This window comes from Mya arenaria, chromosome 12 (genome assembly GCF_026914265.1).
Source record: "Mya arenaria isolate MELC-2E11 chromosome 12, ASM2691426v1".
NCBI classification, from domain to species: domain Eukaryota; kingdom Metazoa; phylum Mollusca; class Bivalvia; order Myida; family Myidae; genus Mya; species Mya arenaria.
This window is the reverse complement of record NC_069133.1, coordinates 28796894-28857675: the sequence shown is the minus strand read 5'-3', so window position 1 is coordinate 28857675 and position 60782 is coordinate 28796894. Positions and strand designations below refer to the sequence as shown.

At 34.8% G+C, this 60782-nt stretch overlaps 1 protein-coding gene across 3 annotated transcripts; it reads right to left on the bottom strand.

Annotated features, from left to right (window-relative positions):
- Window positions 1-35436: 35436 nt before the first annotated feature.
- Window positions 35437-60570, bottom strand: LOC128210359 (BTB/POZ domain-containing protein 16-like). 3 transcript variants are annotated; one of them, XM_052914670.1, is made up of 18 exons: window positions 60266-60570; window positions 59069-59135; window positions 56067-56223; window positions 55360-55537; window positions 54805-54917; window positions 53780-53803; window positions 49058-49232; window positions 46891-47066; window positions 45578-45692; window positions 45082-45151; window positions 43967-44029; window positions 43052-43239; window positions 40849-40940; window positions 39412-39494; window positions 38531-38608; window positions 38126-38224; window positions 37489-37677; window positions 35437-36668 (listed from the first exon to the last, which is right to left on the bottom strand). In XM_052914670.1, exons 1-18 carry the CDS (start codon window positions 60370-60372, stop codon window positions 36600-36602), a joined length of 2043 nt encoding a protein of 680 aa, XP_052770630.1. In that variant the 5' UTR covers window positions 60373-60570; the 3' UTR covers window positions 35437-36599. The 3 variants fall into 3 exon arrangements, with proteins under 3 accessions (XP_052770630.1, XP_052770628.1, XP_052770631.1); XM_052914668.1 differs by lacking the exon at window positions 53780-53803 and adding an exon at window positions 51377-51427; XM_052914671.1 differs by lacking the exon at window positions 53780-53803.
- Window positions 60571-60782: the final 212 nt, after the last annotated feature.

Genomic DNA, 60782 nt, shown 5'->3' with positions numbered 1-60782 from the left:
TTCATCAGGAATGTGAACTAGGAAGACGGGAACTTGAGTGAGCCAAACTAAATGTGACAGGTGATTAGTTTTCGGACCATTGTAAACAAAAAATCTAATGAAAAAGTCGATCGAGTAGTATCAAAATGATGTTGTGAATGTTGAACACTTATATAATTGTTTAAATATACCACAAAGGATGAATACATGTCAAAAACAATGGTTATTATGAAGGATGCCGAGTCTAATTGGAAAGAAAGGTGCAGATTTTACGTTATTTCTACCTTATAAGACGATAGTTATAACATTAAATCTTTAAGCACTCACCAATCATTTGATATTTTTGCGTTTTCAGCTATTAAATACACGATTATAATCTTATTATCTGAAACTTATATTTTCCAACGGTCAATAAAGAGTTGTGCAGAGTGGTAATAGATTCATAAAAATACATTTTAGCTTCCGTCAGTGAAATAATAAGGATATATGCACTGACGGTTGGAAAACGTCTGTGTACTTAGTCAAATCTAAAATGTCCGTGCAAAGTTTTGTTTTTTGCTCATTTTCCTATTTGAAACAACTGTTAGAAATAAAACCATAGCCTCTGAGACCTACAAAATGCATTAAAGTTACTGAAAATATGGTTATCGTATGAATTACTTACGGCTAACTCCAGTTTTAGTACGAAGCCGTGTACTTTGCCGAAATTTTCAACTCCGAGAAATCAGTCAGTCAAGATTTTCAGAAAAAGCATTAGATTTTAGAGAAAGTTCTATATAACCGTGGAAAGTGATCTTTATTGCGGGGCTAATGGTCTTTACATGACAAAAATATCCCAATATTAAAAGAGTTTTCTTTAAAAAAAATCTTAATAGAGATCTTTTGTTAACATTTTTTGCCGTGCACTTTATCATTAAGTCACGTGGGTATTCCACCATGAACTTGTAAAACATTAACGTTTGAATGGTGACACCTTTCTCTGCAATGTTTAGAAATCCCGCCACGAGCACATATAACCATTTGAAGGTAAAGCTTACCGTGGTGTGTTGGATATCTATGTACGTGTTTAGAATAAGATGTAACATAACACGAAAACAATTATGAATGAATGTTTCAGCAACAAGACAACCGGAACAAGTTTAATGTGGTATTTTTAAAACTCAACTGCAACTAGTCCGTGTACGCTTAGCTTCACGGACAGGTACACATACACGTCGTATATTTCAGCCTCTCCAGGTGTCAAACATTGTCGCACCATTCCTTATCTCGTTATTTTTCGTTTTAAAATTTGCGTTTAATCCGATTATATCATTTCTTGTTAAATTGACTAAACGTTCTCAACAGCTAAACATATTACTAGAAAGACCGAAGTATAAGTTGCAAGCAAAATATTGAATTTTAGAAGAAAAAAATAAAGAATGTGTGTTTTCATCATTCAATCCAAATATTGCACTGTGGAGGATTTTAAGGATTGATCGCAATTTTTCTTCCGTTTATGTTGTATAAAAGAAGTACGGCACGCGAGCAAGTCCATGAAGCGCGCTAGCTCTTCTTGGTTATATGTTCGTTTGCCGTACTGCGTTCATACTGCATAAACGCAAGAAAAAATGCGATCAATACTAATATTTACATTTTAAAATAAATATTCATTGTGATTTAAAATTAGCAGTATCTTCCGAATTGCGTATTTGATTCAAAGACGTGTAACATACAAGATACGTTTGTTTAAAAGAATAGCTGATATAAACAATGACCTTATAATACGTGTTATAAAATATAAACGTCAAGTTTTGTACACACAAAGGACTAGGCGAATGTAAATATAAATATTTAAAATTGGCCGTTATAATAAGAGATTTTGATGTTTACTTTCTTATACAATTTACTGCGCTTATAATGTAGTAAGACCAAAAGAAAGGGAAAAGTTTCGTGTCAAGGAGTTAAAGCGTTATTCTCTTTATATCTACATGATTTGTTGTACACTTGACTTACACTGAGTTCCATAACGTCAGACACGTAATACCTCTGATGGACTTCAGAGGAAACTTGACAGATGGGCTTTTCCTTGCTACTGTAATTTGCTGTGACAGTAGGAGCAGTTCAACTAGTTAAGCCGCATTTTTACTATCATAAAACGTAAATAAAATCAGTCTAGCATGCAAACGTCTGCCAATATGGGTTGTCAGCTACATGGGGATACAGAACGTTGAACTCAATTTAGTTTCATAGGTTGTTATCCTTAGCTCAGATAAATATAAATATGTCGTTTTTTTTAGATTTCGTCTCCCGTCTTGTTCTGGAATCAATGCACTTTATAGACACACGATATAGCACTGAATATGTTCATTCTTAAGTGTACATCACGTATACACGGATGCTTTGTTAATTTTAATTGATATTGATGTACGATCCTTGCATAACATCCGTGGTCTGGATTATTTTGACAAAGGACAATGGGACAAGAATGTTTGTTTGAAAATTGGAAACAAAGCTTCCTGGTAAAAAACAACAGGTTTATTTTCGGAGGGTTTGCTTCCGACTTATTCCGACCGGATTATTCCCGTGTGGTAATACCTTATAGTTGAAAATAAGGATGGTAAGAGTAGTATTCCAATGGTTTTATCAGAAATGTGAACTAGGAAGACGGGAACTTGAGGTAGCCTGACTAAATGTAACAAATGATTAGTTTTGGGACGATTGTAAGCGTCTGTTTTCTAATGAAAATTTCGATAGAGTAGTATCAAAAAAAGATGATGTTGTAAATAATGAGCCATTAGACAACGAGTTTGATCTTAAGAGGGTAACAAAAGTTATGGTAAGCCTTAAGCTGGGAAACAGTAGTCGTATTGACAAGTTAACTATGGAAATGTTATTTGAATTGAAAGATAGGTTGCTCTTGTGTTTTATTGTTTAACCATATGTATTGTGCACCCCTTGTATTACGAGAGAAGGTTTTATTGTCCCTCTACATACGAAAGGTAACCTAATGGCCTAGTGGTCTCGCAGTGGAGATCTAACCTTGTTGTCGAACGAGAGGTGTGAACGCAACAAACGATGGTTCGAGACCACCCGTCACCAACAACGTCGGACTAACAAATAATATTTTATTGCACTATAAATCATTGCATTGAAAAAACAACAACAGCAGCAGCAACAACAACAACAACAAAATATAAGAGGTATTTTGACACATTTTAACGCGACTTTGTGGCCACGTGGCTATAAAGATAAATTTAACTATACATATGCTCCAAAGACATTATTGTTGATAATACTGTAACACTTGTATTTGTTTCTGTGAGCATTCTTAACTGTTATGAGTAAATTGACCAGGGATAGACATGACTATACATCATAGGAGTTATCTGGAGAATAGTCTTTTGAATAACATTTGCAAAACAAACAATTAAGCTTAATGTTTAAAGTACGGCACGGTATCTAAGGGAGATTTTCCGCGGAGGAGGTGGAGAAACATGTCGGAAATTTTTGAAGAACCGTGTCATCTTCATCCATTCGGAAATTCGTTTGTATTTAAAATCAATATTTAAAAAAAAGATAGGGCCCTTATAATTTAAGACTTCTGTACCAACTAAAGTATACTTTTTTAAAAATACACACGGTATTTCACATCTGATTGTGCAACGTGGACAATTAAAATCAAGCTTGTGCAATTCATGAACTGGTCACTGAGTTGAAGCTACATCTTGCACAATATCCAATATAATGGGCTATATAATCACAATTTTAAAAATTATGGTTATGAAATGACGTCATTTATCTTTTAAAGATCAAAACACATTTCCATTGTATTAATTAAAACATTGAGTGTTATAAAAATACATTTTTGGGTCCCTACGATTTCGGATTAACGGTGTGACCGGCATCAAAATTTGTATAGCAATTAGGTAGATGCTGTTACAATTGATGTAATACGTTTATTTATGTTGTTGTTTGCTGATGATATGGTGTTATTTTCATTTATCACATGCTTACCCTTGTTTTCCGTGTAATATACCCATTACGAATATTTTTATCTTACATATACCTATCAGACATTTCTATTGGCTAGACTAATCACACGTAAACTAGATATCCCTCCGCATTGTTTGTAAACAAAATGGTTTAAATGCCAACAAATACTTACCTCAATAATGAAGCTGTAAGACTTCCGGGAGACAAATGGCTAACGAATCATAGTGCCAGAAAGCATCTTGTACAAAAACTTTCTGATAACAATGTTTCGCCAACCAGATAATGAAGATCATTAGTCACAGAAATATCCAGTCAGTCAACAAATACAGCCATATTAGTGACAAACACCACAAGAACATTTCAAACATTTCCATCTTGACCAACACAAGCAATATGCAATCAATGTCATTTGCTTGCCAGTTTAATCAGCTGTCGGATACCGAAAACATAAATACGAATTCCGCAGCACAGACATCTCTTTACACATCCCATGGCGGCTAGAACATCATGTTCTCTGGAAACATTCTTGGTGGAACTTTTTCAACCTCAATATCCATGCAGTGCAGAGAAAGGCTTCGCCGTATTCATCTGCATGTTGTGAAACTCCATGTACACTAAGAAAACGCTGCAAAATCATCGTAAAAAGCGACAGCGAATAACTTTTAAATCCGTGCACACAGTAAAACTTGACAGACCGATGTAGGTCACATAAACCGCGTAAACGCATGTACTCTGAGTGTGACGTCATCAAATTGTGTACTTAATGGGGGGGGGGGGGTAAAATCGTTCGTTATTCATGCTGTTGGATATTTTACTACACATTTTTATAGTTGTGAAGTTAAGCGTTTTATCAGAATTAAAACTTGGTAACTGCTAGTTAATTTTGTCATTTTAGTTTGGAACTATTTATATGGCACATCGTTGACATTCAACTCTGAGTACTTTGGCTGTCAAACAATCGGTTCAGAAAGTGGAACTAAATTGGTAATAAAAACATCGTTTTAAGCATGTGATAAAAAAGATCTGACATTCGTTGTCATTTAATACAAGAATTTTATTAAACTCGTCCATGAAAGTTGTTAGTAAGCTCGCCAGAGGCTCACTTACTAACAAATTTCATAAACTCGTTTAATAAATTATTGTATTAAATGACAACTCGTGTCAGTTCCTATATATCTTGCAAATGGTCTGCAAATAACGTTGAATTATCTGCATAGATTGTAGCACATATGGTAAACATGTTAATACTGAGAACACTTGTGTACCGGTAGGTAAAAAGGGGTAATCATTAAGAAAAAGTAGAATTGTATCACTTTGATCAGAAAATGATCGTGAACTAGATTTTGTTGATAAATTTAATAATCTTTGAGTACGCTATATTATAAGGGCACCTTTTACAGGCTCAATACTGTTATCTCAACAAGCACAAAATGTAGTTTTTCTCTTTTTAAATTATTTCATGTGGTGTGCTAGAGACAAGCTCGTGTTATTTAATGCAATATCATCAAGTCGGCGCGATGTCAGTGTATTAGAACTGCACTGTGTGCTCGCCATTTGCTTTTGAATAACATTTGCAAAACAAACAATTAAGCTTAATGTTTAAAGCATTTTGCCAAGGGAGATTTTTCGCGGAGGAAGTGGAGAAACATGTACGAATTTGTTGAAGTACCGTGTAACCCTCATCTTATCTAATCCCCAATTAACACATTAAAAAATAAACACACAGAAAACAAACAATAATCATTAAATAAACAACTACTATACTCAAGATTTAAATGACTACATTAATTTATCGGCTTTTCAAAGATCAAAACACATTTTCATCGTATTTTAATAAGCTTAAACATTGAGTGTTAAAAAAAAATCAATTAAAACCTACAATACTCAAGATTTCCATTATGTTGAAAGTGTGTAATTTTAACTGGTCTGTCTATCTATTGATACATGCTAATTATGTTGTTCAACATATTCAAAGTTTGGCTGGTCCATTTTGATCACGTGATCCTCCATGGTACAACATTGAGACCTATCCCAATGATTAGGAGGTTTTAGAATTTCATAAATCGCCCACCATTTCATCATACATTTGTAAAACAGCAATATTTCAAATTAGTATCAGAAAGTTGCGTCTAATTGAAAGAGTATTGTGTAAAGTAAAGAGCAATCCTGCTCTTTTGCTTACAAATTGTATAATATGAAGAAAATCAGTGGTAATTATATACATACCATGGCTCACATGGAGTAGAGACTATATTAGACTTATTATAGTGTTTGCTCCGTCTTTTGACTAAATAGTAGTATTCAAGACATTGATGCATAAGATAAAAGATTTTGAAATATTTATTATACGCTCTGTTTATAATTAAGAAATATTTAATTTCATGTATTCTTATTAATTTTATTTTGAAACCCAAGAATTGAATATAATAAAGCAAAACAAAACGTTTTTAGCAAGTGTATGCCCAATCTGTTCACTCTTATGGTCCTTATCCTTTAGTGTCTACTGATCTTTAAATGAAAATTAGCATGCCAATTTCTCCATATTGTAGTGGTATACATGTATATGGAATGATATAACATGCTAGCGATATTACAACAATTAATCGGCTAAATGTGATTCTTCAGACTTCAAAGTTTTATAAGCGATTCTTTGTTATAGCCTGCACTTATGACATCTAAACGAATGGACGATAACATACTATAGACAATCGAGCTTTCAAAGGATCCGTTGTTATCGTCGGGAAGAACTGTTTTCGTTGAAAACTGAATGTTTTCAGAATCATACCTCCCGACTTATCAAAGGCAATGGTGTATCAAATCTTTGATCCGGATTGTTATCTTCAAAGTCTAAGGATTAACCAAATAACTTCTGGTTCGGGTTACCTCAACCTTCTTACGAAATAGGCGCCGTACCTACCTTTTTCATAGTCCATAAGTTAACCAAAAAGACAACAGAAACTAAAACATGCGTGTGTGTTTTAATGTGTAGTTTTAAGTGATTTATACTGATAGATACTGAGAAATACTAATTACTTTAACACCATTACCATTCTTATTTCTAAACTGTGGTTCAAAGTACCAACGACCTGTCAACAGTGATGCCATTAATGTAGTAATGTTACTGGCAATGTCGAGATCCACAGTGAATACGAAATCTGCAAGCACGATCGTGTAAGAAGGTCTTTTATCGCAGATGTCACACAGACTGAGGTTTGCAAATGAACTGTTCTTAATGGAAGGGAAAACATTCATCCTGGCAAGACTTCTTTGTAGCTCTTAATATCACTGCTTGAATGACAAAAACTATTAAAGCTACACGTTATTACTGTTCAACAGTTTCATTTATATTGAGTTTTCGTGAAACATGCTTATGTGCTTGTATTGTCTTTGTGACTATTAACTATCTTAAACAGGTGAACCTGATTATGATGATCACAATCTTTGGTGGAATAAATATTATACAGAGTTGATTAAGTGTTTGATTGGCGTTGGTTTCAGGAACAGTTTGTACGTACAGCAGCTGAAAATAAACCATTAAACTACCGGATTCAAATTCGGGATGTCTGTCCAACAAGTCAAGAATTGTGCATGCACTAAAAGGCTCTTTTCTAAAACATAACAATATATCAAGGGGTAACTGTTTGGCAGCGAACTATAGAACTTGTTATGCATACAACATACTTCAGAACTGTTTACACAGGTCAAACATTTAAGGTTGTTTCTATTGACTTGTAATGAAGCTGTTCAATGGACGTGTATGATTTATCTTTGTTTCTTAATCCGTTTCTTCCGTTCTAAGATTCGGCATTAAAACGAGACAACTGCGTTTGTTATTTGTATTACAGTGGAGCTTGAATGATATAAAAATTACTTATGTTCTAAAACATGTTATTAAGCAGCCAATGCTGGTGTCTGAACCTAAAATGTCTCTTCTAATTTTTAGTAAGAAGTGTCACATAGTGTATTTTTTTAGTATCTGGTCCTCCGGCATCATTAAATTTGTCTCGATTTGAGAATATAAAATAAACCGTTGCTAGCGGTATTTCTAGTTTTGCAACTATCATTATTGCAGATAAACAATTCCAAAAAATACGTTGTTTCAAAAGATAGCTTTTCCAGAATGAATATAATATGACTGTTTATGACATTTTTCCTGAAGCTAATTGAAAATAACTGTCTGAGAGACACGACTAGTTTACGATTCTTAGCTGGAGTATATCTTCAAGGGCAGTAATGTCAGGTGCGTCCATGCTTCCCAGTTCATTATTTTAAGTAGAAAACGTCCTCGATTCGGTGAGTATTACCACTGTTTTCTATATGTTTCAACGATATTTTTTAGAAACGACCTTGTGCACCGAATGAAGAGCAATTGCTCGTTTACGAAAACGCTTGTTTTAGATCAAAATAATGTCTGTATTAAACTATCTCGTGCAAACAATGCACGTTCTTACTAGGCTTCCCGACTCACTCGATGCATTTTTTGCTTCAAAACAACTATTTAACACCGTTCTCTTGCGTACAAACCCGACCCGATGCTTTGTTTTGGACGATAATAGTATTGCTATTGTTTTCCGAATGAAGACAGCCAATTTTTGAGTTAAATCGGCTTATTTACAAAAATGCTTGCTGGTTCATTCTGTACATTTTTAGAACCTATGTTCATCCCTAATTTGGAAGATCTATGGCACATTTAAATAAAGAATAAAAGGCGTCGATTTTTTTTTAATTCATGTATATGTACTATAGCACGTCTAAGAAGGGTAATTTTGTACAGGCAGTGTGTGAATACCACGTGATAAATTACGTCATATATGCTACGTCGGAAGGCAACATTTTGCTTAAAATGAAGACTTAAATCGAGGATAACTTTTCAATCACTACACCATTTTAAAGGAAACAAAGGGCACTCTATGCCACCTAGGAGCCCCGCCTTCGTTGTATTGCTGGATACAAGATACAAGATACAAGAATCTTTATTTAAAGTCGGGTATGTGTTAGCGAGAAACTTTAGCTCATTGAGCTATTTTCCGACATGAATACCGGAGTTTGATAAGGTGATTAGTTTCAACAAACACCACGACAAACCTGTTTCCAAAATAATGTTTTGACAGTGGTCCGTCAGACGGCCGTATTGTGAAAAAAATTGTCGAAGTGTTTTAAGAAACTAAACTTTCAATCAAACACTGGTAAACGACCGAAGGCGGGGCTCTGTTAACGGCGTAGACTGCGCTATATTTCATTTAAAATGGTGAAAAAATAGGAAAGTTATCTTTGTTTAAAGTCTTCATTCGAAGCAAAATTTTGTTTTCGGACGTAGCGTTTATGGCGTTATTTATCACGTGGTATACACACACTGACAGGGCTCTCTACTTAAAGTAGAACTGTCATTATTTTTTATGGTTATATAGTAAGTCGAGACACGGTCATGTCTTTATATAAAACAGTTTTAGCAACAAAGGTATAACTTACAACATTTAAGACCTTAAATTGTTGACTGTTTCCTGCAGGTTGTCTTCCTTTTTATTTCGATTGCCAAAGTAAACACTCTTTAAGGTAAACTCTTAGTTCCTTTTCATTGCTATTTCCTTAAAAGGTAGTTTTAAATAATCCACAATTTTACCATACTTAATTACATAAGCAATTTTAAATGGGCTGTACTCCGTATGATAAAATAGCGAAAAAAAGAGAAAATTGTCGAAACCTGACATATAACTTCGCATCGATTTGTACAATGCATTGAAACTTAAACTGAAGTACCACAAAGTTCAAAATTGATTTATTTTTTCTCAGTTTTTTCGTATTTTTTTCAATTAAAAAAGATTACTAGGTATGTCTACCTAGTGGAATTCATTCCCGTAATGCGTGATTGGTTAGTCGATGTCATCACGTGATATAACCAACTTAGGTATTTAGCTTAAATATTCCAACCGTTTAGGGTAAGCTTTCGTAGCACAGGGGATACCACACTGGATTGCAATTTTGGCGACACCGGTTCCAACCCGACTCGATTGGTTTTTTTATTGGTTTTTTCTACAATTATGATATGAAAGAGTAAAACATTTCTTTAAATATTTGTCCTGAATATCTTCCCAGAAAAAAAAAATTCAGTCTGGTGTATAGTCCTTTTATTATATTAAGAACCTCTATTTTTATTTTATCATCAAGTATGCAGAGTTCATTTATTATGCCGTTTATATGGACTACCTTTAAGCGTCTTGTTTTTTTGTCTATTTAGATAATTAACAAAATTATTTTTTGTGAAAAACTAAAACAAAACGACTGGTAATGCGGGTTAATCAGTGTGCCATAGATCTTCAATATTTGGGATGAACCTAAGTTCTAAAAATGTACAGAATGAACCAGCAAGCATTTTCGTAAATGAGCCGATTTAACTCCAAAATTGGCTGTCTGCATTCGGAAAACAATAGCAATACTGTTATTGTCCAAAACAAAGCATCGGGTGGGGTTTGTACGCAAGAGAACGGTTTTAAACAGTTATTTTGAAGCAAAAATGCATTGAGTGAGTCAGGAAGCATTGTTTTCACGAGATATTTTAATACAGACATTATTTTGATCTAAAACAAGCGTTTTCGTAAATGAGCAATTGCTCTTCATTCGGTGCACAAGGTCGTTTCTAAATATTATCGTTGGAACATATAGTAAACAGTGGTAATACTCATCGAAACGAGGACGTTTTCCAATCAAAACAATGAACCGGGAAGCATGGACGCACCTGACATTACTGACCTTGATCTTGCTACCGGCACTGAAGAAACAGTTAAGTATCATGTGTTCGTCTATAAGGCAGATGACTCTAATATAAGCTGGCTCTGGATATATGTCCATGAAGCACTAAACTTAGATTTATGTATACTTTTGTTCTGGAAATGGGTGCTTGAACTTGTTTGCAGCTGCCGATGAAGCTAATTACATGGTGCTTGCAATAAAGCTACTTACAGGGTGCTTGTAATGAAGCTGTTCACATTGTGCTTGCAACAAAGCTGATTGCATATACCTTGTCATGAAGCTGTTCACTTTGTGCTTGCAACAAAGCTGCTTACATATACCTTGTAATGAAGCTGTTCACCTTGTGCTTGCAACAAAGCTGCTTACATATACCTTGTAATGAAGCTGCTTGCATTGAACTTGTAATGAATCTGCTATTATTTACCTTGAAATGAAGCTGCTTACATTGAACTTGTTATAAAGCTGCTTATATTGTGCTTCTAATGAATCCGAGAACAGGGTTCTTGCCATGAAGCTGTTACATGGAACTTGTGATGATGCTGCTTACATGGAGCTTGTAATGAAGCTGTTACATGGAACTTGTGATGAAGCTGCTTACATGGCATTTTTAATAAAGCTGCTTACATGGTTCTTATAATGAAGGTGCCTACAGGGAGCTTATAATGAAGTGTACTACATGGTGTTTTGGTGAAGGTGTTTTTATGGTGTTTGTGGTGATACTGCTTAAAGCGAGCATGAAAACAACACATACGTTATAATGTTTCATGTTGACGTAATACTGGTAAGTAAAATGTAAAGGTACGACATAGTTGGTTATTTTGTGTCAAGGGTCATTGCTCAATATGTATATGTTATAACTTACCAGCTGGAATTGATGTAGACATGCTGTCGATTTATGTACCATGCTCCGTGTGCTTTTCTTAAGACGTCTCCATTTGTTGTGAGCGTCTCTTAAATGTACTATTACAATACTGAAAATTATTACCTAGAAAGGCCGCAGAAAATAGTACAGTTTCGTGTGGAGCTAATCAAATAAAAGCTACAAAGATATTGTGGTACACTTCAACAAACAACATAATGCCAACCTCTGAAAGCTTTATTTGGGTAAAATATTCTTTGAGCTTTTCTGTGGTAAAGAAATTATCTGTGAAAGCAGGAGCAGTTACAGTAGTTTAATGACTTCATGCAAACAACTTTTAATCTGTCTAGCATGCAAACTTCTGTCAGTAGGATGTAATAAAATGGAGTGTTAAGAACTTATAGGAGACTGTTAAGCGCATTGAACTCTTTTAGTGTCAGTAAATGCTAGTTGCATGAAGATTTCGTATTGTGTCTTTTTCTCGAATCAATGCATTGAAATCGATGATACTTTAATGATTGTGCTTTCCCCTAATTAGAGCACACTTTTTGTTATGTATAGTTGATTTTATGATCACGTACATGCGGTCGGTATTTGGTCTATTTTGAGTAGGAAAAACACAATTTAAAGATCGGAACAATATGTTCCTATTGTTGATTTATCACTATATATGATATATAAAGGAATGAAGAATATTCAACTCGTTATTTTGGGAGGTATTTAGCATATTGTAATATTTCATTGTCGCAAGGTTGTCAATCGATCGCCAAATTTATTACTTTAAACATTTCAAATATATTCTTCCATAGACTACTTTACAGCATCACATGTGCAAACACGTGACTATATATAATAAAGCTAGTGCTTTCCGCTACAGAAATAAAGTCATTACAATCCATGTGGATCCATTTGATACATGTTCGATGTAATCATTTCCCGTTACATTTAATTCAAAATCGATATGAACTATCTGATATAGTTTAATATATCCTGGAAGGAATCATTTAAAAAATCAGCATGCATCCAACATCGAGTGCAGTAGTCTCGGCTTTACTGAGACCTTTCATTAACAAAAATTGTAGGTGCAACACCGGCACCACCCATTAAGATTGACCTAAGCGGTTGCATTGACCACAAGTTCAAATCAGATGAACCCGATGGACACTTTGTACTAAGTGCGGAGCAACTTATTGTGGCCGCCACACAGTACTTATAACGCCAGTTGTACGATAGTGAAAGGTAAATAAAAGTAACCTTCTGAAAGAGATTTCCTTAAAAAGCACGTTCGAAAGTCTTTGGATTAGTGATGCTTTTCATTGTAAGCATTTGTATGTATGCATTATACGCCAATCAATTCAAATATTACAGAGACAGAAAATACAGCGTGACATATATACTCAATTTTCTTTACCACGTTGTCGAATACTGATCCGGTATCATGCTAGAGACGTTTGTTGTTGAGTGCTGATCCTGTATCATGCTAGTGGCGTTTGTTGTTGAGTGCTGATCCTGTATCATGCTAGAGACGTTTGTTGTTGAGTGCTGATGCTGTATCATGCTAGAGACGTTTGTTGTTGAGTGCTGATCCTGTATCATGCTAGTGGCGTTTGTTGTTGAGTGCTGATCCTGTATCATGCTAGTGGCGAGTGGCGTTTGTTGTTGAGTGCTGATCCTGTATCATGCTAGAGACGTTTGTTGTTGAGTGCTGATCCTGTATCATGCTAGTGGCGTTTGATGTTGAGTGCTGATCCTGTATCATGCTAGAGACGTTTGTTGTTGAGTGCTGATCCTGTATCATGCTTGAGACGTTTGTTGTTGAGTGCTGCCTTTTACGTATTGCAGTTTTTCTTGAAATTATCACGTGAATTTTCGGGAGATTTTGACTATATAATTGCCTCATCTGATATATTTCAATGTTTAACAGATACTTGAGTCTTTTATAAGCCTTTAAATCCTAAGTCTAAATAACAGTTAACAAATAGAGATCGCCCTGATCAGATCAAAAAGAAAGATATTGTTGGAGAAAATCCTTATCGAAAGTTTTGCGAACATGCAAAATTACAGTTCATCTTCACTCTTTTTTGCCTTTCTAATAGTTTGGATGGTTTATGATATACAAAGATAGACGTTATGAGCTTTAAAAGTGAATTTGTGTAAAACAACAGTACCAGCATAAGAATACATTGAACCGTGTAAATAGTCCAGACCCAGTTTCTTTTGGAAACAAATAGATAAGATAAAAAGATAAAGCACAAAAAACGAAACACTATTTTTAGTATTTAGTTAAAAATAAATATACATTTCAAGGGAAAACAAAAACATTCACAATGTACAATTAAATAATATATAAAATGGATCGGAAGAAACGCATTTTAGATGCTTTAATAAATAAGTGGAGTTGACTTGTTCTAGACTGCAAAAAAAGTTCGATGATAGAGCTAAAAAAGGTGTTGAAATGTCCTTTTTATTAATGGGTATTCTCCCCTTGTAAGGGAAAACTGTGGTTGTGGGATCTTTGTAACCAATGAAATACATGACATTATATGCTTAATGTTTGCAGATGACGTAGATATTGTTGCAGAAACAACATTAACAGTTCACATCAACAATACAAATAGTTGATAACTTCTATTTAATTACAAGTACGGAGCCATCTTGAGAAGACCGACATAATTGTTTTTAGAAACAGTAGACCTTTACGAAATTATAAAAAGGCATGTTCTTGATGTAAGAGTTACTTACTACATAGGCTTATAAATGCATGGGGCTTCTGTTTAGTACACAGTTGTCATGGATACAAACTAAAGACAAGGTTGCGGGACAAGCTCAAAAAACATTCGGTTAATTTCATCCACTGAAATGTTTCAACTATTTGAAAACCGTGCATATAACATGTAAAGAATCGAAAATGGCATAGAATGATCTGAGAGATACGACAGGGAACGTTTCCGACCATCTATCTATTCACGTCTGGTGTAACGTATTAAAACATTCGTCTCAACTTCTGCGAGTTCTCGACTGAACGGTGTTTGATCATACAGTGCAGAATATATCCGGCAAAAACTTAAATCCAACAAAAATGTAGTATTTATGCGTCTGTAATTCCTGATGCCTTCTTAAAATGTTCCTTAATGACAACAATAAAAAACTTAAGTCAATTTCCGTCTGCCTGGCTTGTCAATAAAACAAGACAAAACCGTCTCGCGTTATGTAACAGTTCAGCTTAAGCTCTACGATGTTAAGAGCACATACATTCTAGGATGATTTCCAAAGCAGCCACATTTTGTCTAATGTCTGAACGTACAATTTATTACTCTGCTGAATAATAAAACTTGTCAAAACTGTTCCTCCAGAGTGAACTTATTTATTTTTCGGTCGTTATGAAAGCTTCAATGTCTGAATGATTTAAAAAAAGAAAGAAAACCTTTTAAGCCGATGTTCGGCGTTTATGTCAGTGCTGTACTTTGCCTTAATGTCAATAAACAGTTTCAGTAAATTCACTATATATGGATTTATCAACACGTGTTTGCCTCGTTTGAACTTTTAAGTATTAACTTATAACATATTTTACTTTTATGGCTAACGCTGCCATTCCCTTCGACTTCTTTAATCATTAATAAAACTTTTATCTTTACATAGAGCATGATGACATGGGACATTTTATTTGCAAAGCCGAGTGCAACTTATGCACCAGTCAATTGTAACCATGCCCCCCCCCCCCACTCCCCATTTCCGGGGGTATACTGGGGATAGCCGGGGAAATGGGCCGTGTTTTAACCTTCCAGGTGGCCCCGCAGTGCCGTGTGAGTGCGGTGGTTTTGTCCTCACGCCAAAAATAGCAGGGAATGGGCCTTACCTAGGGTCCCTTGGGTGCGGGAGCATTTATCGGGGATTTTACCAGCAGTTCGTCCCCGGGATTGGCTGGACCGAAAGTCAAAGTCCCCGCTATTTCCCGGACCAGGGGGTGGGGGGGCGTGGTTACAATTGACTGGTGCTTTATACGGTCTCCAAACAATATTCCACGACATTTGTATTCATCAATGAAATCACTTTTGGTTAAAACAGACACTACCAGTGATGCATACTGAACAGGGAAAGGTTGAGAGCCCAAACATTATCATTGTTGTGCATGAGAAACCAAAAGCCTAATCACATTGACAACACACACACATAGTTTACATCGATGACAACAAATAGTACATACTTTAATAAATATGAAATTGTCCAATACGGAGTTTTTGATCATTACTTAAGCCCAGTTGATGTTACTATCAGACAAAGACAACTAGAAACAATATAAGAACACATCACATACGCCGCGCACACAAATAGCTACTTGTTGATATCTGTTTCGGTTACAGATAACATATAAATTTGCAAATAGGTTGGTGTTCTTTTAAAAACTTGCTTGGGCTCATGCAAACATAATTGTTTAAGTGAACTAAGCAAAACAAAATACCCATTAATGTCCACTACCCATAAATATATCAGTTCACTTCGCTACAAAACAAATTATGGTAAGAAATCGTTTTCTTACTTATCCAAATATATATGGAACAATTTCCAGTTCTTATTCGACAAGCCTCTACATTAAAAAGTTGTAAAGCTTTGTATAAAACATACCATATTAAAGATCAGTAAATGAATATTGGATACTAGTATTTCTATTATAAATGACTGTTGCATTATAAGAATTGATGATTATTGTTTGCATAATTTGTGTTTATGTACTATGATTTAGGATTATTTTGATATAATTGCTCAATCCTATTTTTGTATGATCTCTATATTGCTATAGTTAATGACCACAGTGTAAATAAGATACTGATGATCCTTTTAAATTATGGTAACCTCATAGAAAAAGGCTGTTTATTAATATTATTATTATTATTATTATTATTATTATTATTATTATTTATTTATTTTAATTTTTTTATTATTATTATTATTATTATTATTATTATTATTATTATTATTATTATTATTATTATTATCATCATCAGCAACAGCAGCATTTGAAACTTTCATGTTCCATGGCATGTCGGGAACGCTTGTCAGAATGCTTAAGTTATTTGCTGTATTGAAATTTGTTATCATTTCACGACAACGTATTGGCTATAAAAAATATTCTGACGTTTAAAACCGGAAAATAATTTCCACATTCAAAAGACAATCCTATTGTAAAAACTGAGTAGGAACGGTGTCGAGCTCATCCAATGAATGCCTTTATATGGTGATGTTCATTGTAGCGATTTGTCATTAATCGAGTGACACACTGCCAGATATGACCTGTTTCTGAAAGAAAGCGGATAGAAGCATGTATTGTGTTAGCAAAAATAATGTAACAGATTTAGTTTAATCAGATCCATATAGTTAGATTTGTATAGTATAGCTAGATGTTGTTTGTTGCTAGGTTGAAAACCTGGGTTAATATCTAGATACAAAACTGGGTTTTGTGCTCCGTTTTCGAACGTTATATGTTGTGAAGGAACAAATTTTAATAATCTCTATTGGAGACACTGTCCTTTTACTACAGCCATGATGCCCATGAATTTGCCCCCCCCCCCCCAAAAAAAAACGGACCAAAAGCCCTGAAATACCAAGCACCCTTGCTTTTGGTCAATAAATGGTCTTACCGTTTCAGTTTGTATAATCCACGAGTAGTTTGCATTATTAAATACTTTGCAATGGTAGAACAGCTAAAATTAGAATACTAGATTAGTGCCGTGGATGGAGGAAGTTTATCTGGGGAGCCGAAGTTTGTTGGGGTCGGTTGTTGGCAGACTATTGATAAGATTTTGCATTTGTGTGGCCATCCTCTGACATTTCAGATTAAAAAAGAAGTCCGTTTTCGGGGTCACATGCCAAACTGACTGTAGATAAACATCTACTATCCTAATAAATTTAAATTTACAAGGCACCTTTTAATTGAACCGATTTGCATTCGAGCGACAGGTCAAAACATATTACGAAGGAAAGTGTCCATACTAAACAAGAGTGGGATAGCTACATCATATTACGAAGATATGTTTAGTCTCCATACTATACGATAGGTTGATGGCTATAGCATAGAACGATGGTAGGTTTAGTTTCCATACTATACAATAGTTGGATGGCTACATCAGATTACGAAGGTAGGTTAGTTTCATTACTATACAATACTTGGATGGCTACATCAGATTACGAAGGTAGGTTAGTTTTAATACTATACAATATTTGGAAGGCTACAGCACATTTCGAAGGTAGGCGTTGTTTCCATACAATTCAATAGTTGGATGGCTATAACACATTACGCAGGTAGATACTTTCCACACAATACAAGAGTTGGATGGCTATAATTTTCCATACATTACAGGATATAGATGGCTATGACTCACTACAAAGATGGATACTTTCCACACAATACAAAAGTTGGATGGCTAAAACATATTACGAAGGATGGTTATGTTTCCTTACAATACAAGAGTTGGATGGCTAAAACATATTACGAAGGATGGTTATGTTTCCTTACAATACAAGAGTTGGATGGCTAAAACATATTACGAAGGATGGTTATGTTTCCTTACAATACAAGAGTTGGATGGCTAAAACATATTACGAAGGATGGTTATGTTTCCTTACAATACAAGAGTTGGATGGCTAAAACATATTACGAAGGATGGTTATGTTTCCTTACAATACAAGAGTTGGATGGCTAAAACATATAACGAAGAAAGGGTTTGTTTCCTTACAATACAAGAGTTGGATGGCTAAAACATATTACGAAGGATGGTTATGTTTCCTTACAATACAAGAGTTGGATGGCTAAAACATATTACGAAGGATGGTTATGTTTCCTTACAATACAAGAGTTGGATGGCTAAAACATATTACGAAGGATGGTTATGTTTCCTTACAATACAAGAGTTGGATGGCTAAAACATATTACGAAGGATGGTTATGTTTCCTTACAATACAAGAGTTGGATGGCTAAAACATATTACGAAGGATGGTTATGTTTCCTTACAATACAAGAGTTGGATGGCTAAAACATATTACGAAGGATGGTTATGTTTCCTTACAATACAAGAGTTGGATGGCTTAAACATATAACGAAGAAAGGGTTTGTTTCCTTACAATACAGGAATAAAGGTCGATGTTGTTTCCAAAACTCTGCAAGAGACTCGACTGCTTAAATGTGTTATAAAGGTAGTTGTTTTTAACATTGACATACAAGAGTTTCACGGCTTTAATATGTTCTGAATGTAGATGTTGGTTCCAAAATTCTACAAAGGATTCGACTGCTACAATGTTTAATAAAGGTAGTGATTATTTACATAAATTTACAGGAGTAATTTCACGGCTACAATATGTTTTAAAAGTAGATGCTGTTTCCATAACAATTAAACAGTTGGACGGCTACAGTACAAGATATACAACATATTATAAAGGCAGATGTTGTTTTCATATCTTTACAAGGGTTGCGCAGCTACATTATTGTTATTTAAGTAGAGGTTGTTTCCAATGCATTTCCTTAGTGCACTTTACAAAATGTGTGTGTTTGTTGTTGTGGTGTCAAGTTTCTCAGAGGCAAGTGTATTAATATATTCTATCTGTTTAGGTTCTCTAAGGTGTTCGCATTGTTGAAACAACATCTTTTTAATATACAGAACAGCCATATACATTAATGGACCATATTGGTGCACTGTCAACTAAACAGAGATATGCGCATTGTATTACAAACAAACTAAAGCAGGGACGGGTACTGATTTGTTTGCTAATATAACTATGTAATCTGACTGTAGGATTCCAGGCGGGAAAATATCATCTCGTCTAAGATTTCTTCCCGGCTATGGACGCGTGTTTTGTCTGCATCTAGACATAATGATAGAATATCTGCAAATGATATCTTACCGAGTATGTACCATTCAGACAGTGTACACAGATTCTGCTGTTCAGGTGCATCATGTCCCAGACAATAAAAAAACCAATTATTTGTGGGATTACACTTCGTCATTTCTCCCGATTAATGGTGTTTCCGTTCTGACAGCAACGCAAAAATGTTTTCAATTTCCGTCTGCATGGTCTGTCAGTAAAACAAGACGAAACGTTTCTAATTACGTATAATTTAAGCTAAAGTACATATGGTGGAGAGTGTTATATAAACTTACAATTTATAACTTAATTTTGTGAAAGCCAATTGTATAAAAGTAGGCTAGATTTAACCGCTGGTTAGGACTTATCCACGTTTATACAATTGGCTGCAGAAGTGTGTTGTAGCAGAAATCTACGTGTAAGAGCATATATTTTCTCTTCGTATTCTTTTACTGTTGGAAGATGGATACATGTACAAAATACATCTAAAGGTAAACTCATAGTACGCGATTTTCTTTTTATAAAAATTAAGGTCATGTGAGTTTTACATAAAAAATAGCACATTTATGTTGTTATTTTTCAACAAATTCAATGGTTGGAAGACTGTAACGCCACTTGCATGGTTCCTTGCACCGACTTTTTGAGTATTGAATATACTGAGTTGTTTTTCTGTAACCACCTGTTTTTCACAAATATTTGTTTTTAAAATTATTGTCCATACATGATCTGTATATCCCTATTTTTTACACTTACACATTAATTTCAGGTAAAATCAAAGAGAACATTTTAATCAGTATTTTGCTTCTCTTGTAAAAATTTGAAAATGTCAGTAACATGAGTTATATCAATCAGTAGACGAAATGCGATGACAATTATACCGATAACCTTAACTTTTCCATTAATCATTATACTTGCCTATTTTTGGACTACATTAAAGTTTCAGGCAATTAATCGTATAAATAGTTTTTATTCATTTAATAAAATAAAACACAAAGGTGTAATCAAATATCAACAGCTTATTCTACCCATTGATGGTGTGTGCGCAACACTGCCATCTCTTCCATAAAACGGATCCAACGGTATTCCATTTTCAGGAAGCAGTAAGACAAAACAGTATCCCGAAATATTAGCGTTTTGCATGCAATCGGATCAACTTACACATGAAATTGTCACCAAACAGACGCTATACCAGTGTATCGCACAATATTTTAGTATAATAATATGTTTTTGTTCTATTTGTTATTCAGACATACAAATTATACATGCACTTGCAAACGAATCACACACAACAAACAAATGGGTTGGGCTACAAGTTATACCATCATTGTGTTCAGCTCTTCCCATAACTGCAACGTGCCAGTTGCACTTTACTGTGTAACTACAGATGCCACATGCAACCCGGCCTATCGTTATCGTCATGTTAACCCATTTTTTTTATAAAACTTGATCGGAATGTTTGACGTCATGAATGTAAGTCAATTTCAGTCCATTGTCATGTTCGGTCGAAAGTAAGGCCGAAAACAAGCATCTATATAAACTGTTAAAAACACTTAGCCCCATTTTCTCGAAAAATCTTCAGTATTATTCGCTTTAGTATCTAATTTCGCTTAGAAAAAATACTTACTTAAATATGATTTTATGAAACATCATAATCACCTCAAATATCTTTTTCTTATTATTTCATCATCATCATCAGCAGCAGCAGCAGCAGCAGCAGCAGCAGCAGCAGCAGCAGCAGCAGCAAAACACTTGGGAAATTCACTTACGTAACCAATTTAAGTACAATTTGTATAAATAAGACAAAATTAGCCCTTTGGAGCTAACATGCTGCATGAAATGGCGGGAAACGCTTGTCAGAATGCTAAAGATATTTTCTTTGAAATTTTGATTTCATTTCAGGACAACGTTTTGGCTATAAAAAGTATTCTGTTTTAAAACCGGAACATAATTTCCCGCTTTCAAAAGACAATCCTGTTGTAAAAACTGAGTAGGAAAGGAACGGTGTCGAGCTCATCAAATGAATGCCTATATATGGTGAATGTTCGTTGTAGCGAGTTGTCTTTAACCCACTGACACACTGCCATATATAACCTGTTTCTGAAAGAAAGCGGATAAAAGCATGTATTGTGATAGCAAAAATACTGTAACAAGTTTAGTTCAGAACCATATAATTAAATGTCATCACACTCCAAGTCGGGTGTAATCAGATATAACCATTTTATAAAAAAAAACGCGGTGAAATGTATCTTTTGTAACATACCTTGCTACATTGAATACATGGGTTTATATTTTTAATATTGTACTGAGCTATGTGCTCCGTTTTCGTACGTTATATGGTGTATAAGAACCATTTTTAATATTCTCTAATGGAGGCACGGTCATTTTACTGCAGCTATGAGCCCCATTAATTTGTACCAACAAAAAGGGATCATACGCCCTGAAAAAAACAAGCACCCTTGCGTTTGGTCAATAATTTGTCTTACCCTTTGAATCTGTACAATCCACGAGTTACTTGCAATATTAAATACTTTGCAATGGTAGAACGGCTAAATATATAATACAAGGTTAGTGCCATGGATGGAGGAAGTTTATCTGGCGTGGCAGAGGAATCAATCGGGTGAGCCGAAGATTGTTTTGGTCGGTTGCTGGCCGACTATTGAAGCATTTTGTGGCTTTCCTCTGACATTTCAGATTAGAAAAAAGGTCCGTTTCCGCGGTCAAATGCCAAACTGACTGTAGATAAACATTTACTATCCTAATAAACTGAAATTACACGGCACCTTGTTATTTGATCAATTTGTATTCTAGTGACAGGATAAACATCACGAATGAATGTTAAGCCTCCATACAATACAAGAGTTGGATAACTACATCATATTACGGAGGTAGGTTTAGTTTCCATACAAAACAAGTTGGATACCTACATCACATTACGAAGGTAGGTTTAGTTTCCACACAATACAAGTTGGATAGCTACATCATAATACGGTGGTAGGTTTAGTTTCCATACTATACGATAGTTAGATGGCTACAGCATATGGTGAAGGTAGGTTTAGTTTCCATACCAAACAATATTTGGATGGCTACAGCATATAACGAAGGTAGGTAAAGTTTCCATACAATACAATAGTTGGATAGCTACATCATATAACAAATGTTAGATTTGTTTCCATTCAATACGATAGTTGTACGGCTACAACATATTACGAAGATAGGATTAGTTCCCATACTATACGATAGAAGAATGGCTACAGCATATAACGAAGGTGTGATTAGTCCCCATACTATACGATAGTTGAATGGCTACAGAATATAACGAAGTGGTTTAGTTTTCATACTGTACAATAGTTGGATGGCTACAACATATAACGAAGGTAGGATTAGTTCCCATACTATACAATAGTTGGATGGCTACAGCATATAACGAAGGTAGGATTAGTTCCCATACTATACGATAGTTGAATGGCTACAGCATATAACGAAGGTAGGATTAGTTCCCATACTATACGATAGTTGAATGGCTACAGCATATAACGAAGGTGGGATTGGTTCCCATACTATACGAAAGTTGGATGGCTACAGCATTAAACGAAGGTGGGATTCGTTCCTATACTATACAATAGTTGAATGGCTACAGAATATAACGAAGGTAGGATTAGTTCCCATACTATACGAAAGTTGGATGGCTACAGCATATAACGAAGGTAGGATTTGTTCCCATACTATACGATAGTTGAATGGCTACAGCATATAACGAAGGTAGGATTTGTTCCCATACTATACGAAAGTTGGATGGCTACAGCATATGGTGAAGGTAGGATTAGTTCCCATACTATACAATAGTTGGATGGCTACAGCATATAACGAAGGTAGGATTATTTGCCATACTATACGAAAGTTGGATGGCTACAGCATATAACGAAGGTAGGATTAGTTCCCATACTATACAATAGTTGGATGGCTACAGCATATAACGAAGGTAGGATTAGTTCCCATACTATACAATAGTTGGATGGCTACAGCATATAACGAAGGTAGGATTAGTTCCCATACTATACGAAAGTTGGATGGCTACAGCATATAACGAAGGTAGGATTAGTTCCCATACTATACGATAGTTGGATGGCTACAGCATATAACGAAGGTAGGATTAGTTTCCATACTATACAAAAGTTGGATGGCTACAGCATATAACGAAGGTAGGATTAGTTTCCATACTATACGAAAGTTGGATGGCTACAGCATATAACGAAGGTAGGATTAGTTCCCATACTATACGATAGTTGGATGGATACAGCATATAACGAAGGTAGGATTAGTTTCCATACTATACGAAAGTTGGATAGCTACACCATATAACGAAGGTAGGATTAGTTTCCATACTATACGATAGTTGGATGGCTACAGCATATAAAGAAGGTAGGATTAGTTCCCATCCTATACGAAAGTTGGATGGCTACAGCATATAACGAAGGTAGGATTAGTTCCCATACTATACGAAAGTTGGATGGCTACAGCATATAACGAAGGTAGGATTAGTTCCCATACTATACGATAGTTGGATGGCTACAGCATATAACGAAGGTAGGATTAGTTTCCATACTATACGAAAGTCGGATGGCTACAGCATATAACGAAGGTAGGATTAGTTCCCATCCTATACGAAAGTTGGATGGCTACAGCATATAACGAAGGTAGGATTAGTTCCCATACTATACGATAGTTGGATGGCTACAGCATATAACGAAGGTAGGATTAGTTCCCATACTATACGATAGTTGGATGGCTACAGCATATAACGAAGGTAGGATTAGTTCCCATACTATACGAAAGTCGGATGGCTACAGCATATAACGAAGGTAGGATTAGTTCCCATACTATACGAAAGTTGGATGGCTAGAGCATATAACGAAGGTAGGATTAGTTCCCATACTATACGAAAGTTGGATGGCTACAGCATATAACGAAGGTAGGATTAGTTCCCATACTATACGATAGTTGGATAGCTACAGCATATAATGAAGGTAGGATTAGTTTCCATACTATACGAAAGTTGGATGGCTACAGCATATAACGAAGGTAGGATTAGTTCCCATACTATACGATAGTTGGATGGATACAGCATATAACGAAGGTAGGATTAGTTCCCATACTATACGATAGTTGAATGGCTACAGCATATAACGAAGGTAGGATTATTTCTCATACTATATGATAGTTGGATGGCTACAGCATATAACGAAGGTAGGATTAGTTCCCATACTATACGAAAGTTGGATGGCTACAGCATATAACGAAGGTGGGATTCGTTCCCATACTATACGGAAGTTGGATGGCTACAGCATATAACGAAGGTAGGATTAGTTCCCATACTATACGAAAGTTGGATGGCTACAGCATATAACGAAGGTGGGATTCGTTCCCATACTATACGAAAGTTGGATGGCTACAGCATATAACGAAGGTGGGATTCGTTCCTATCCTATACAATAGTTGAATGGCTACAGCATATAACGAAGGTAGGATTATTTCCAATACTATACAATAGTTGGATGGCTACAGCATACAACGAAGGTAGGATTAGTTCCCATACTATACAATAGTTGGATGGCAAAGTCGGATGGCTACAGCATATAACGAAGGTAGGATTCGTTCCCATCCTATACGATAGTTGAATGGCTACAGCATATAACGAAGGTAGGATTCGTTCCCATCCTATACAATAGTTGAATGGCTACAGCATATAACGAAGGTGGGATTCGTTCCCATCCTATACAATAGTTGAATGGCTACAGCATATAACGAAGGTAGGATTCGTTCCCATACTATACGATAGTTGAATGACTACAGCATATAACGAAGGTAGGATTCGTTCCCATACTATACGATAGTTGAATGACTACAGCATATAACGAAGGTAGGATTCGTTCCCATACTATACAATAGTTGGATGGCTACAGCATATAACGAAGGTAGGATTGGTTCCCATACTATACGATAGTTGGATGGCTACAGCATATAACTGATGTTTGTTTAGTTTCCGTACAATACAAGAGTTGGACGGCTACAACACAATACGAAGGTAGATATTCGCCATACAATACAAGAGTTGGATGGTTATAACACATTACGAAGGTAGATATTTGCCATACAAAACAAGAATTGGATGGTTATAACACATTACAGAGGTAGATATTTACCATACAATACGAGAGTTGGATGGTATAACACATTACGAAGGTAGATATTCGCCATACAATACAAGAGTTGGATGGTTATAACGCATTACGAAGGTAGATATTTGCCATACAGTACAAGAGTTGGATGGTTATAACACATTACGGAGGTAGATATTTGGCATACAGTACAAGAGTTGGATAGTTATAACACATTACAAAGGTAGATATTTGCCATACAATACAAGAGTTGGATGGCAAAAACATATTACTAAGGAAGGCGATGTTTCCATACAATACAGGAGATGAATGGCTATAACAGATAACGAAGGTAGATATTTTCCATACAATACAAGAGTTGGGTGGCTACAACATAGTACGAAGGTTAGGACGGGAGACGCTGTTTCCATTAATATACAATAGTGGAACAGCGTCAGTGTGTAAAATTGAAGGTGCATTTTAATTCCACAACTATACAATCGCTGCAATGTGTTTTAAATTATGATGTTTCTATAGCGATTCTTAATTTGGACAGCAACAACATGTTATGAAGGTCGATTTTGTTACTTTAAATGTACAAAAGTGGCACAGGTACAATATATTATCAAGGTCGATGTTGTTTCCAAAACCTGCAAGAGACTCGACTGATACAATGTGTTATAAAGGTAGTTGTTATTTACATTGACATACAAGAGTTTCACGGCTTCAATATGTTCTGAAGGTAGCTGTTGTTTCCAAAATTCTACAAGAGACTCGACTGCTACAATGTGTTATAAAAGTAGTTGTTATTTACATAAATATACAAGAGTTTCACGGCTACAATATGTTCTGAAGGTAGCTGTTGTTTCCAAAATTCTACAAGAGACTCGACTGCTACAATGTGTTATAAAGGTAGTTGTTATTTACATAAATATACAAGAGTTTCACGGCTACAATATGTTATAAAAGTAGATGTTGTCTCCATAACAAGTAAATAGTTGGACGGCTACAGCACAATGGTTGCGCAGCTACATTATTGTTATTTAAGTAGATGATGTTTCCAGCGTTTCCATGTGTTTGTTTGTTGTTGTGGTGTCAAGTTTCTCAATGACAAGTGTATTAATGTCTACTATATGTTTAGGTTCTCTAAGGTGTTCGTATTGTTGAAACAACAACAACTCTATCTATTTAATATACAGCAGCCAATTGTATTAAACTTAAGAAGTTGGCCAAATTATTAATTGATTGGTAAATATTTATCCGAATATTATTAAAAACCAATGAAATCATTTAAAAGTGCAAAAATGCCTAAAGATAACCTCTGGACAATTTATTTAGGTTTTACACCATTGGCTGCGTAACAGCTACATACATTAATGGACAATGTTTATGCACTGACAGCTAAACAGAGATGTGCGCATTGTATTGCAAACAAATAAAGAAGGGACGGGTACTGATTTGATTGCTTATATAGCTATGTAATCTGACTGTAGGATTCCAGGCGGGAAAATATCATCTGGTCTAAGATTTCTTCCCGGCTATGGACGCGTGTTTTGTCTGCATCTAGACATAATGATAGAATATCTGCAAATGATATCTTACCGAGTATGTACCATTCAGACAGTGTACACAGATTCTGCTGTTCAGGTGCATCATGTTCCAGACAATAAAAACTCCAATTATTTGTGGGATAACACTTCGTCATTTCCCCCGATTAATGGTGTTTCCGTTCTGACAGCAACGCAAAAGTGTTTTCAATTTCCGTCTGCCTGGCCTGTCAGTAAAACAAGACGAAACGTTTCTAATTACGTATAATTTAAGCTAAAGTACATATGGTGGAGAGTGTTATACAAACTTACAATTATTAACTTAATTTTGTGAAAGCCAATTATATAAAAGTAGGCTAGATTTAACCGCTGGTTAGGACTTATCCACGTTTATACAATTGGCTGCAGAAGTGTTTTGTAGCAGAAATCTACGTGTAAGAGCATATATTTTCTCTTCATATACTTTTACAGTCGGAAGATGGATGTTTAAAGTACAAAGTGCATCTTGAGGTAAACTCATAGTACGCGATTATTTTTTTTATTTAAGGAATGAATTGCGTGGTTGATGTCATTATCGGGGTATGAACGCAATTGGGTTGGTCAATGTGTGTGGAGTCCGAAGGACTCCACGCGTACTTTGACCAACCCAATTGCGTTCATATCCCCGATAATGACAGTAACCCCGCAATTCATTCCTTATATTTACACCAATAGTTCATTATTTCATTCAAGAATTGTTAAAAAAAAAACTTCATTTCATTTGAGAAAACCTTTCAGTAATCCGTTCTTACCCATTCTGTAAATAGAACGACCCGACTATAACCGGAAACATTTTTTTCAAATGACGTCACAATAACGCGGGAAAAGATCAACCACTTGAAATCACTTTAAAACGTAAAATTAAAACAATTCTGGTACGAATATATTTAAAATAGAATAAACTTACACTTTTAAAAATGTTGATCTATATTTTACGGGACCTGCAGACACAATACAACCAATAACAAGATCAATAGCTTTCATGTATATTGTTATGCAATGAATTACGATCCGAACATATCTGAAGATGTTGCGTTCATCGATTGATGAACGCAATTGCCGAAAGGCAGTTCATTTAAGGAACGGAAGTTGAGGTGTAAATATATAAAAATTTGAAACAACAACAACTCTATCTATTTAATATACAGCAGCCAATTGTATTAAACTTAAGAAGTTGGCCAAATTATTAATTGATTGGTAAATATTTATCCGAATATTATTAAAAACCAATGAAATCATTTAAAAGTGCAAAAATGCCTAAAGATAACCTCTGGACAATTTATTAAGGTTTTACACCATTGGCTGCGTAACAGCTACATACATTAATGGAAAATGTTTATGCACTGACAGCTAAACAGAGATGTGCGCATTGTATTGCAAACAAATAAAGAAGGGACGGGTACTGATTTGATTGCTTATATAGCTATGTAATCTGACTGTAGGATTCCAGGCGGGAAAATATCATCTGGTCTAAGATTTCTTCCCGGCTATGGACGCGTGTTTTGTCTGCATCTAGACATAATGATAGAATATCTGCAAATGATATCTTACCGAGTATGTACCATTCAGACAGTGTACACAGATTCTGCTGTTCAGGTGCATCATGTTCCAGACAATAAAAACTCCAATTATTTGTGGGATTACACTTCGTCATTTCCCCCGATTAATGGTGTTTCCGTTCTGACAGCAACGCAAAAGTGTTTTCAATTTCCGTCTGCCTGGCCTGTCAGTAAAACAAGACGAAACGTTTCTAATTACGTATAATTTAAGCTAAAGTACATATGGTGGAGAGTGTTATACAAACTTACAATTATTAACTTAATTTTGTGAAAGCCAATTATATAAAAGTAGGCTAGATTTAACCGCTGGTTAGGACTTATCCACGTTTATACAATTGGCTGCAGAAGTGTTTTGTAGCAGAAATCTACGTGTGAGAGCATATATTTTCTCTTCATATACTTTTACAGTCGGAAGATGGATGTTTAAAGTACAAAATGCATCTTGAGGTAAACTCATAGTACGCGATTATTTTTTTTATTTAAGGAATGAATTGCGTGGTTGATGTCATTATTGGGGTATGAACGCAATTGGGTTGGTCAATGTGTGTGGAGTCCGAAGGACTCCACGCGTACTTTGACCAACCCAATTGCGTTCATATCCCCGATAATGACAGTAACCCCGCAATTCATTCCTTATATTTACACCAATAGTTCATTATTTCATTCAAGAATTGTTAAAAAAAAAAACTTCATTTCATTTGAGAAAACCTTTCAGTAATCCGTTCTTACCCATTCTGTAAATAGAACGACCCGACTATAACCGGAAACATTTTTTTCAAATGACGTCACAATAACGCGGGAAAAGATCAACCACTTGAAATCACTTTAAAACGTAAAATTAAAACAATTCTGGTACGAATATATTTAAAATAGAATTAACTTACACTTTTAAAAATGTTGATCTATATTTTACGGGACCTGCAGACACAATACAACCAATAACAAGATCAATAGCTTTCATGTATATTGTTATGCAATGAATTACGATCCGAACATATCTGAAGATGTTGCGTTCATCGATTGATGAACGCAATTGCCGAAAGGCAGTTCATTTAAGGAACGGAAGTTGAGGTGTAAATATATAAAAATTAAAGTCATGTGAGTTTTACATAAACAATAAGACATTAATGTTGTTATTTTTCAGCAAATTCAATTGTTGGAAGACTGTAACATTTATTTCTAAAATTATTGTCTATACATATCCATTATTATTATATACACTTGAACATTCATTTTCGGATATAATCAAAGGGGACATTTTTAATAAGTATCATTTTGCTTCTCTTGTAAAATTTTGAAAATGTCAGTAAGATGAGTTTAAACAATCGGCAGACGAAATGTGATGACATTTATAGCGATACCCTTAACTTTTCCATTAATTATAAATACTTGCCTATTTTTGCACTACAAGTTTCAGACAATTAATCGTATTAATAGTTTTTATTTATTTAGTAAAATAAAACACAAAGGTGTAATCAAATATCAACAGCGCATTATATCCATTAATGGTGTATATGCGCAACACTCCCAACTCTTACATTAAACGGATCCAACGGTATTCCATTTTCAGGCAGCAGTAAGACAAAACAATATCCCGAATTATAAGCGTATTGCAGATAATCGGATCGACTTACACATTCAATTGTCACCAAACAGACGCTATACTGATGTGTCGCATAACCTTTTAATTTAATAATATGTTATTTTTCTATTTTTTATTAAGACATACAAATTATAAATTCACTTGCAAAAACGAATCACACACAACAAGAAAAGGGTTGGGCTACAAGTTCAACTCTTCCCATAACTGCTACCTACGGTACAGTTGCACTTTACTGTACAATTACATATGCAACCCGGCATATCAGTATCGTCATGTCAACTTGATAACTTAATAAAACTTGATCGGAATGTTTGACGTCATGAATGTAAGTCAATTTCAGTCCATTGTTATGTTCGTTCGAAAATAAGACCGAAAACAAGCATCTATATAAACTGTTCGAAACACCTGGTGTAGGCAACTAAAACACTTATTATTTATTGCCACCTTAGCTTTCCATTTCTCCCACCTCAGATAAGTAGATCCAATAATTTTACCATGCTAGAATTTCTTATCTTGTCCACGGGCGAAGATAAAATGGAACTCCTTTTTAATGGTCACCCAATTGTAATTACCTCCCTAATCAACATTGTTTTGTTTATACATTGCTCATGATGGTCAATGTTATAGGGGTGTCGTGTCCCTTGTGGTTCGTAAACGTGCCTTCCACCTATTCGTCAGAGTTTTAAGATTTTTCATCAAGCACGGTCTAGACCTGAACGCACTGCAGCATATTCATTTTCAGCTAAAGCTTGTGCGGAAGACAGAGCATGCAATTCTCTCATAGATATTCTTTAAGCAGCATTGTAGTATTTATAAGAGCTGTATTTACTTTAACAGACATTTACTTTATTGTTGTTACATTTTACATGCATCTTCAACTGTTGGGTCTAACATGGAATACCAACTTAAGCACTCTTCCAATATTATATCGAGATTCACATAAATTTAAATTTTATTACAAGTGGCCTTGACCTAGTCGTCATAATCGTGACCTATTTAAAAAGCAGTTCATATGCTCTTTAAAATGATATAACATTGACCTAGAAATGAAGCCTGAAATACATCATAACACGGTCAACTACGTGCAAAAGCTCCTGTAACTGAAATTGTTTTGACAAGAAACTTTTTTGACATTTTTGGGTGCTGATTGCACATTTGCTGTAAAACTCATACATCATTTCCCATCCCAAATGTTGCTTTTAAGAGAATGTCTCCGTTTCATAATCAATTGACATAAATAAAAAACATTCATTTGATTGGTCATTTAGTTTAAAATGTTCAGAAACATTGGTTTATGAGCCGAGGAAATGTCTTACATAATGTTTATGAGAACTCATTATTTTACACCATGGTTGATGTATTTGACCATCATATTGTTATTACATGTTTTGCGTGTTACAGAATAAATAAAATCAGTTGATGACCAAGACATTTGGTATTTCTTTCCTATATCTACAGTGTGAGCAACGTGCTCTTTTACATGTAGAAACATTTTCTATTGCAATGTATCATTGTCCATGCGCACCATAAAGAATTTCAAATGGTGCAGCCTTTGAAACGCAACAATAGGTCTACCGTTATATAAGGCGCTTACACTCTTGCTTGATGAGCATTTCAAAAGTTTCCATAGTGACTCAGCTGCTGACGACTTTGCCAATAAAAATATTTAGAAGAGATATGTTATATTTAGAAACACAATGCCTTACATCTTTTAGTTGTTGTTGTGGGTTGTCATGCGTCTGTCTTTGTGAAAGAAGAGACATCTCCACGGGCCTTTCTCATAACATTCTCTGGATAGCTTCTTTCTTTGAAGTAGGACCGTAATGTCTCGCATTGTTCAGTATAGGTTGAGTACATGAAGTTTTTCTCCGACATCGCTTTGCTTGGCTGTATGGAAATTTATTTTTACATGATTTTGGATCTGATAAAGAATATTCGATATACTGGGGACAGTGTCAGTATTCTTTTCAGCACAAACATTAAAAAAAATATCCATATGACAAGTGTACTGTTTCGTGGAAGTTTTTTATGTTTCCACTTGCCGTTAGACGGAAGATGTTCCATGTATGGCTTTAAAACCCTCTCCATGTAACAGGAGATATTTGCCTTCATTGACGAGTAACCAGACACGATGTGGGGACTACGATGTCCAAGAGGAAATTCTAAGTTATAGTTCTTGTGGGTTTTAAAAAGAATGATAACACGGAGCTTTTTTCACAATTTTCCACAGATACCATTCATTTTTGAGATTTCTCATTAAAACTTTCTTTGTGGATTCATTTCTAGTTTGAAATATTTTTGGTCACCTTCGAGTTTGTCTTTACCTCAGCAGTATATTTTTACGACTCATTATTACATAGTTGCACTTTTATCCGCCTTTTTGAGAACAATGCTTTTTTCTTCTTGTAAATTATTCAGCGCATTTCGCTCCTCTAGTGATAAATTACTAATGGAATTTATAGTGTATATTTTGCTTGAAAGTATTTCTTAAGTTATATCATATATATTTATAAATATACAAGTATTTATAGTTTCGCATAATGTATTACACTCCTCAATCGACGACATGTGATGATAAATCATAAAAAATACATAGTTGCACTTTTATCCGCCTTTTAAAGGACACTGTTTTTTTTTGCAAATTATTCAGCGCATTTCGTTCCTCTAGTGACAAATGGTTTCAAATGGAATATAATTATAGTGTATTTTGTCAGAAAGAGTTTATAGCATAAATATACAAGTTTAAAGTAGGATCTCTTTCAGTTTGATGTATGAAAGTGGATTGTTTTTTCTTACATTCTATATTGGAATTAGTTTCATCCATTTCTTTTTCAGTGTCTTCATAACTGAAGAAGTAATCGTTTTTGTCCATTTCATTTCCAGAGTCTTCATCATTAAAGATGCAAACCTGTTTGTTCATTTCATTTTCAATGTCTTCACTACCTGACAATCGACAGTCATTGTTGTTTGTACATAATCAGATACATTTGAAAGTATTTTCTTGTCCCTTTCATTCTCCCTCCTAATTCTCTTTTGCTTTTCTCCACTGTCATTTGTTGATTATGCTAACAAAGCTTCTGTTTTTGAACATAGTCAGTTGTTGCATTAATTCTTGCAAGGTTGTTCTGTGTGTTGGGTTGTTTTTCGGCGTCGGTTTTGTTTGCTCCTTTGGTACATAAGGTTTTGGTTGTTTCTATATTCTTGTTGGTGTTGTTGTTGTTGGTATTGCTGTCGCCGATGATGTTGTCGATGTCTCCAGAATTTAACGAAAATTCTGCTCATGCTAATCCCCACTGTCTGGACACACTATTACTCTTGCAACCAACATGCATGTAGTGTAAACATAATAACGATTATGATTATGGCTTAGTGATGGCGTATTATTTAGACGGGCTTGAGGTCCAGCGCAGCTGACTGTGACTTCTTCCTTTCCTTGCCGGATTAATGGCTATCTTTTGGGGGGGAGAGGGGGGGGGGAGCACCACAGAATCATGAAATGGGAACCAGAAAAGCTTGTCATGTATTGCTCATATGATGAGCGCGCAAGCCAGTAAGAAAATTGTACATGCTTTGGGCGGGGTCTGACCTCCGTAAACCAATGAAAATCAGTACGGAAGCACCGAGGCACACGTACGGTTTTTAGATCTTCACATATTAAGTATGACATTTTTACACTTACAAACACATGCATCATAGTTAAAGAGAAGTATCTTTAAAAATTGTGAACAATTCAATTCAATTATTTTATTAGTAGAAAATGGCTAACGGCCGTAATAAAAGTACATAAATTCACGAAAGCATAAACAACGACAAAAGTAAGCAATGCCAATGACACAGACACTATGAGCGGTACAATTATATGGAAGGTGGTGGGTAAGGCACAGATGTATGTTATTTGTAGATATTGTTCATAAATTGACCGATATGAAATACTTTTATATAGCATTTTTGTCGAAAGTTTACTGTAAAATACATCTAGAGACTCTGAGTCGAATTTTATTCGAATATATGACCCAGGTAAAAAAACAACTTAGTTCTTCATATTTTTGCACCAAAATTCAACATGATATTCATCTTCAAACGCATCTATATTATGTTCAAAACAAAAAGTACATGCACGTTCCACTTTAGGAACCCCATTATGCCTTTCAACTTCAATACCCAGCTTTCATAAAACACCTAAATCTCAAAAAGCTTTTACGTAGAACATTTCACATGAGTTACATGAGGTATTACACTCAGTAGACGACGTGTGCTGATTAAAATAAGTTGTTATCCTATTTTTCACGTTCTTCGGCCTACGACCTGTCTATCCACAGTTAAATGTGCAAGTTTCAGCGCGCCGCAAAAAAAATCATTGTGTATTGAAGCTTATAAGTCATAAGTATTTCGAAGAATCCTTTTAATATCATCACATCATGAAATGATGCTATATCAATCATGAATGTTCAAAACTCGGTTTGAAATTGCAGATATGTCACCATTAATTTCTAGGCTTGTTCATTAGGAATCTCAACTTTCACGGGAGTTAAAAGGTTCGCCTGCCATTCATCCTATACCCAATCCTTGCGTCAAACTTAATGTTAACAATGTGTCAGCCAATGAGGTAGTATTCAAAGATGACCTAAAGTAATAGTTTAATGATTAAGAAGGGCTCTTTCACTACGCTCACTTCGCCCATACTTAATCATTAAAATGTTACTTCATGGCATCTAACTATTACATGTGTCCCTTGGTGAAATGAGATCACATGTGCTTTACCATTTATTTTTCATGTTAATTGATTGCCCGAGTGCTAGCATCATTGTTACACAAACGAGACAATCTAAGAATATCGGCTACTATCTAAATGAATCAGCTTATTTTTGCAGTGCAAATGTTCCAAAAGTCACGCTCAAATATGTTAGGTTTTAGTCTAATTTACTGTATTCATGTTCCGGCTATGCTTGAATATTTTTAGAGTTCTCGTCATTTTAATTCTATATGATCACGATTGCATTCTGCATGTATCTTAAACAGTTTGCTTTAAATAACATAACCTTATTATATAATTTATTATTTTTAGCGATACAAATCTGCATAAAATGAAAACAGCTAGAAATTAATAAATCAAAGCATAACATATATGTTAATTTTTTTATTCATTTAGTGAAATCACAACAAAAACAACACACAACAAAGGTGTAATCAAATATTAACAGTTCATTTTACCCCAGGAGAGTATGAGACAGTGTTTTAGTGATGAAAATAATGATAAATGTATATCACAGTTGGTGAGTGTAAAACAATAATGAATCACAAGGATGAATAACAGTCAACCCATATCCAAAACAACTCTGATGGATAAATACCTCGTATAATATTATAAAGGTTTTGCATTCATAACAGTGTATGTACAGGGCAATTTGTCATGTTATTAATATGAGGTGATCAACAAATGTAATTTATCAAATGTAATATTATAATTAATAGATCACATTATTAAGAAAAAATAAGCTAAAAAAAGCTAGACTACGCAACAACAATTCTTTTCTGCTACTTCAACATGTCCGAATGGTTATAATTGAAAAGCGAAACAAGATAACTCAAGCGGGAGGCAACCCTTGTCTGTATTTTCAGGGGCATTACTCCATATTTTGTTCGAGTCACATATATGGGCATTGCAACACATGTAACATGAGCACAATTTGTGTCTGGTAACAAGTGAAGTTCGTTTCATGTGAAGAAATCTGGGAGCCTTTGTCATGGCCATGGGCCTGCACTAGGTCATGGCCATGGGCCTGCACTAGGGACTAAAGGCTATCCCAATAACTCCTGTTTGATTTGAAAAATAGAGGAGCTATAAAACTGAAAGAACTATGATTAAAATACTCTTACTGGTCACTCTGTAATATAGGGTTAATCAACTCCTGCCAGAAATGTTTTTTTAATGCATTTCATTCCTCAGAATTTGAACATTATAATGCTTGGAATGACATCTCCACAACACTTATTCACAACACTATCAATAACTTTGATGAAAACAGAATTTGCTTCACATTTCTGAGCAACTATTCAAGTGTACAATATTATGCTTTATAAATCAACAGTTTGGCACAGTTTCAATTTGATTATACAGAATAACAAATAAAAAATAAATAAATATGTAAAAAACTGTAATATTAATCATGATTGTGCTATTATTAAAATAAAACAAACCACTTAATTTCAATTTGATACATTAAACTTATAAACATGTTCACATGAGTCTGTTGTTGCTACGGGCAGTTTCCACGGCATCAGTATCTAAGAGGTTGGGAAGAGGAGCGCAAACTGTACATACAGGGGCTTCTGTATGCCCGTTAGTTGCAGCACCTGAAACAGCATGGAGAAATATAAATGGACAACACGAAAATAGTATAGAAAATAAAATACCAATTATGTATCAATTCTTTTAGCTTTATTCTGGTGATATGACTCACTCTAAAGTTTGTAACCTGGGACATAATCAACCAGTAGCTGTATTCTTAAGCGAGAACATTTAATGTTTAATTGACTCACTTCAGACTGAACCTGAAAACCTCACCACCAAGACTCACTTCAGATTAAACCTATAAGCTTCACCACCAAGACTCACTTCAGATCAAACCTATAAGCTTCACCACCAAGACTCATTTCAGATCAAACCTATAAGCTTCACCACCAAGACTCACTTCAGGTTAAACCTATAAGCCTCACCACCAAGACTCACTTCAGATTAAACCTATAAGCCTCACAACCAAGACTCATTTCAGGTTAAACCTAAAAGCCTCATCACCAAGACTCATTTCAGATTAAACCTAAAAGCCTCATCACCAAGACTCATTTCAGATTAAACCTAAAAGCCTCATCACCAAGACTCATTTCAGATTAAACCTAAAAGCCTCACAAGAAAGACTCAGTTCAGATTAAACCTATAAGCCTCATAACAAAGACTCATTTCAGATCAAACCTATAAGCTTCACCACCAAGACCCACTTCAGATTAAACCTTTAACACCATTATCTTAACTTACTTCAGATTAAACCTATAAGCCACATAACTAAGACTCACTTCAGATTAAACCTATAAGCCACATAACTAAAACTCACTTCAGATTAAACTTATGAGAATCATCCCTCGGATTAAACCTATAAGCCTTGTTACCAGAACTTACTTCAGATTTGCTGGTTTTCTCTCCCAGCCCGAACTTCTGGCTCTTAATGCCCGTGGTTTGTATGTTGTTATCACCCTTTTTCACATACTGCACAGTGATACAGTAGCGAACTTCTCGGTCAGCGCGCATTGAGAATGTCTGGCGCTCACACTGACGGAAACTTAGGACAGGATCACCAGGCTTCAGTCGCTAAAACAGGATTTTGAGCATCCTTCAAATATGTTCAAATATAATGCTGATTGTTTCAATTTCATTAATATCTTTTTGGGGCATTTTTGTTTTGGACCTAGTTTGCAAGGCTTAAAATTTGTCATTTAATTATTGTAAAACATAAGTAAATTAATTTTCTGCTAGGTTTTAAAGTGGAATATGATCAATTTAGGGGAAATTGCAAAATATATATACTAAACCTTTGTTAAATTCAACAGCTTTTTGCTGTTGGATACTTCATGAAAATATGTTTCACATAATGTACATCTTATAAAAGACACAAAAAGTTGAGTTGCAGAACTCTTGTGACCAAATTCATAAGACTATTCAATATAGCAAAAATTGTTTTCCTAACACTAGTACAAGTGTGAGATCTATACACACACAAAGTCTAATTATAATTCAGTTTTGACAACTATAGTATTACCTGCATATAGAAGGAGTATACTCCATCTCTAGCGCCGACACCCTTCAGCTCAAAGTGGAAGCCATGGATAGACAGGACCTCAGAGTGATACAAGGGATCCTGAAGGTCATGGTCAATAGCATTTAACAACTTGGGCTTATTGTATTTTAGTTTTTCAAATATTCAAGGTTAAGTATTTATTGTAAAGTCAATGACATATGAAAGAAGTTGAAAGTGAACGTTTTGTCATAGCTCCTGTAAAGTGCTGTAGTTACTGTTAGGAATCAAGATATATTTGACCTGATGGAGAAAAATATTTAAATTCAATGAACTGAAGGAAGATAAAAAATGCTCAATTATAATCAGTAGAACTGTGTCCACTTTTGTTCCACGAAAATAACACTTGACATCAGACTTGTGACTCACAGTGTCTATGATGAAGCCTTGTCGGATGGCTGCCGTGTTGAAGTTTTTCATCCGAGACATGTCACCTCCACCTTGTAGCTAAAAATATGGGGAAAAGGAAAGATAATATATGCAAGGATAATGAGTTACTTCCCTAAAAAAAGTCATATGTTAAAAGTAAAAAGGACATGACTAGGATGCCTTTGGTAGTAAAATTTAATGGAAATGGTGCAGTAACCATTGGTACCTTTAGTAGTACTACCCTGTAATGACAGTAACTTAAATTTTCACTGTTTTGTTACCTACATAACTTACCAGCTGGTACTGCTTCGTAACCATGGTAACTTCCAGAATTGTACTACTTTGAAACAGATGTAACTTACAGAATGGTACTGCTTTTAAGCCACCATAACTTACAGAGTGGTACTGCTTGGTTACCACAGAAACTTACTGGATGGTACTGCATTGTTACCAAGGAAACTTACAGAGTGGTACTGCTTGGTTACCATAGAAACTTAGTGGTACTGCTTTTTTTCTTCGGTAACTTTCAGAGTGGTACTGCTTCGTAACCAAAGTAACTTACAGAGTGGTACTGGGAAACTTAAAGTGGTACTGCTTTGTTACTTCAGTAACTTTCAGAGTGGTATTGCTTTGTTTTCATGGTAGCTTAAAGAGTGGTACTGCTTTGTTACTATGGTAACTCACAGAGTCATACTACTGCTTCGTAGCCACGTTTACTTAAAGACTGGTATTGCTTGGTTACCATGGTAGGTTACAGAATGGTACTGTTGGTACATAATGGTACTGCTTGGTAACTATATAGTTATTTACAGTATGGCACTGTTTGGTAACCATGGTAACTAACATAATAGTATTGCTTGTTTATCAAGTATTGAACTTACAGAATGGTAATGTTGAGACAGGAGGTCTACAAGTTTCTCCCTCGGCAAAATGTTCATCAGCTGCATGTCCTGTATACAGTTTGCTTAAAAAAAAATGCTCACATATTATATACTTTACAACAGTAAACCTGAAACTTAAATGAAGGCAAGAGCATCCCAAGCAAATACCAAAATCATTTGGACTTCTATATATGTTAAGGAACAATTCAACAATTTCAAACTGTTTACCCAGTGTTTTATGTGTGCTTATAGTTGTATGAACATAAGTACCAAGTTTAATGTTCAAAATAAAACAAAACAATAGTATGACCCACATTAGTTTTCAACTTAATAACAACATCAAGACTAAACATGACATGAACCCACCCTTTTTTCTTTGAAAATGATCAAGCTAAATATTAACCGAAATCATAATAGAAAACTTGGTGCTAAGTAATGACTCAACATGAGAAGCAACAAGAGTGGCAAATAGTTAACGCTAACGCTCCTCTCTTGGGCCTGTTTCATTAAAGATCTTAGTTGATTTTAGTCGTAAATTGATCTTACTCTCATATCTCATTTATTTTTTCCTGTGTAAATTGAGCATCAAGCAGTACTGGAAATAAACACTAAACCAGTGGTCGAAATTAACACACGCCCGCAAGCCCTGCACTGGTAAAATGTCTTCTGGGCCTGCTATAATTCTGAATTTTATATAGCAGGGCTTGTTCAAAAAATTGATGCCAAGCAACAGTATAAGAATTCGGGCTTGTTCATCCAAAATTCTTATTTTGATGACTGCTAAACTGATAAAATAATAAAAATACATATTTTTGACATTTACGACTTTAATCCAGATTTAAGATTACTGAATTAATGAAAGAGATTTTTAATGAAAAACCCCTGCTGTTGTTGTTTTTTCAATGGAACAAGGTTTGTATGGTTTTGTTTGAATATCATGCATGGTGTTTGAGCTATGGCCAAGGTTATTCCAGTGTTTGCATATCTATGACATGGTGATGCTGAAAATGACACCAAGGGTATGACAATAACTTGACTTTAAGACAAACTTACAAACTTGGTCTTAAGTTCTGGGATATTGATTACAAACAGTCTCAAGAATGAGTCCAGGCTAAAGACTCATTATGGCAAAACTTCATTTAATTGTAATTTTCCTTCTATCAAAGCTTTGATGGTTAAATTTATATATTACTTTTTGAATGTTTTACTATTATTCACATATATATTTGAAAAGAAATGGAATAAATATGATTTTTTGTTCCTTTATAAAATTGCTTCTCTGAGTCTGAGCCTTGAGTTAGACTTGAGACTGTTCCTTATCATGTCACCAGAACTTCATTGACGATATAACAAGCACTTAATCACATGGCCATTGCTCATGCAATGGCATTTTTATGAGTTTGAATGAAGATAATGGGAGCTATATTTTGAACTTACTGTCCAGAATTCCATGAAGTCTAACAGCTGAAAACAGGGGGGAAAAAATCTGGCCATCGTCCCGCTCTATGAACGATGCTGTCTTTGGTAAACTGAAAAATCATATCATTATAAATTCAGCAATTAAAAACAATTTTATCTGAATGGATGTAATTTTGTCCTACATCTTACTTTAGGTACAGCTATATATCCAAGCAAAATCGTAATAAAATCTTAAAAATCAAATCATTACTCTCCTAAGTCATCATAAATAAAAGCCAGGAGACTCTATTTAACTTCACAATTTATATGCATACAACACAAGTACTACATCCTAATTTCTGTCATCCTAAATGGCTTTCTTATTGTCCTGGAAAAAGACCTAAGCAAGATTTGATATCTTGTTTTCTGAAATTAAAGCCAATCTGTGTCCGTTATCTCACAAATGATTGCCCTAATACTGAACATAAAAATGAAAGGGAATCATTGGGGGTTTTCTCTTCTCTGTCTAAGATGTTACCATGGAGATTATTCATCCTTCGAAAACATTGATCTTGTAGAAAGTGCACTTTATTGGGACGTGATATGTATATGCAGAAAATAACTACATAAACTATTAAAACTTGTCCTTATTTAGAAGTATTAGCCTGGTTCACCTCTAGAGTTTTAACTCGTATTCAATACCACAATTATGGCACATCTAACTCGAGAATATATGAAATTTTCGCTGCTGGATATTTTTCTTTGGATTCATGTAATCAAATCTGTAGAGTATTGGCGAGCAGGGAATATAACATAAAAGAATCTAAGTAATTGGTGTAAATTTCTGTCTGTACAATCTAGCTGTATAGCTTCATAGCCTGTGGCCTACAAGACAGTGACCGCACTTTTTAAAGCACTTTCAAACCATTATATGATGTAGCATAAACAGGTAGCTTAAGATCCCTAATGACATTTTATCTTTGTATCTTAAAAATGCAAGAAACTGTTGTACATAATAGGACCATTAACTCCAATGTAGTCCTTGTTGTAATTTATACCTAAGAATACTGAATTATACGGGTTGTACTTTATTGCCTTATATTGAAAGCTTCAATATATTGGTATAGAATAAAAGTCAATGAAATATGATACATTTAAGTAGGAGTGGACTGTTCCATTGGAATGTTACCTACCAAAGTAGGAGTGGAATGTTCCACTGAGATGTTACCTACCAACGTAGGAGTTGACTGTTCCAAGGAAATGTTACCTACCAAAGTAGGAGTGGAATGTTCCACTGAAATGTTACCTACCAAAGTAGGAGTGGACTGTTTCACTGAGATGTTACCTACCAAAGTAGGAGTGGACTGTTCCAAGGAAATGTTACCTACCAAAGTAGGAGTGGACTGTTCCACTGAAATGTTATCTACCAAAGTAAGAGTTGACTGTTCCACTGAAATGTGACCTACCAAAATAGGATTGGATTGTTACACTGAGATGTTACCTACCAAAGTAGGAGTGGACTGTTCCATTGAAATGTTACCTACAAAAGTAGGAGTGGACTGTTTCACTGAGATGTTACCTACCAAAGTAGGAGTGGACTGTTCCAAGGAAATGTTACCTACCAAAGTAGGAGTGGACTGTTCCACTGAAATGTTACCTACCAAAGTAGGAGTGGACTGTTCCAAGGAAATGTTACCTACCAAAGTAGGAGTGGACTGTTTCACTGAGATGTTACCTACCAAAGTAGGAGTGGACTGTTCCAAGGAAATGTTACCTACCAAAGTAGGAGTGGACTGTTCCACTGAAATGTTATCTACCAAAGTAAGAGTTGACTGTTCCACTGAAATGTGACCTACCAAAGTAGAAGTGGACTGTTCCACTGAAATGTTACCTACCAAAGTAGGAGTGGACTGTTCCAAGGAAATGTTACCTACCAAAGTAGGAGTGGACTGTTTCACTGAGATGTTACCTACCAAAGTAGGAGTGGACTGTTCCAAGGAAATGTTACCTACCAAAGTAGGAGTGGACTGTTCCACTGAAATGTTATCTACCAAAGTAAGAGTTGACTGTTCCACTGAAATGTGACCTACCAAAATAGGAGTGGATTATTACACTGAGATGTTACCTACCAAAGTAGGAGTGGACTGTTCCATTGAAATGTTACCTACGAAAGTAGAATTGGATTGTTACAATGAAATGTTACCCACTTAAGTAGGAGTGGACTGTTTCATTAAACTGTTACCTGTTGAAGTAGGAGAGGACAGTGCTTTGTGAGGGCATGAGCTGGAGATGTGGGTTTAGCTGCATGAAGAGCCAGTGGGTCAGAGTGCGGTATAAACAATACTCGTTGAATGTGAACAGGCGATTGGACTTGATGATCTTCTGTAACAATTCCATTGGCATCTCACGCAGCTGTATGTTGTTGGACAACTGCAAACATTAAAATGAGAACTGTTCCGAATGTTTCTGGAACACAAATATGTGAATTTGGGATGCCTACTGCCTTCATTTTAAAAGTAAATGCTTAAAGATGCACTCTTACTCCCAAATAAGTTTTACCACATTTAATAATATTGTTTTAACATTCCAAAAAGGATAAATACATGTCGAAAAAAACAGTTCTTATGAAGGATACCAAGTTTATTTTGAAAGAAATTAGCATAAAACACGGTATTTCTACCTTATGAGACAAGAGTAGATCAAGTTTAAAATTTACCAGAAGTAATTAATAAAAAAAAAGACCTTCAAATATGCAAAATATTTCATTCTATATCTTTTTAGTTAAAATAAACATCTAATGCACAAACCATAACAACTTAATGCAATAATTGCGGAGGAGTTCATGTACACTCTCTTGTAAAAATAGAATAAAACTTATTTTCCAGATTCACAATTTCTCAATATAGACAAAGAATACAAAATATTGAACGTTCAGAACTGGGTAAAACTGGCAAGTATTTGTAATGTCTGAGGCACTCATTTTGCTTCCTATCTTGCTTTTCCTGAACACCAATTATTCTTATACATGTGCACAAAACTACAACATGCTTGGGACTCTCAGCTTTTGTGAGGAGCCAGGGGTATGAATAATACCCGAGTTCAAGGGATTCCATCAAGCAGACTTGAAAAATGAATCACTTGTGTGATTTTTGCTCACCTCTGGTATAAGGTTGAGTTCCAACCATCTCTCACAAGCTAGCACCACGTGCTCTTGCTGGTGCTGAAATGTCAACAAAAATAGGTGGTAATGGTTTAGTCATATTCAATCTTGTTTGCGAAGACAGCAAGTTATACGGTTATCCAGTCTTTTCACCTTTTTGTGAATGGTGACAGGGCCCTTCAAGTTGTAAAAATCACAACACTCAGTTGTAAAAAGGCCCGATGTTAAGACATCTAGTATAAAAAGGGCTAATAAAGGGGCTTCTGACATTGCTTACTGTGCTTTTTATCCTTAAATGCACTTACAGAAAGGATTTTACAACAATCCAATAACAAAAAGATGGAAAATTGTGTAAGGTATATTACAATAGAAAAAGGTACTCAATTTGAAAACGGAATTTTAGCTTCATTTAAGAAAGAAAAAAAACAGTGTGATCCACTTAAAGTGAACATGACAGGTAATGAAAAAGTACCTCTGATCTATACTCATAGAACACCCAAAAAGTGGTAATAACTGGCTTTCAAGTGACCAATAACAAAAAAAGTAAGGGCCTGTTTTCAAAATAGTATGGATTTCAAGGGGATAAGAAGGTATAGTTATGGCTTTTTAATTACGTTTTTGAAGCAAATAAATGACAACTGAACAGTTGCAGCAAATAAATGACAACTGAACAGTTGCGGCAAATAAATGACAACTGAACAGTTGCAGCAAATAAATGACAACTGAACAGTTGCAGCAAATAAATGACAACTGAACAGTTGCGGCAGATCTCATGTACCTGTAATGCAGGGTTCTAGAAAGATTTTTGTTGAACTTGCATCTACGCAATAAACTAATGTAGCCATCATTTTATCTCTTTTTCTGCTAAATCTACCACAGAGGACTTTTTCAACATCCAACATTATTTACTGACGAAACATTTTAACAGTAAACATTAGCTATGAATAACTTTTAACCAACACATCTTTTAAAACCAACTACACAATGACAATAAGCTGTAAACAACATTTTCCCTGTAGGGAAATTAATAACTAACCATAAATACCAGTAATAAAATTTCTATTAAAATGGAAAACAATTCCAGGAAGAGAATTCAGTTCATGTCGACTTACCCTTGTTGCGACATCATGGTATTTACACACAGTCTCGTAATTCAAGTTTCCTAACATCAGTTTCACGCAGCTGTAAAGCAAAAATCAGATTTTATGTCCAATATTATTGCATATGGCTCACCTGCTTGCCAGATTTAAGCAAATGGACATGCATATGTGACCTTGTACAGAAAAACACCAATTGTAGCCAACAAATAAGACGCATGAACTATTAATGTTGAGAATTTGAAAAGAAGTGAGTGTCAAGACAGCTGTACTTGTAACTTAAAGAAATAGTTTACCGGTAACCTTTTGCTGGCCAGAACAGCATTTGAGTCATTTATTTCTGGAGACAGATTGTATATCCCTGAACACAAAGAAAATCTATTCATCAGCAATGGCTCAATTTGCACCATATAAAGCATTTCTTTCACTACTGCCTGAAAACTTTGTCCACAATCTTATAAATTACTTGGACATTAAGTACTGCCTGATCAAAACATAACATATCTTGTACCCCTTGATAAGCGCATCAAACTGCAGGATGGATGCCGCTGCCAGGACCTCAGCAAGCTGTTCTCGGTCAACATCAATGTCATCATGATACATGTTGCCCAGGGCAATAGCCATCCCTGTAACAACAAGACAAAGAAAAAGTTCTATGAATTATATCATCTTTTTTCCTTTCTATTGATTCTTTTTTATGACATATTAAAACAAAATCAATTATAAACAAATACAGTAGAAACTCACTAAATCGGACAAGGTCCGGACTGGGCAAAATTTCCGGTTTAGTGAGGATTCCGGTTAAGTGAGGATTTGATGTACGGAGTATTTTTTAGTTTACTCAAAATATTAACTGAGTTAACCTTTAAAGGGAAGTTGAAAACTGGAATAAAATGATTTCATTATCAATTATCAAGTTATCACAACATCACAGGTGCAATATTTAACGACGCACCAGCTGTCAAAACAAAGTGACACGCGATTCGCGAATTCCTTATACACAAAATCATTTTGACATGTTGGAACAAATATATGTCCAGTTTGGTGAGGTAAAATTACGTTGACAACTAACAAATTTTCTCGATTTTTTGTCCTGTATCCGGAATTCCGGGGTTCCGGTTTTGTAGGGATTTATTTACATTGAAAATAGAAGGGGAAAACAGGGACTTTGAAAAAAGTCCGGTATCCCGAGGATTCTAGTTTTGTGGAGTTCCGGTTTAGTGAGTTTCTACTGTTTTTGGAAGGGATAACTGACAATTTTAACTCTACATGACAAGAATCAACATCAGTAATTTTCTGTAAAGAGCTTTTAAAGTAAAAGGTGATATCTTCAGATTTAAACCACATGCAGATTACAATTCACTTTCACTTTACACAATAATTGGTAAAATGTATACACAGGTGTGGGGGTGGGGGAAATGCCAATAACAAATGTTAACGTAGGTGTTGGGGTGGGGGAAATGCTGATAGCAAAAGTATACGTAGGTGTGGGGGTGGAGAAACACTGATAGCAAATGTATACCCAGGTATGGGGGCGGAGGGTAATGCTGATAGCAAATGTATACGTAGGTGCAGGGGTGGGGGAAACGCTGATAGCAAATGTATATGTAGGTGTTGGGGTGGGGGAAATTCCGATAACAAATGTTTATGTAGGTGTTGAGGTGGGGGAAATGCTGATAGCAAATGTATACATAGGTGTGGGGGTGGGGAAACGCTAATAGCAAATGTATACATAGGTGTGGGGTGGAGGGAAATGCTGAAAGCAAACTTATAAGTTGAGTTTAAGGTATGAGGAAAGCACTGATAAGGAGTCCACACACTTACCAGTTTTAGTCACAGTGGGGTCATCAATATCCATGTGTATGAGAGTGACATTGTTCACAATGGAGCGGGAAGTGTGTGATGGGTGATCAATCTTCCGCTCTGCCTCGGGATCCACCGTCTGGACTTCCAGCCCTTCCATCGTGCTCAACCGGTTGGACATCTCACGGTACTCGTTACTGAAATATGCAAAGAGGTTACCAGTTATTAAAACTTACAGAAACTGTAATGCCATACAATCTATGATCATTCTTTTATGATGTTTCCTTCATTCATCTGAGAGTGATGTTCAATGTATGAGACCACTTTATTACCAAAAAAAGTTTGCATGACATTATAACTTTAAATTCTTCCATATACACAGTAAGCAATTGTGAAAACACCTCCTAAGTCTGTTGTTTATCAACCGCACAACATATTTTTCCACACTAAACAATTTTTACATGAGCTTTCAAATGAAATATACTAGCAGTAGAAAGAAGCTATTCTAGAAGTACCTATCCTTCAATAACCGTATAACCTCAAAAATAGCACTTCTGAAAATTATCGCATGCTTTGAGGATTTGTACTGTTTATAATTAAAGTTACACTTTTTAATAATTTTGCAGACTTTGAGGAAAAAATTTGGTGGATTATATCCTGATAATCTCAGCATTTGAAACAGAGAGTTTATCAAAATATAATTACACTGTTTCGCTAATATTAGACTGTTTCATTGTTAACATACATTATCCCATACAGTGCTTGAAGAAAAGTCAATGACATCATTTCCAGTAAGACAGTAAGATTTTCCAATTAAGTTTCAATCATTGATTTTGATCAATTCTAAGAAACAAATAAAAGAAAAAACTGTTTGTTTCAGTGAAGTAATGCAATATGTTTTACCTCATAACTTACACAATTATCCTCTTTGTAAATTAAGGTAAACAATGGGCCCCAATTTCTCCATAAGCAGCCATATGCCATATAAGCAAAACAGTTCTTGCTCAATCTTGATAAACCAAAGCATTATCATGATTACATTTAAAAAATTGCCTTTAGAAAACTTTAAAAAATCACAATTTATACCAAATCAAAATTCAGAAAATAGATTAGCTAATGATGTTGTTAGTTTTCATTTATTATTTTTTGGACCTTCATTCCTTTATGTATCAGGTCAAATTAAATATAGCAAGCAGAAGCAGTCATCACACAAATCTGGTTGAAATTACATATTTGTCTAGAAATATGAAAAATGTATACGGGCCTATAACAGGCATCAATGTATGATTAAGCAAAAGGACTAGTACCAGAGAAAAGATGTATGTCCTTTCACTTGACACGCTACCTAACATTAACTGCGTCTGGGAGAGCAAATTATTTTTGACAAAATACATTTATCTGTTTTCTGTTTCCTGACAAAATTACCAGCAATTCCATCAAGAGAGCAATCAAATGAGTTTAGTTTGATGCAAATAGACCCAAATTAGATCTGGCCTCGCATGCAAACATATACCAGCTGGGAAATCACAGCCTATTATTAATGCAAACCTTAAAATAAAATGTTTAAATTCAAATTCAAAATGTGATGCTGGACGAGACTGAAAGATAAGGTTGGCTGTTATATTTGAATTGATTTAAATCTTTGTTTTCATCAAGGTTGCTAGAAAATTAATGTATTAAGCTAAGACAGGCAACATTCCAAACGAATATGCAAGACAATACAAATATAGGGGCTAGAATTTGTTATCGAGATGACGCACCTATCAACATTTTACCCAACAGGGACATTTTGCTAGACTTGTAAATCCCAGCCCTGGAGCAATGGCTATTGTTAAAACCCATCACCCTGTGGGTGGCGGTCTCACCAAGGCTGTCAAATCCTGCCTGTTGGAAATCAACCACTGTCTAAAGTCCCCCTACATGTCCCAAATGTGCATCCCCCACCTCAAACAAAGCATTGAACCCAAAAAGATGCCTCGGTTAAACATGCACATTAAAAGTTCAAGAGATATTCTCATCTCAACATTTGACCATAATGTCATATAATACTATGCTAATTCGAACAATTTGATGTTTCATGGGGAGACTGTCAAAGTTTATTGCCTTCACAGTTTTTCTAAATCCCCTAGGTTCAGACCCCCCCCCCCCCACCCAAGTGGGACAAACAATTTAGTGCCACCTATAACACCTGTAAAAGTTGCTCTTCTTAATGTAGTTATCCAGGGTCTCCGAGGCAGCACTCTTGTAGTACAACTGGGGCTTTGGGTCATCAGCACCTAGGAGGAGGGCAGTCAGGGTGCGAGACTTGCGGATGAATGGGCGGTGCAGCTCCCAGTCCATACCCAGGCACCGCAAAAGCACATCTGTACATAAGATTAGAAACAATTTCAAGGTAAGTAGGTTAATAATGAACTAATCCAACAAACTCCCTTGCAAATAAGTGATATTCAAGTCAATTTCCTTACAGTAACTTAATTACGTCTTTACAAAGGAGTTCATCAATCGGCCACTCAAGTTTCAACAGTTAGACCCAATGCAGAAAGGTAGCACTGTATGACATCTCTGAACCTCAGAAAGTGTATACATATATACAAACCCTGGATTGTCCTTGAAAACCACACCTTGATTTATTAAAAACAGTCTCAGAGGAATCATTCTGAAGAAGATGGAATGGAGCACAATATTCCGATCAGCTTATTGCTATTTTTCGCCAAAAAAAACAGTCAAGAACAAGATAATAACAAAATGAACTGGTTGAACATTACTGACAAAGAACTATTATTATTAAGAAGGTGCACAAAAAAAGATTGACGCAAAAAGTTTTTTCTTCAATTTTAAAGAATTATTATGTATTTGACATATTAAATTAAAAAAATTATCACTTAAAGTGATAAAAAAAAAATATTTATATTATTTTTGAACAGATGAAAAGTATTATATCTGTTTTGCTCGTTAAGAGACAATTGAATTAAACATAATTATTGGTTGTCTGGTTAGCAAAGTTGTAAGCCAATCACTTTTCACCTAGGCGACCCATGTTTGATTCCCGGCCTCAGGGCAATTGTGAGTTTAGCTTGTAGTCACCAAGCCAGACAAGTGGGTTTTCTCTAGATACCGTTTCCATCTATAGCAAACAACCACTTTTGCATAACATTGTGCCAACCATTAATATAATGTTGTGTTATAACTTTTTTCACAATCATTGAAAAATAAAAAAGTTTGAATTAAAAATAATAATGCATTTAAAAAAAAATAAAAAAATGGCATCTATCATATTGAGCTTCATTAAGATGGTTAACATTACTTTAAATGATTTTAACATTGTTCTTTTTTTCTTTTTAGATGGTTTATGGTAGTATATATAGCGCAAATAAAAGAATAATTGTGATGTTGAAGTCTAGAAATTCAGAACGAAAATAGAAAAAATGATCTTAGAAAAAAACTACTGCCATTATTATGATCGTTTTCTTGAAAACAAATCATTACAGTAAAAATTTCACTTCTTAAAAACACAAAATGCAAAGCAATATACTTTCCCCGGGGTTGCTCAAGTGTTTCCTAAAGGTGGCATATTAAGCAGAATAGGAGTTCATATCAAAATAATTATAACTTTGAAAGACATGGATATACGAACAAGTAACTGTTATTGCATAATTAATGAAAGTTCTATAAAACTGCAACATATTCAAACCCACCTCAAAAAGTATTATCTTGAAACCAAATGAGTGTCTTGATAAATTTTTGAATTCAGTAATCATTGCCTTTTTTCATGATTAAACAGCACTCTATCAAGATAATATTTATTTCATAAACAACCTCAAACTGAAAACAAAGCACCTCATCAACTTGAGTTTTTAAAATCTAATATTTCATGCATTGTTAAGATTAGAAAACAAAAATAAACGCTTTCTTCAAAGATTAAAGAATAATCAATGTTAATTTAAATCTCTTCGAGAGATTAAACATTTCAAAAAGGATTAATAGTTTGAACTTTTTCAGGATAAACTTTAAATAAAATACAGTGTTAAAGAGAGCCATTCTCCCAACAACCCATTCCCATTCCTGTTAATACTAACAAACATTAATTTTGTCTTAAAAAAATTATTAGATGTTCCAAAACAACTATTCCAATAGTGGCTGAAAAGTTGGAGCATTAGCTATATCACCAGTAACAGTCACAAAACTAGTAAAAATGAAAATATCATGCAGGAGTTACAGCCCCTAAGCATTCAAGCAAAACCAAGGAATACCATCTAAAGCTTTTCTCACATCTCAAGGTCTACCATCTCAGATTGGATGTGTCTGAACTGTTCTGAAAGCTACATCTGTTTTGTCTATTAAAAATATAATAGTCAACAAATTCATTAATTTGAAAAAAAAATAAAAATTATAAAATACTGTATGAAAATCAATCGAATCTGAATTAGTAAACACAGATTCTCAATGAAATGATTTTCTTGGTTTTGCTGGACATTGGTCACTCTAAGTTCCATGCCCAGGTACCAACCGTGGTAATGATGGGCCGAGACTGGCCCGGAGAGCCTGAATCTACATCCCCCTGAAACCAGCCACCAAATATACAGAACATTATACTACAGGTTCTTCTATGGAACTATTACAGTAAATCTAACACTTTCTCCTCTTGATTTTAATTTCATTTTAATAACCAGACTCTGGTGAACATGCATAAATGCTATTATGTGAACACTAGACAATGTATCTAAAATATATCTAAAATCTAGAATAAGCAAACTTAAAGTTGAACATTTTGCATTTTAAAGCAAAACAAAATATATTTTCTTACAATCAAACAAGCGGGACAGAGATGACGAAGCGAATTATTCCTATTGATATTCCTATAACAAACTACGATATCACACAATACTATACCTACAAAAATGTTTACATAAAGAAAAGCAGCCTAAACACAGCTATTGTACATATATAGTATATAACACCAACATGCTTTCACATTTATAAGAAAAGTGCAATTAAAACCCCTTAGCACCTGAAACTATAGGATAAAGAGTTACTAAGGACATTTACCTCTCAAAATCTCTCTCTAGAAAATACACATCAAGAAAGTAAACAATATTTTTAATGACTTGTTTAACAACTTTTCATACAAGTACAACATATTATTTAAATTCATCATTTTCTATCAAACATAAACAGATCGGAAAATGCTTAAGATAATGACCATAACTTTCTATGAGATGATTATAAAGAAAATTAGTTTTAGTGTAGGCTTCAAGTACTATTAATTACAGGTAAAATGGCTGGCAATTGATAGAGCCACAAAATTTTGTTATGCTTTGAATATGCTCAAACAGGTCTTCATTTGTAATGTCAATGAGTTGAAAATTGACGCAGATGTCAAGGATGGTTTCTTATTTTTCTGATTTGAAAAACACATTGGGAAATAATTAAAGCGCATAGCAAAATGGTGTGACTAAAATGATTGCTCACCAAGAAATAAATAAATGAGAAAAGTAAAAGACTGGACATTTCTTGACAAACTTTATAGTCCTATTTCTAAGTTGTCCAGTAAAAAGTATGGTTTTTGACATACTAGTGAACTTTTTCACAAGAATATCACGAAGGTAACTATGGAAACGAAATAGCTCATATTTAAATAAAAAATTGCTTCGTTAGAAGGAACTAAAAATGTGTCCCTAGGATATGGATGCCACAACATGCCGCATTTGCCATAAAAGCAATGTCCATTCTAAATGTGCATCATAATTATGGGTTCCACAACTTAATAACTTCAAATACCGGTACCTTCCTGAAAGATCTGATGAGTGTGTGACCAATATTTTGAAGTTATGAGCAACACAAGTTCAACAAGTTCAAAAATGCTAATTTTTGCTTATTCAAGGGCTATTACACTAGATACACGGCACTATATACAGCAGCAAACTTAACCACAATTGCACAATTTCATCACCTGAACAACAATCCACCAAGTTTCATGCCTCTAGATAAAAAGTTTTGGAGTTGAAAAATGCTTTGCATATTCAAGGGCCATAATTCTGGTTTAAATTAGTGGTAAGGGAAACAACCCCCACCCCCCATTTTTTCTGGGGCCGGCATAATAAAATATTATGTAACTAGTAAGTTTAAAAAAAATGTTATCTTTTTATTATTAAAAGTTTCACTTGATACCATCGCATGCAAGTCAATTGAAATATTATAGGAGAAACAGGATCTGGGTGAAGACTATAAACAAAAATTATAATCATTAATATAAAGTAAGTGTACATTGCATCAAGAACGTGCTTAAATATGTGTTTCAAGATATGAAACTGGATAGGTTCTAAAAACAGAAAAGAAAACTGAATTTGAAGATTCAACAAAAATGTATGTAACCAACCAGCTGTACAATTCTTGATTATAATTGTCTCTAAGATTCCTAAATGTAAATGATGGCCTACATTTATACATTGGCAGATATATGTCCACAAGTCTGGACACTGCATTGTTCATAACTGACCTTACCAAGCTTGTTACATTTTAAAAGCCCTTCAGGCATGTTCTGTTTTCACGGATACCTTTTTTAGGCAGATTTGCAACGAAATTGCTACAAAGACTATCTATTTAAGGATAGATAAAACTGTGACTTCCATGTAGTTAAATGTGGAGCTGAAATAACCAGGCAACATTACGCTTTGTAATTTGTACGTAGTTACAGGCAGGAACAAGAAAAACATCTTCTTTTCAAATACTAGATACTTGATTGGGCTTATTAATTTTAAAAATATTTCTAAAAAAACACAACAATCTTGATAATAGTGAGAACAGTTGCTTCTATCCTTTGTAAACACTGGTGTAACACCTATAACAGAAGATACTTCGTAACAAGGCTCCATCAACTACGCATCACTAGCTAGGTACAGTGTTCACTTACCAGACTTTTCCCGAGATGTTCCCTCTGAACAAAGTAAGAAATTGATTTGTCAAATAATTGTATGCTATAATCAGTGTGTTTTTCACACCTAGAGGGAATGAGTCTTTGTTTGAAAGTCACCATTTAATTATCCATACAGTGATAAATGATTCTGCGCATATAATACGATATATTACTTTATTTTCCTTTTTTATATAATACTCAATTTAAAAAAATTAACAAATATAACAAAAGCAAATATTTTAACCAGCGCAAAGTAACTAATTACATGTTCAAGTAGATGGTTGTTTTTAGAAGCAAAAACAGAGGTTTCCCCCCATGCTGGTCTCATTTTGTTCCAGGACATTTGATGTTGGGAGAATATATGGAGCGGACTGAGGCTCTATCCTTTGAGCTGTGACCTTGTCCTTGAGCCGGCATGCCTAAAATATGGGTTCTGCAAGTCAACCTGATATGGTGAAGATTTGGCCCGAGTTTTGTTAAGGGTCTTAGAAGGTACAGAGGGTGACACAAAAACTTTAGCTGGAATCGTTGATCTTGATTTCTGACCTCCACCTTGCACATAGATATGGATTTTGCATGTTTTTTTGATGTGGTGAACATTTGACCTGAGTTTCATGAAAATCCTGAAAGGGGTTTAGGAGGTCTGGAGTGGACACAATATATGACTCAAACCCTTGACCTAGACCTTAAGCAGTCACATTTTGATTATGAGTTTTGCAAGTGATTTCAATAGTTGGTGAATAGTTGACCCGGGTTTCATTGAAATCTTTAAATCCAATAGGATATACGGAGTGGACACAACAACAGATAGACAGACAGGCAGACAAATATTCGCGCTTATAACAATATATCTTCTCCTACATGAGGGAAGACATAATTCAGGTTTGTTATCTGTAAAATGTTACTGAGAACTAATTCTAAGAATATTTCTGAAACATAGAAAATAGTATAGGGGAAAGAACTGCAAATAGACTTGTTCACATCACACATCAATATCATCTGCCAGCTGTAATTATATTTACCAGGTCCAGTGTAGTTTTTGCTCTTCTTTGAGTGGTAGAGGAAGATGTCTTTAGGAGTGGCCGGGCGGGCTTTCCCAGGCACCACCTTCTTAATTGGGGACAAGGGCTTAATGCTGGAAATGGCAAACAGCATGTTTACATATGTGACTAAGAAAATTTAGAGAAAGGAGATTACTAAACAGCATTAGTTATCAAATCATTTAACTCAGGCTTACCTGTATTCTACATTACAGGTAAAATGTTGGAAACTACAATGCTCAGTAGCCAAACAGTTTTAAAGGCACAAATAAGGATTCACAGAACATTTTTATAATCAGGATTTTGAATTTTGTCACAGTTTCCCAGTTATTGAAGGGACATAGCTCAACAATCATCAACGTTACATATGTGTGTTTTGTAACTAATGTTCTAAGTTTTATGTCAACATCTTTATAATACGACCAATTTTTTGCCACAACACCATGGTCATTACAATAACTCAACTATTTTCTTTGAAAAACAGGCAGACTAAAATTGGATGCAAACATGTAAGCCTTTTTGAGATTGCCAATTTACCTGGTGACAGGGGCGGAGGCCGGCACCATGCTGTCCCGAGCCCGTGGCTGGTGCTCAGATAACGTTGCCCCAAATGGGCGGGGTACAGCAGTGGGCTCAGTATAGGGGCGGTCTCGTGTTTGTCTAAATGTGTATGGTCTAGTCACATCCAGGTTCAGATTGATCTGGGGACTCTCAGCTGAAACAGAATTTCTGAAAGCTGTATCATTGAACATTGATACTGCGGAAGTTGGGGGAGGTTTGCGTCACAAAACCAATTGTTTGATAAATATTAATAATATTAATGCATTTTGCGGAATTTGCGGAATTGCATATCAGTTGATTTCTTTCACCATATGAGAGATGAAAAAAATAGAAGCAGACTTTCTATTTTAAGTCTGAGCCTATTTTCAAGTACTTATCTAATGAAATACATGTAGACTGGAGACAGCAGCATGTTGATATGAACTGTGATTGCGACATTCATGATCTACCGCTGGTAAATATAAGCCAAATTTTTTTATGAAAGCCCCATCAACTTGAGACTTAAACCACAACCTCAAGATAAAAGATTTTTTTGGAAGAGCAAAAAAACATGTAGTAACCTTGAACTATCAAGTCATCTTATCCATAGCATTCATGCCAGCTTGATTTTCACTTTTATTTTAAAGCTTTCTGATGAAAGTGTGAAAGACTGAGCAAACTATTTATATCAGCTTGCATCTCACCTGTGATGATGTTGACCAGTGTCTGGTTGTACGGCATGGCTACAGCCTTGATAGCTTGGGCACTCCCCAACAGGTCGCTACCCAGAGACTCGGGCAGTCTCCAGCGGTTCGTATGGCCAACCTGTTTCCTCACACGGCATCGACTGGTCACAGGGTACTATGGAAAAGATATATGGCATTCATAAAAGGGAATTAAAGTCAATGAAAACTTCATTTTGCGTTATTAAAGACTTTCGTGCTTCAGATGCAAACTAATATCTGATTGGTTGTAATATCTTAGAACTCAATTATGAAAAAGGCAGAAGTAAGTTTATGATTTTGCATGGCACCATCAATAGACCGAGAAATTTTATGCCAAATGCCTTCAGAATTTCACATAAAGTGCACCTCTGGCATCCAGACAATTTAGAGATTATACAGACAGATAAACCTTAAGATAGTTATTACATATTCTAATATAACAAAATAAAAATCAAGTTTGTATTTAAAATGCGTAATTTCAAATGTTAAACGAGCATAAAATTATGCTGAATGGAGTGTTGAAGCGTTAACTTATTGCAAATTGAAAGATTACAAAGCACTCCATTTTAACACTTGTATACAATGCTCAAAGGAGACCAATAGCTAAACACAGAAACAAATATGTTATTATGCTTAAATCCGACGTAAACATTGTTATAAAACTGATCCGTTGCTTTTTTAGAAACATCATGCATCTATAACAATTTTCATCCTACAATTTTGTTCTAATGTCAAATATTTAATGAAATACCCTGCCAATTTTGAAATAACCCCCAGGGGCAAATCAGGTTTCGCATTTATAAGACATTTTTCATGGGGGCAAATATGCCCCACCTTCAGACAAAGGGTGAATCAGTTTTTGCACTCATATGATATAAAATACGAGTGACGGTAGATTTACCCCAGTTTGTAATTGCACTAAATGCACATATTTGCCCTGGACTAAATTTGTCCACTGGGGACCACAAATCGACCCAATGAGGGTTAATCCAATCATGTAAACAGGGTAGTAGATTACCAAATACGCTAAGTGTATAATTTATTATGACAAAAATTTAATACTTTGGCTGTAATGGTTTCTTTATCATCAGCATGCCTTAGTTTAGAAAGAGATCAGCCTAATTTGCTGATAGTAAGTCTATGATTATATCCCCATGATCAGATATGACACCTGTAATCGATACAAGACGCAACAACAAACAAACTTTAATCTTTTCACAGGCTTTCAAAATCATTATTTACCCTAAAGCCTCTTTTAAGTGAATAAGGTACAAAAGATAACAAATTAAAATTTACATTTTGCAAGTTCTGAATGAGTTTTTTAATAATGAAAAGAAACATTTTGCAAATACATGCATTGTTAACATTCAATGTTGCCAAATATCATTTGACAGCTTTTTAATGGTTTTCAAATTAATTTGAGTCCATTTTTTAACTATAATGAATACTGTTCAAAAGATATAAACTGGCATGCATTCGCAAAAGGGAACTGTTTTCAAAACCAAGAAAGGCTTTAGAATTATAAAGGGTTAATATCAACAAGCTCAAAGTGACAATTACTGGGTGATGAATAAAAACTTACAACTTTAATACGAACACAGAAAAAATAAAGAACATTTTCAACCAACAAGCATTATAATTGAATATAATCTATAATAGATGTTTGTACCAAAATGATCTGAGAGTCTGACTGTCAGTAAAAAGTGCAACAGGCTGTACACATATGCTTTTTCACTTAAGAAGGTAAGACTATATAAAATACAAATAAAAAAATATCATTTCAAATACCCAAATCTAACTTGGCATTTGAAAAGGCTTGATATGTCAATGTCACAGGCACAGGTCATACAAAGTCAATAATGTATTTAAATAAAAATATTGATATTAACCCAGTGATATAAGTATTAAGTGTATTTGATAAAACACTTATACTTCAAGTTATTCAATGGCAGAGCACTAAAATCAATCAAATACACACTCAAAAATCAAGAGTTTCTAATAGCATACAACGGCATTTATTTACAATGAACTTTAGACCACTACTCCAATTGTGAAACCAGCTCTTTATCTGCTTGTTAAATATACTTAAATGTTTCATGTTTTCAAAGTAAAGTAACAAAATGGTAATAAAACAGCAATGATTTTTTCAGGATGCCAGTCATTTAACACATCAAAATATATATATCATCCAAATCAATTAGTGTTTACCCTAATGCTTTCACCAATGGGATGTACTGGTAGTATTTGCCAAATTTCAATTTAGTTAAAAGTCATAAATAGGTTTTATTAAGTTTATAACGCTGGCTTGAATATAGGCACATTCAGGTCCAGACTAAGTTATCATTAACTTTTGCTATACTAAACAGTTAATTTTGCAGAACTTTGGGTTATGCCCATCTTATGCAGAGTTATCCGTTTAATATTAAGAAATAATAAACAATATCTTTTCCATAATGACAATAGTATTATGGGTTTTTTTTAAATACAATGAAGTATAGCCAGTATATGGTATTCATTTATGTGCACAAGATAAAGTGTTTTTTCCGCATTCCTTCAACTGAAGATAAGGGAATGAACATGACACCAATGGGATTTACTCTGCCTGGTCACTTGTCAGAGGTTGTTTGTCAGGGTTTGTCAAAGTAATCCATTTGACTATACAACCATGTTCTATTATTTATTGATAAAATATTATCCCTGTGTTGGACAATTGAATGATTGAAAGATGACCAGTGCCGTGTTAATTCCTTTCAAAATGATAGACATGTCCGAAAAGAAGGCTTTGTAAATTTCCAGTTTTGTTATTTATTACCAGGCGTATTTCCAAATCAGAAAACTGCTCCTTTCCCAAAATGTGAAGAAAAAACAACACTCAACATAGAATTAAAAGAGATTGTCAACATTAGATTTTAAACCTTTCCTTTCTAGTTTCTACATGTATTTTTTTAGAAAATAATTCATGACAAGCATACAAAACTTACCCTTTCTGGAATCCTTCCATCAATCACAACACCCACCAATGCTGTGTATGGTGCAGTTGATGTGGCCCTGAAATGAAGTAAAATGAAGAGGAATTAACAATTATTAATCAATTATATCAAGCTCTTTTGTATGTGTGATTTCACGGCATCTAAATGCCAGTTTAACTTCTTGGTCTTCCAAAAAATAATAGCTTTCAGAGTTTCATTATACATTATATATATATATATATATATATTAATGGGACTAGTCACCAAATACAGTATTACCTCAAAACAAGCCTAGAATTATCAATATGATGTTTTCCCCGATCACACCAGGGGCGGATCCAGGAATCATTGTTAGAGGATCATAACTAAAGGTAATCTCTTGAGATGCACCCCTCCCTCCTAATCAAAACTGATATGGTGTAAAATATCGGCAAGGGGATTGGGGGGGGGGGTACTCCCCCAAGGAATTTTAACAATTCAAGTTATAAATGGTGCATTTCGAGCTAGAATGGTACAATTCTTAAACATTTAAAAAGATGTTTACTCTTAAATTCATCAAAAGCACCTAATGCACAAAGCACCAAATTAATGGCCACCAAACTGCTTTTCCAGCATATACAAATGTATGCAAGTTTAATACTGTTCTCATAAATTTATTCTATCATTTCAATATAAACTTTTGTAGATGTTGAAGATGTCAAACTATGAAGACAGGAATCAAAATTAGTCTGTAAGCCTTCACCAGTAAATTGCTATTTAGGCTTATAAAAATTTAATGCCAAGCATCAATGTCAGAAATTTGAGTTGTTAATCCAAATATCTAATTTCAATGGCTGTCAAAGGTTGTACAAGATTCAAGAAAATTTATTTCATGTCAGATATACATAAATTACAACACTACATGTTCTGCGAGCTACATGTATTCAGTGATGCTTCTCTGTCGGCGTGGGGTCTCAAGAGCCCAGTGTACTGTCATAATACATACACTTAAAATCAGTAGAACTGTGATATTATTTAACTATATATTGAGAGAACACCTGTATTAAATTCTCAACCAAAGAAATCAACTTGGTCTTGAAGATAACTTGTAAGGATTAGACGTACAGTGTACTGTGAAAGTCTGAATAAAAGTCAAAAATTCAGGTAATTGTAGTTTTAACTAAGATTGAAACTTTAATATTTAAAACACAATATAGTTAAATTCAATACCTTGGGTATGCTAGTGTTGCCTTGGGTGCATTCGGTGGCATCGTCGGAAAATATGAGGACTGCACCCGCTGCTGAACGTACAGGGTCGAATTTGAAACTTCCGTCATTATCACGTTTTTCTTCTTACTCGACCAGCGAGCGATAAATTCGAGCCTGCTATTAGTCGATGGAATAAAAGTATATTCCTCTCTCTATGAGTGAATCAATAAGTGACACATATAATCATGACAAACAATGCAAATCTTAAATCAATTAACCTCTGTAATCTACCCTACATTTTGGTTGCTACGTACGCCGTAACTAAATCCGCGGGAATTACTGGTTCCTCTTCTTAAAGGGAACCAATGTGTGCTTGATTTGGGAAAATTCTAATCGATTATCTTTGGTTAACGTACACTATTTTTGATCATTTACTGTTTGCAATTGGATCATAATCAGGGGCGTAGCTTCACAAAAATGTAAACAATAAAAAATGCTGTAAAATTTGAAGGGGGTAAGGGGTATAGTGTCGATTTGG

Coding starts and splice junctions, on each gene's coding strand:
- LOC128210359 (XM_052914668.1), bottom strand. CDS start 60,372: ATGACGGAAGTTTCAAATTCGACCCTGTACGTTCAGCAGCGGGTGCAG. Junction 59,136..60,265: donor GCAACACTAGCATACCCAAG/GTATTGAATTTA, acceptor ACTTCATTTCAG/GGCCACATCAACTGCACCAT. Junction 45,152..45,577: donor TTTGATGCGCTTATCAAGGG/GTACAAGATATG, acceptor TTTGCTTTACAG/CTGCGTGAAACTGATGTTAG.